The sequence below is a fragment of the Mastigoproctus giganteus genome, chromosome 8, assembly GCF_048544385.1.
Source record: "Mastigoproctus giganteus isolate SK-2022 chromosome 8, ASM4854438v1, whole genome shotgun sequence".
In the NCBI taxonomy this organism is placed as follows: domain Eukaryota; kingdom Metazoa; phylum Arthropoda; class Arachnida; order Uropygi; family Thelyphonidae; genus Mastigoproctus; species Mastigoproctus giganteus.
Window position 1 is genome coordinate 222,060,190 of NC_143582.1, and position 72,089 is coordinate 222,132,278.

The window sequence follows — 72,089 nt, forward strand, 5'->3', positions numbered from 1 at the left end:
GATAGGGGTGGGGAAGAGCGCACTTCTAAGCCTTGGACGCTGAAATACCTTATCTCGGCTCCGTATATAATTAATGTATTATCAAATTATTATCCTTCGATTTTGACAAGGTAAACTCTTATTTTGTTTGGTTGTGCACGTGGCGTGCAATCTATAAGCGTACTTCATACCCCACCTACATAATCAGAATTAAAAAAATTATTACAGCCGGTGTAACTACTTGATACATAACTGTCATCACTCGTGCTGTATGATTGGATATTATTCTTTAGTCTTCAGAACTTAAATGATAAGATAAATGTATGTCTTATAATTGTGGACTCAGATCTCCCTCTGCGGAAACGATATGGAGGAGGCAGATTTACTTAATTCGGATTCAGGAAACGAGGTAACTCAAAATATCTATCAAACGAAGACTTCGTGAAAACAGCGTGGTCTGATATTACTATGAATTGTCTGGAAGTTCAACTTTCATGATAAATGGAATTGAAATTAAGTTTATTTGACTTTATTAGAATTCAGCAAAGAAAGTTTTTGATCGACACAATTTTACAAAAAGGGCGTAATTTTGGGAATGGCCGTATTTTTTTTTTTTTTTTTTGTAAAGCTCTTTAAATGTCCCTTTCAAATCATATGTTTTTGTGTGGGTGCGATTGTATAGTTCAGTAAGTGAGCAGAGCCCGGTGTTATCAGTAGTATGTATTGTAATTTATTTTTATCTATGGATTATTTTAATTGGTAGTGAATGAAAACCTTTGGTAAAACAAACAATTGATTTGCATTAAAAATTAGCTCAAAAATTACTGTAGCTGTAAGTCGGAGCCCAAGCGCGGTGTTTTAAATAACATCAAAATATACCAAATTGTCGGTGGAAGTTATAAACTTCTTTTACAAATACAATTCGAATGTATTTTAGGAAATAATCACAGGCCTTCTGGTATTATTAGCAGAGACAAGTAGAATTTTTGCTGTAATCCTTCGAAATTTTATCATGAATATCCACTTCACACAAATTGGCAGATATCTCGTGATACCGTTTCCTCCACTTCCCCTCGTCTCGTCGCGCTTATCTGTGGAAGAGCTTTATAAGTTCCATTTTATGCTCTGCGATTATTTCGAAAAATTTTATATAACCTCAATAATTTAAAAGAATAAAGTAGCCTAAGCATTTTAAAAATTTGGTATTAGCAATTCATTTGTTCAGATGCGTGCCTTCATTCCTATCCACTCTAAGCCTTCCCCCACTCCCCCGCTATTTTGCATTGATTGAAAAATGTTTGACTTTTACCGAATGTAATGATTATTCTTACAGTAGATGTTCGTGGATGTATGCTTATAACTTGTCCCCCCCTTTATTAATAAAAATTCTGCTCCCATAAGAGTTGGAGGGGTAGAGGTGAAGGAAACAGAATGAGGATTATATATAAATAAATAAATTTCCTTTTATTTTTTATAGATACCAGGGGCAGAGAACTTTATAACTTCATTGTGAAGCGTTATAGTGCAGCAGACAAATCATCATTAGGACAGGACCACAGCAGCCCAACAACAGGATGTGTGGTAGCATATCCACATACATTAGGACAGGACCACACCCTGTTGTTAATTGGCTGTGGTCCTGCCCTAATGTAGGTGGATATGCTACTACAAATAAATAAACAATAACCAGCTCATGGTTTTTGTTGTGTCCATATATAGCTGCAATAAAATAGTTATAATGACAGTGTAAACTCTTTTGGTCATGATATCAATACCAATTATAAGTGGGAATTTTATTTTATATAATGTAAAAAGGCTGTCACCCAAAAAAAAAAAAAAAAAAAAAAAAGACAAAAAATAAATACACAAAGATAAATAAAAACTATACTGATCATTTATTATATTCTTTAGGCTTTTCACATAAAAATGTTAATCCTATCAGAGTAACATATAAGCAACCTCTGGGTCATGGCTAAGGGTTCACTTACTTCCTTTGCTGCCTCCCTTAATATAATTGGCCTTTCTTATGTTTAACTTCAACAATTTCTCTTCCACTTTCCTAGAGAATTCCTCGTGTGAATGTAGATGCAAAATACTCATTCGGTTTGTCAGCTATCTGAGCAAGATCATCAACAGTTGAACCGTCGATGTAAAGTTGACCAACCTCATTCGTCCTCTTTCTTCTAGAGTTTACATAAGTAAAGAAGTCTTTGCTGTTTTTCATTGCGTCCTTTGCCAAAGATTTCTCATAATCTGCCTTCACTTGCTTAATCTCCTTTGTGACTTGAGTCCAGGGGAGTTCTGGAGCAATGTGGCCTTAGTTGCTAATGCTCCTAAAAACCAAAAAACAATAACAACAATCCAGGGGAGTTTGGTGCAAATATTAAATTGCTTAGTCCTCCTCAGTGTTCTTCCCAGAAAATTTTGCCAGCCAGTTGGCATCATGAAGTACTCGGGCGGGGAAGTGTAATATTTTGCAATATTATAAAATTTTCTGTTATTTATGAATGTGACTTAAGTGATCCAGAGTAAAAATTAATTACATAATTTAACATTATATGCTCCTGTCGCATTGACCTTGATCGCATAGTATGTTTTAATTAATATTGACCGAGATCAGTAGAATATGGTACTCCGAGAATCGCTTAAATTTTAGCCGGGTGGTCAGTTAAATTCACTGGGCGGTGTGCCCATTCAATAGGTCCTGGAGAGAACACTGCTCCTTATTAGGATGGCCCTTGGGTGCATTTCTTCCCCAAGAACCAGTCCTGGGCAACCTGCCTTTATTATTAATTTATACAGGATTTAGTTTAAACGTAATTAAATTGAAAGATCATTAACATTGAATAATAAAAGATTTTCTCCCTTCTAATAATATTTTTGAATTGAGTTAATGTTCTTTGCATTAATAAAACTTTGAGATAATTTTCTACTATTTCTAATGTTAATATTGATTGGTAAGCAAATTTTAGTAAAAAAAAAAAAAAAATGCTAAAAATTTACTATTTTTAGTAAAACAAAATTGTTAGGCTAATTTATAAGAAACGTTTAGATACCCAAAATGCTATTTTTAATTTAAATATTTTGATGAGAGAAAGCCATATCAGAGCTCTGAGACCTCAAATGTTAAAATCCACAATGGATTATGCCAATTTTGTTAACAATATATCTAACAGTTTAGAAAACAGCTACATGTTAGAATCAGAGCAGCATTATATTCATCATTGCAAGCCTAGGCTAAACCATGCATGTGGTGAGACGAACTGAATGTTCATCTCACCTCATTGGCTCTGCTTCCTATCACCTTGGTGATCTTGGCCTAAGTGTTAGCATAATTGGATCCTGAACTTATGATTACCATCTTGAAAAAAGGTGCCTCTGTGGGTAGGAGCAGCAGTGCGTAGCACACGCTTCTTGATTAGACCGGGGTTCGAGCCCGTGACCACCAAATACGGAGGATGCAGAAAGGTCAGGGAATGACCACCGCATATCCCCGGAGCAATGTGGCCTTAGTTGCTAATGCTCTTAAAAAACCAAACAACAACAAACCATCTTGAAAGATTCAATCTATAAAGATTTTGAAATATTCAAAAACTGTACTTCATTTCCAACTGTCAAATTGTTTTTCTCTCATCAGTTGTCGATTTTAATAATAACCCATGATTACAGGCAATTCCCATAACTTACAGAAAATAATTAAGTGTAATCACTGTATCTTGAATGGAAATGCTTTTGTTCCTATTGAGATTTACACTAACATATATTGCACATAGTTATATCAAGTTCTCAAAACAATATTATGAAAGCTTATAGGGCAGTGTAAAAATATTTCATAAAATATTAATTTTCTGGTCATAATTACTCACTGCACTCTAAAAAATACATGGCATTTTTATTCCTCTTTGCAGTTTTTATTTTTAAATACTTTTTCTGATGTATTAAAAATTAAGTTTTTTGTTGATCATTCATGGTATTGTGCTGCTGCTGGTGGCTTTACTGATTTCTACTAAAATGTTGACGAGGGGGTGTTAATGTTTGCTTGCAGAGAAAAAAGTCAAACAAAAAACTTGATACATTTTGCAGTTAAAAGATAAAAAAATGGCTCCAAAGATTACTTAAATAGTGATCCTATGGAAATATAGTAATAACAAACACTTTAATTGGTTTTTTGTTTAAATGCTTTTCCCTGAAAATTGAAAGGTACTTAAGATTTTAAGTAGAACAGCCATATTCATTTGAAAGCAGCAAATATTTTATCACCTGTAGGTAATAAGATATGAGTGATAGCTATGATTCTATGAGTATTGAAACAAAATATTATGCAGGGAACATTTTGCTGGTAACGTTTAACCTTTCTCATTCATTGAAACCCGAGTTCTAAAGTGGCTAGTAATACAAGTGATTTAAAAGTCATAAATTAGTGATCTTATATAAATGATTTAGGACCATTTATCCTGGGAATAAAAGATTATATGGGCAAATGCCATGAAGAGTCAAATGGGCATGTGCAGCTAACCTATAGTACGGGGTAAAAGACAACTGCATCAACTTCCACGGACAGTCAGTCATGGTGGCATAACTGACTAGGTTACAATGTAATACAGTCCAGAGTACTTTGCACAGTACTATTTGACATATTTTTTGTTGGATCAAATATTAGAGGCAATAGTCGATAGTGCAATATTCAGGAGTGCACCCTTCTATTCACAAGGCTACTATTCAGAAATGTGCTGCTGCTGCTTCCAGCCCAGCTATATCACATAAATTTGTTCATCTAAATTCCTTACCTTTTACCCCTTCCAACCAAATGATACCAAGCAAGTTCCTCAGTTGTTACATCCTTGTTGCAGCACTGGTTAGATTCCTGGGTATACAGACATCCATTTTTCACTGCATCCTGGTTCCATACATTATAAAATATAAGAAGCAAGTAAAATAAGTAGTCACAAATTTAGTGAAATCAACTAAATAATAAATAGTTACAGATAAAATATGAACTCCAATTATGGAAATGAAGGTTTGTTATTTGGTTTTTAGGAGCATTAGCAACTAAGGCCATATTGCTCCGGGATATGCGGTGGTCATTTCCTGACCTTTCCACATCCTCTGTATTTGGTGGTGATGGGCTCGAACCCCAGTCTAATCAAGAAGCGTGTGCTACGCACTGCTGCTCCTTCCCACCTGGCTACGGAGGCGCCTAGGAAATGAAGGAAGTTTTTCAGATGAATAGACATGAAGTCCTATGAAAATGAGCATTAATGCATTTACATCTACTCGCAATAGATGTCTCACACCCACAGCGTCCTCATTTTAATTCTCAGCACACCAAATGGCTGTCTGACTCCTTACACCCCTCGTGGGTAGCACAGTTGGTGGGATCATTATCTTCCCCACACTGGGTGGAAAAGACCCGAGTTGGAATCCTGTCAATGATAGGAGGAATTTTTATGGGTCTTTTTCACAACATGGCTGAGTCAGTTGGTCTCAGGCGAGGGTAGCATGATTTTTTTCTCTGGGAAACTCTGGATTTTTGTCCAGCAAAACAGAAAGTCGGCCTCAGAACATGCAATTTGGAGCAACATGGCCTCAGTTGCCAATGCTTCAAAAACCCAATAACAGTAACTGACCACTTACCGGGATCAAATTAACAGATTTCTATAACTGTGCACGACTTAAGTCACTAATACTTAAGTCGTGCCACTGCACCAAAAAATTCCCAAACCCTAATTAATTTGAGCAAGTTTTGACCAGATAATAGTCCAACAGTCTATGTACTTTGCATTTTAATTTATTATAGTTAATTAAGGATAGGAGAAGATTAAATAGTCATAAGGTAAAAGTTAAATACAGTTAGGTTAGCCTGTTTTTTTGTTTTTTTTTTAAACTGGTGCACTGTGAATTGCTCATCTGCAACTTTGGTTCTGTTTGACTGGATAATGGGACAGAATTAAAATACAGTAATGCATTTCTAAGCAAAATAATAATCAGTCCATCATGAAAGGAACACTATATACTGGTGCAAGAATATGTATTTTGTACTGCAGAATATAGCAGGAAGAGACATTTCAAAGTTAATTGCATAAACTTGTCTTCCATGCAAAAATTATAAAATAAATTTTTGTAACAGAATGACAGAAAACTAGACTAGAGCTAGGATCCACAGTTCAAAGGTTGGCAGGGTTGTCAAGGACACTACTGACACTATGCTGCTGCAACAGGATCTGGTAAGGTTGAGCAGATGGGCTGAGAGGTGGCAAATGAAGTTTAACATTGACAAATGTAAAGTACTACATATGGGGAAACAGCAACCCCAGAGCAACGTATCAACTCTGTGATACTACACTGACAGTGGTAGAGAATGAAAAGGACCTGGGGGTAATTGTGCAGGCAGATATGAAGTTCTCTGAGCAGTGCAGATGGGCTGCAAGAGTAGCTCAAAGTGTATTGTCAATGATATATAGAAATTTTTCTAGCAGTGATAAGGAGGTGATTATTCCCTTGTATAAGGCAATGGTCAGACCACACCTAGAGTACTGTATACAGGCCTGGAGGCCTCATTTCAAGAAGGATGTAGAGCTGCTGGAACGAGTACAGAGAAGGGCAACAAGAGTAGTGAATGGAACAAAGGGGGTGCTCTTATGAAGGAAGGCTTAAGTTTTGCAAATTACAGTGTCTGGAGACTAGGCACCAGCAAGGTGATCTGATAGAGGTGTATAAAGCCTTGAATGGTTTGAGCATGCTCAATGCTGATGGGATTCTCCCTCTTGCTCACAATAATCACCTGAGAGGGCATAAATTCAAATTGAGGAAAGACAGATGTAGGATAGACATGCGGAAATTTGCCTTTAGCCAGTGGGTGGTTGGTTGGTTGGTTGGCGGAACAGACTTCCATCCCTTGTCGTGGAAGTTGATAGCCTAAATAAGTTTAAGGCTCAGCCTTAAACTTATTTAGGGAACAGAGGGGTGAAGTGGAAGTGGTTATTTTATTTATTTATTTTATTTTATTTATTTTATTTTATTTTTTTTTTTGGCTGATGCTGCATAAGCTTGCTTTCTTGCATCAAATGCCTCTACTAATGCTAATGCTAAAAGAGGCACAGAGAAAGAATTTCTGGAATGAGATTATAATCAGAATGGCAAGTGCTATCAGTGAAACAGATGTGTAGATCTTCATATGACACTAGGGGGAGGATGATAACTAGTATAGGCCAGAGTCAAAAACAGCCTTATCAAGTCACCTTTCCCCTGCAATTTCTCTTTTGTATAGTTGTCAAGATCAGTGTCCCTCTACATGATGCCCAGGCAGCTGATCTGCCCCTGCATATGATTTGTCACTTGGGGATATTCCATTAAGATTGCCAAGGTCCATTAAGATTTTAAGTAAACTTTTATGTCTCTGAACAGGTTCAGGCATACATTAACTAAAGCTTTCAGGCAAGTGAAGTTTTTTATTAGGATTAAATTATTAATATTTTAGTAATATGATATGTGCATGATAAATGTATACAGAAATCTAGTTATCTAAAGTTTAATTTTCTTTTGTTTGTTTATTTGCAGATCACCATGACGCTAACAAACATCAAATACTGGCTTCGATTAATAATTGGAGCACTTGCACTTCCAGTTGCATTTCCATGGCTTGTCTACCATTTGTACAATACTACTTTTAAGAATTTGGTTCGTAAAAACACCACACTTAGAGATAAAGTTGTGTTAATTACAGGTGCCAGTTCTGGACTTGGTGAAGGTAATATAATCAAAACATTTGTGATGATTTGTTAAAAAGTTGCTCCCATATAGATGTTCTACAAACAACTAGTTTTTGTCAACCTTTAAAATATTCTTTGTGTATTTCAACATATTTCATCTATAAGCCAGAAATTAAATTGAACTATGATAAGAAAGTTAAAATTTAATAATGAGTTGCTTTAAAAGTTTTTGACTGCTTTAAAAACTTAAATAAAATCAGCAATTCTAGAATTATTGCAATTTTTTTTTTATTATTAGTGAACTGGTTAGTGTTTTTGCACCATGTTTTGTTCATAGGGAACTGTTGAAGTAGTTAAATTGGCATCATTTTAATTGTACCTTATATTGTGAATACCTTCACAACGAGTTGCCATGGTATTGCACTACCACGAACAAGTAATGCTTCACTAATGGAGAAGACTAATGTTACTTATTCACAATATAAGATACAATTAAAATGATATTTAACTACTTTGCAGTTCACTACGAACAAAGCATGGTGCAAAAGCACTAACCAGTTCACTAGTGAATCTTATGCAGAGTGTCATGTTTTATGCAAAATATCACCTTAATTTTGTATTATAGAAAACACGTTAGGTACATATAAATTTAAAGTAAATTATAAAACTAAATGAGGAAAGTCATTAATGAGATATCTGACATTGATGATCTCCAGAAAATTATATTCTCTTTATTTTTATGCACAATGATCAATAAAACTAGTTTGAGATTGACTGCTTGCTGGCCCCTGCACACTACATGATGCCATGTATTATAAAAATCCAGTTTCTTTCAAAATGTAGAGAGCCATTAAATCTCAAACTTATAATCTAAAACTTAAATTTTTAATGGAAATAAACTCATCAATCCCGTGGAAAATAAAAATTTGGGAATTATTGAAATACTCTGATATATCAGTACTGATACATTAGTACTTATCATGCATACCTTTTTTTTTTTTTTTTCTTTCTCCAAATTTATCATTTCACTTTCTGAAATGATTAGCATTAGCATTAGTAGAGGCATTTGATGCAAGAAAGCAAGCTTATGCAGCATCAGCCAAAAAAAAAAAAAAAAAAAACCACTTCCACTTCACCCCTCTGTTCGTTCAAAATACCTGTCCAGCTGAGCCTTAAACTTATTTAGGCTATCAACCTCCACCACAAGGGATGGAAGTCTGTTCCACCAACCAACCACCCGCTGGCTAAAGGCAAATTTCCGCACGTCTATCCTACATCTGTCTTTCCTCAATTTGAATTTATGCCCTCTCAGGTGATTATTCTGAGCTAGAGGAAGAATCCCATCAGCATTGAGCATGCTTAAACCATTCAAGGCTTTATACACCTCTATCAGATCACCTCGCTGGTGCCTAGTCTCCAGACACTGTAATTTGCAAAACTTAAGCCTTTCTTCGTAAGAGCACCCCTTTGTTCCATTCACTAATCTTGTTGCCCTTCTCTGTACTCGTTCCAGCAGCTCTACATCCTTCTTGAAATGAGGCCTCCAGACCTGTATACAGTACTCTAGGTGTGGCCTGACCATCGCCTTATACAATGGAATAATCACCTCCTTATCCCTGCTGGAAAAATTCCTGTATATCATTGACAATACTCCATGAGCTACTCTTGCAGCCTGTCTGCACTGCTCAGAGAACTTCATATCTGCCTGCACAACCACCCCCAAGTCCCTTTCATTCTCTACCACTGTCAGTGTTGTACCATAGAGTTGATACGTTGCTCTGGGGTTGCTGTTTCCCATGTGTAGTACTTTACATTTGTCAATGTTAAACTTCATTTGCCACCTCTCAGCCGATAAATTTCAGGAATTCCATTTCCATTAAACTAAACCACCAAACTCTCCAGAAAGTCCATAGACATAGTAGCTGTTCATAATTTCCATCCCAATCATCCTGTACGTCTAGAATAATCAGACACTCTGAAGGTGCCTCCAAAAACCAGTGCCCCCTAGGTTATGGGCTCTGAGTTCTCATACCAGAGCCATACTCCACAGGAATGGTTATCCATGCTGAGTCATCACCAGAATTATTAAACAACACAACTCCTTCCACACTGACATAGTATGTCCCTATTTTCTATGATAGAGGCAGAATTAAAAAATATAGCCAGAAGGCATAACTTATGGATATTTTCCAAGAAATCAAAAGCTGATATGTATCTTTGGTTTAGTTCCATATTTGTCTTCCCCCCCACACCACCATCACAGCAGAAGATGTATGCAAATGCTGCAGATTATACAAAAGAATGGAAAAGTAGACCCCACTGATGTACTTTTCCATTCTTTTTTTCTTTATTAGTGAGAGCCATTCCATTAACCTTGAAATTCTGATAATCTTAACAGTTGACTATATCCTTAAAAGGCGAATTCATGGAGGCCTTTCTCGTTTAGACTGTCCCATTTAAATAATTAAATATGGGGGAGTGACAATTCTCTCCCCCACTGGCTCAACATGTTGAAACATACCATCATTGGATGCTCTGATGAGAAATTTCGTGTTTCCTTCCCCAAAACTCGGGATTTTATTTATTTTTTTCTAGAAACAGGTAAACTGGTCAAATAAATAGATTTTCTGGAATGTAAGTATTCTCCCCTTCCTCCAGTGGAATCTCCATCAATCCAATATATTCTAGTAAAAGGTGGTGCTAATAGTCAGATTAAACAAAAATTCAAGCATTATACCATTGGTTCTGATAGCTTTTATCTCATTGAAGTTAATCATGATTATAGCAAATATATGGTAACTTTTAGCATTAGTAGAGGCATATTATGCAAGTAAACAAGCTTATATGGCATCAGCCAAAAAAAAAAAAAAAAAAACCTTCCCACTTCATCCCCATCCATTAACTCCAAATGTTTGTCTAGTTCTGCTTTGAATTTATTTAAGCTGTCAACTTCTACAACAGATGGAAGTTTGTTCCAGCAATCTGGCTAAAGACAAATTTCCACACATCTATTCTACAACTATCTTTCCTCGATTTGAATTTATGTCCCCTCAGGCGACTAATCTAGGCAAGTGGAAGAATCCCATCAGCATTGAGCTTGCTCAAACCATTCAAAGCCTTGTACACCTCAATCAGATCACCTTGCAGGTGCCTAGTCTCTAGACACTGCAATTTGCAGAACTTAAGTCTTTCCTTATAAGAGCAACCCATTGTCCCATTCACCAATCTCATTGCCCTTCTCTGTACTCGTTCAAGCAGCTCTATATCCTTCCTAAAATGAGGCATCCAGACCTGTATACAGTACTTAAGGTGTGGCCTGACCATTGCCTTATACAAGGGGCTAGCATTTTTTACATATTTTTTAAGCCACCACCTTATCCCTGCTTTCGTATAACAACGCTCCAAGCTTGTCTTCCAGACATTGTCACAATAATCAATTTCTATATAGCAGAAAAAACAAAAATCATTCTTAAAAAAAAGCATGTAAAAATCATTCTAACCTTGATCAGCTAAGAAGTGGTTCCCAACTATTGCCACCATTGTATTTGATAAGATTCATGAAGATATTTGTATTATACCTTTATTTATTATATATTTAATAAAATATTATTAATAATACACCAAGGCATAATTTGCTGGACATGCATTTTGTTATCTGTCCAAAAGAATTACTTCCTCTATTACTGTTACTTCCTCTACTGCTAATGAGGCTAATAGGGAGTCGTTTTACCCAAGCCACTTCATACATAATAATGGAAAATGGCTCCCTTAATGCCATATTGTATTTTTTCAAGTTAAGCACATCATATTTTTGTTCCTGAAGTATTCCTAAGGATTAGCATCATATACTATATTCTTTTCCAATATGTACAGACCTTTATCAAGCTCTTCTTCTTCGTTGAATGTCCTACCTTATCTTCTGGAAATGAATAAGACAATCTCAAAGGGAGATTCTTTCCTGGCTCTTCAGGATTTTTCGAAAGGAGTTTTTAATAGATGTAGGAGCTCTCTTCTGGCTTCCACCAGTTCTACAGTATTCTGATTTCATCTTTTGCACAGTGATCAACCATCTATAAATGTCTTGGATCTTTAAATGCTGAATCGAATTCAGGGTCTTCTTCCATCAGATTACCTTCTCCTGGACCACCTTCTGGATCAGCTGCTCTTATTTACTGAATCAAATGCTATGAATGCTTCTGAAACTACATCCCAGCTACAGGTCCATCATCTGCAACTGCTGTCACCGAAAATTTATTTTTTTGTGCAGGATTATTTATGTTGTTTGTAGTGACATCTTTGTGTTATCTTTTTTCCTCTTTTAATTCTTCTACCTTCTATTTCTTCTTTTTTGGTATGGAAGATGTGTGTTACTTTGTGATTCAGAGTTGGCTGACCTCATTTTAAAGTGTGATTCTGCTGTTGACAGTGAGTTGAGCATTCTCTTCACTTTTCTCAGTATTGTAGGATTTCTTTTGATTCTTCGTGTTTACTTCACTCATGGGGAGTCAGCACATGTAAATAAGACCTACCTTCCCATGGACAATATGTGCAGCCTTTCTTATGATCCCTGCTTCCTAGTGGTAAAGTGCCAAAAAAAAATAACTAAACAAGACACTGCACAAATAAATCACCATGCCCATTTCTGCCTATTTTACAGCATTATGTATCAACACAGTGTACCATGGCAGAGTTGAACGTTCTGGAACTACCTTACATAAGATTTCAATTTGAAACACTAATGCACTAGCATAGTTAACACATGATTTTATGGCTTTGCAGACATAAAACAGTAAAAATTGTCCATGCTTTTTTTCCCAGTTTCAAATACTCTTGCTCTTACCTGTCAGCATCACAAGCCAACATTTATAAGTGCTGCATGCCAGACAAATGAAATAAAAGTACATTTTATAATAGATTGGGCTCTTGAGGTCATCAATTTTTTTCTGTTGCTAGCATTTTTTACATATATTTTTTTTAAATATATTAAAAAAGATTTAATGTATTATATCTTATTTATTATCAACTAATATACTGTATAGAAATTTGTGGACATAGAAATAAATTGCAATGCAAGACATACAGAAAAAAACCAATATACAGATATTAGTTTTGCTAGTGTATTAGTGCTTCAAATTTAAATCCTCAATTCTAGAAATCCATAAACAGTGCAGTCCTTAAATTTCAAATGCAATAATATTCTTATTCAACTAGCAATGTTTCATATTCTTGATTATTTCCAGTATACTGTGATAAATTTAAGCTTCCAGGCCAAATAAATAATAAACACCAGAAATAGAAAAAATTTCTGGTGTTCATTATTAATCTGAAATAGAGGGGGAAGAAAAAGAAAGGAAAGGATAGATTACTGTACATTTTAGTTCAAGTATTATGGCTTTCAACAACAGATTTTGGCAGTTTTTTAGACTGGATATAAAACTGCAGAAATCACCTCCACCTCCACAGAGCAATTGGTCCATGTCAGATGTCCGTGGGGGCTGTATAACTCTTCAAGAGTTAAATTCTGTGAGTTGGACAGACTGTGATGCTGTTTCAACTATGAGAAAAAGCTGTGTAATGCCAATTGCATTTAACATGTCTGTTTTGAATACATGGTAATCTTTTATGAGACATGGACACAAGCTTCTTCTATCCACTTATCTTCCTCTATATATATATTTGTAGCCACCATTAATTTTACACTGGGAAACCCCAAAATCCACTGTTGAATCTAACTTTGGATCTGAATCTGATACATACAGAAATCTTCCCCCCCCCCCCATTATTTTCTATTTCCATTTCAAATTTAATCTTGAATAGTAAGATGGTATATAAAAAGCATACTTTGATATTACATTGCACCTTGTCTTTATCAATAAATGTAAAGCAGTTTTAAAAGGAAATCAGATTAATTTTAAATACTGTAACTCTGTTGTTGTTCTGTGTTATTTTTAAATTCATTAATTCTCAGTGGATCTCATACTAATACATTTTTTTTCAGCTTTAGCACATGCATTTTTCAAAGCAGGCTCCAAAGTTATATTGTCAGCAAGACGACAAGGTGCTTTGAAAAAAGTGAAAGATGATCTTTTAGCTTTGCAGGTATGCTAAATTTTATATTAAAGATGCCCAGCAATTAATGTATCTCTTAAAATTATTTACAATGCCGTGGTCAGGAGTGAGAGTGCTTTGAGTGGACTGTGATTCAAGCTCGCATGACTACTAAATGCGAATAATGATTGTATTCATGATTTTTTGTAAACTGCTCTAACCTGGTGATCATGCCAAAGTATAAACGGGAACATTTAAGCATCCCCAGGCATTTCCAATTAGTACATTTTTGCTCAGATTATTACAATTTGAGTAATGAAAACACTGTGCAAACTACACGAAATTTTAAATTTGTTTTTTGATTAAAAACATCTAAAATATATATGTTAATATATATTTATAATAAATAATTTTAATCTGAGCCATTTTAAATATTTGGTTTCTTGAGAATCATCTTATATGTTACTGAAGCAACTTTTAAAAGTTACATTACATCAGTGCATTTCTTACTTTTAAATGGCATTTGCCTTTATTGTTAAAAATTGATTGATTTAATGTATGTATCTATGTTTTGTATTTGATCTTTAGAAACTTAATAATTTATGGCAGTTGATTTTAGTGTAATTTTTAAAATAACTTCCTTTTATTGTCTCTTTAGTATTAGTAAAGGCCACATAGTGCAAGGAAGCCTAAGGCTAAAATTTTCTGCACCAGCCCAAAAAAAAAAAAAGAAAGAGTAAAATAATAATAATAAAAAAATTAAATTAAATAAATACTTAAATAATAAAAAAAAAAGGAAATAGACAACCTATGCATTTCCCTCCTGCCATAGGTAACTAGCCAGCTGATCTTTGAATTTCTCCAAACTGTCAGCCTCAACCTCTCATGTAGGTATCTTATTCCAGTAATTTTAACTCTCTGGCTGAAATAAAATTTAGTGAAATAAAATTAATAAAAGTGGGGGGGAACTCCACTTCTTACATTAACCCAACCTGAGGAATACCCATTTATCACAACCCTCTGCCTCCTGCCCTGACGCCATCCTGCTATCCATCTAAGAATTTTCCCTGTGATTCCAACCTGTTCCAGCTTATAAAGTAACCGCTCATGTGGGACTGGGTCAAATGCTTTGCTGAAATCTAAATAAACGATGTCGAAATTATTCCCTAAATTTAGCTCGCAAGTGACTCTGTCAAAATAGCTAACCAGATTTGTTAAACATAATTTTTCCTTTATAAAACCATGCTGCATATCCTTCAGAATTCCATTTCTATCTAAATGATTCTGAATTGCACCCTTGATCATTGTCTCCGTGATTTTCCCTACTGCTGAATTTAGACTGATCTGTCTGTAATTTCCCACTACACTCTTAGAACTGCCTTTATGTATTGGCGATACACTGAAACCTTTCTAATCCAATAGAATCTCTCCTGAGTGCAGTGATGCTCTCATAATTAGCCTTAATGGTTTAATGCATTCATTTTCTGCTTCCCTTAAAATTATAGGGGATATACCATCAACCCCCAGGAGCCTTTCCAGGAACCTTTCTCATGATTATTTAATGAAAAACTTTCAAGCCTGTAGGCTTGAAAGTTTTTCATTAAATAACCATGAGAAATTTCAATATTATTCATCGTAGATTTTTCAACTTCACTCCCATAATTTCTCATTGACATAAAGGGTTTTTCTACTGTAAATATTAATAATTTATTACCATAAATAAAGGTACAGTCTACAAAAATTGGCCTTGTTTTTCATATTTTAAAATTTAGAGTATGCAGCATATGAGCACATTTGTATGTGCTAATTTCAAAGCAGGCCCCAAAGTTATTTTGGCAGCAAGATGGTAGGGTGCTTTTACAGAAAGTGAAAGACTTTTTTTTTTTTTTTTTTTTAAGCATGTAATCATCCCTAAAATTAAAAAAAAAAAAAAAAATACTGCTTACTTTAACTTATTTATTCTTCATGTATTTCTTTTACAGCATAATTAGTATCATTAATTATCTTCATTTGCTTCTGAGGAAACTAGTTGCTACTTTAGTTTTCTGTGTAAGTTATAATTTCTTGGTTGATTTTATTTTATATTTAGTAATATCAAATCTACTTAATTTACCCTTCATTAATATACCCTTAATTTACCCTTTTCCTATTATACTTTAAATTGTATTATCAAATGTTGATTGGCCCCTACTTTCAGAGTAATAAGAGAACTGTATGCAAGGTTTAAGTGTAGAATGATGTAAAATACTTTTTGGATACATTCTTTCCTAGTCAGTCAGTAAAACTTATGGTTTTGTTGGTTGGCACATTTATCCAGGGATCTACTGTTTATTAGGTTTTGAATTAAAACCCTTTTGTAGTGTGTGTATGCGTGCACACATACGTTTTGTCAGTGTAGCATACATACACATGTACCACACTACACACTTTTTATAAATAAAACCTTAATTGGACTTCATTGTTATACCCTATAATTAAACACATAATTTGTAATATAATACAATAAAATAATATAAAAATAATAATAAAAAAATGATAATGAAGCTAATTACTGATAAAAGGATATGTTGAATGGTATGTTTTCGAGAGCTAGCACCACTCAATACATCTTATCAATAACTGGCTAAGGCTGTCTATTTCTGTTTGCTATTTGCCAGTTTTTCTAGTTTCAAATTTCTAAAATTATAGATTCAAATACTCTAAAACTATAGATGCAATTTATGTTAAATTTAGCAGCAAACTGTCAGAATAACAGCTAGCCTGACAGATAGCAGTGAATCAAAAATATGAAAGTAAGTGCCAACTAATAATTTTCTTATAGGTTTATTTACTAGTGAAAAATAATTATGTAGTGAAAAGGAAAGGCTTCTCTCAATTTAAGGCAAGGAGGAGGAGGTGTAAGGATAGCATATGTATACTTAGTTATACACCAATGAGCCAAAACATTATGACCGGGAGTCGTTATGTGAATCAAAGCAACTGCAGGTGAACTACTGCACATGTATGGGTTGGGACACAGTATAAAAAACACCTGGTACTGAGCTCTGTTAATCAGTGCTACTCTTGTTCTTCAGTTGTTGTTGTTGTTATTTGGTTTTTAGGAGCATTAGCAACTAAGGCCATATTGCTCCGGGGATATGCGGTGGTCATTCCCTGACCTTTCTGCATCCTCCGTATTTGGTGGGCATGGGCTCGAACCCCGGTCTAATCAAGAAGCGTGTACTACGCACTGCTGCTCCTGCCCACCTGGCTACGGAGGCGCCCTTGTTCTTCAGATGAGAAAGGCAGCAGACTTAAGCGAGTTTGACAAAGGCCAAATTGTAATGGCCAGACGACTGGGTCAGAGCATATCCGAAACAGCATGGCTGGTGGGATGCTCGTGGTCAGCCGTGGTTAGTACCTGCCAAAAGTGGTCCGAGGAGGGGGAACCCACGAACTGCTGGCGAAGTTTTGGATGACCATGGCTCATCGATGCTGGAGGTGAGCAAAGGCTCTCCCGGATGGTATGTGGCAACAGAAGGGTGACTGTGGTGCAACTAACTGATAATTAGAATGCTGGTGACAGGAGTAATGTGTCACAATACACACACAGTACATCAAACCCTACTGAAAATGGGGCTGTGTAGCTGCAGGCCACTCAGAGTGCCATTGTAGGCACTGGTAACAGTGCCTACAATGGACACACGAGCATTGAAACTGGACCTTGAGTGACTGGAAGGTCATCAGACCGGGTACATGGGGAAGTGATGGTGCCTGGTTGCACCGTGGGACGAAAACAAGCCGTGGCAGCAGTGTCGTGCTTTGGGCGATGTTATGCTGGGATACCCTGGGTCCAGTCATCCATGTGGCACTCTGACGTCTACCACCTACCTAAACATTATTGCTGACCAGGTACACCCTTCCATGGCAATGGTCTTCCCCTCTTTTGTATCACTCAAAAAGTCAATAAATACAAACGATAAGTTATTTATCATTCTTTAATACCTCTCATAATGGCTTTGTGCATGCCAGTTTCTAACAGCTGTATCTCTGTATCCATTGAGAATTGGACACATGTTTATTTGAACTTTTTTACTCAGAATAATCGATACTGTAACCTCCTGAAATATTTACTATTCCTCCTGAATCACCTTGTATATAAGCATATGGTGTAGTACATATATATCTACGTATTAGCAGAATTTTGTAGGGAAGTAAAGCATGTAATCATTCTTAAAAAGTAAAAAAAATATACTGCTTATTTTAACCCATTTATTTTTCATGAATAATGTCGTTTACATGTAAAAGTCTCAAATATGGCAACCTTGGAAACTGACCATTGCTAGATTTCAGAACTTTCTGGATTTCTCAAAACTGTTTACTAACAATGCTCAATATTTGTATTGTATGTATTGGGTACGAGGTTATTACAACGTTGGTCAAGATTTTTGTAGCTCCAGCGAACACTAAGTTTTCATTTATATTTAGTTGTTTTATCGACTTATTGTTATACTAAATTATTTTCCATAAGTAGCTTTATAGTTCTAGCCAAGCTCTGGTTAATTTTGAATTTAGATAGTGATTTTGAAAGTTAATACTCAGTGTCCATAGATTTTATGTTCGTAACTTGCCGCCATTGTTATACGATACAGAATACCATAAGGTTTAACGTAAAATTACATAGTGAAATACGTAGCAGTGTGTTAGAAATCCATTAGATTAGTATAGCATTATCAATAAAATTTATTAATCTTATTAAGATTCATTATTAATTAAATTATACTGAAATGGAATCATGACTCAGACTAGAGCAGCAAAGCAGCATTCACAGAATAGCCAGAGTGCTGTGGCTCGTGGGAGAACCGATAGGGGCAATTCTCCCATGCATCACAGTCTAAAACAATGCGTGAAATGTGAAATGTTTGCAGACCTGTCTAGAACAAGACATGATCTATCCAAGGAGGATGTCTTTGTGTGTGTGTGTGTGTGTGTGTGTGTGTGTGTGTGTGTGTGTGTGTGTGTGTGTGTGTGTGTGTGTGTGTTAGGGGCAGAGACTGTGAAGAAATTAGGCACCAAGTGATTGTTTGAAGTGTAGGGTAAATGTCCTTGAAGAAATTAATATGAGGGGCCCCATCAAGCTCTCAGTTGCCCAACTCAACGCCAGAGCTCACTCCTGTGCATCAGGCAACAGAGCAGTAATTTCCAAGGCAGAATGCGCTGGTCCTGCAGGAACTAGTTATTGTTGGTGACTTTATTGTCAGGGAGAGAGGGGAAATATAGTATGCAAAAAGGATAGGTGGAACAGGACCAGGGTATGTGTGTCAGGGGCAAAAGTTGATGACTGTGTAAAGTGTAAGGTATTACACCTGGGAAACAGTAATCCCAAGATAACTTAGATCAACTTATTCACTTGGTGGAGTTCAACTAAACCCAGTACTGGAGGAAAGGGACTTGGGTGTTACGATATGGTCAGACATGAAATTCTCTGATCATTGTAAACAGGTTGCAAGGAAGGCCCATGGTGTCCTATTGATGATCTATTGAACTTTTGCAAGTAGAGATAGGGACGTGATAATCCCATTATATAAGGCTTTTGTTAGACCACACTTGGAATACCATGTTCAAGTATGGAGACCACACCTACAGAAAGACATTGAGCTTCTTGAAAGGGTGCAAAGACGGGTAACTCGCCTGGTGAGATCAGCAAAATGGCGTCTTATGAAGAAAGACTTCGAATATGTGGGTTGCAGAGTTCGGAAACTAGACACCTTAGAGGAGATTTGATTTAGGTGTTTAAGGCTCTGAGAGGCATCAGTAAAATGAATGAGGACGAAATTTTCAAGACTGCTAGAAATTTTCAACTAATGCTAGAAGTATAGTAAATAAAATTGATGAATATGAAGTGCTGATCATGACATCAAAGGCAGATATTGTCAGGATATCAGAGACATGGTGTCACACAGATATAAGCAGTGCAGAATTAGAATTTGGAGAGTACAATGTATACAGAAAGGACAGACAGGGTAGGAAGGGAGGAGGGGTTATGCTGACCAACCGCCAAGGCCCACACCATATGCATGAGTCAACTGCACAGTTGCTATGTGATGCAGCTTGGTTTGGTTTTAAATTCTGCAGCTCAGCTATAAATAGCAAACAGTCCAGTTGTTTTTGAAAAATTATGATCATTCTTTATTGAATAGCCCTTGTACAAGGGAACCTACTGAGAACAGAGCAGTTTCCCAACAAGTATCCATCTATTTCGACTTAATATGGCAGATCGCTGCCTTGTCGTTCCCATTTTCCAAAGTCACCAGGCGTGGGCATCTTCAGCTTTCAAATTTCTCTTTCTCATGGCTGATAGTGCACCTTCCTTCCATGTTTTTCTAGGGCATCTTTGCTTTCTCTTCCCTTGTGGTATCCACTCATATAATTTTAGGATTTTAGGCCATCTCACTTCATTCATGCATAGCAGATGTCCAAATCATCTCAACCTCCTGTTTTCTATTCGTTCTATAATATCTTCATCTGTGTGCATACATCTTCTTATTTCCACATTCATTATCCTCTCCAGCCTAGAAACCCTAGCACTCCGATGTAGGTAGTCCATCCCTAGGGCTCTAAACTTCTTTTTGTCACCCTCTTTCAATGTCCACACTTCACATCTGTAGCAAAGAACCAATTCCACTAACGACTGTCCAGTATGTTTTTTAGTTCTATGGGAGATATTGTTGTCCCACCATATAGAGTTAAGGGCACTAAGAATCTTCCTACTTTTGATGAATTCTTTTGTAAACTTGCTCTTTCCCCAATCCTTCTTTAGTTAATCTACATCCAGGATATTTGAAAAAGTCAACAGGTTTTAGATATAGACTGTGTAACTTTCAATTCATCAAGATGTTCCGCTGTGCTTAGGTATTCTGTCTTTGTAAAATTGATATTGAGGCCCCGTTGGTCATATGTAAGATGCAATTTTCTCAACATGTATTCTAAATCATAAGCTTCTTGTGCAATAATAACCTGATCATCGGCAAAATTTAGACTCCAAAGATATCTGTCATTAATTGGTTTTTCCATTCTTGTAAAGCACATTCCGAGAAAACATTAAACAATAAAGGTTATAGGCTACATCCCTGTCTCAGTCCCTTTGTTGGATAGGTTGGTTTAGATAAAGTATTCCCAACTTTAATATATGCCACGTTGTTATCGTACAATTCTCTAATCAGTTCCACAAGCTCTGGATCAGCTGACATATTTTGAAGGACTTTTCATAATTCCTTTCTTGGAATGGAGTAGTCATAAGTCTTTTCTAAACAATGAAGCAAAGAAGGTATCTTTATTCTTTGCTTTTCTTTTCTTCACCAGCTGTTGTAGAACAAACAGATTGTCCACACAAGAGCGACCTGACCTAAATTCACTTATCATTAATTTTGTACAGTCAAGGATTTGATGTTTTGTAATTTCTATCTCCCTGTTATCTACTGATGGAGTGGTAATTATGTCCTGCTACTGTGATCATCTTTTGTTTAGGAGGTTATTATAATGATTTTCATATGTTGGCATATCTATAAAGTTCTTATTTGATCAAATTCATTTGTTTTCAGTGCTCTCAAGCTTCGCCAGGCTTCAGATGACTGTGTTCCTCCTAATGAGCTGTCAGTTTCTTGGCATATTTTTTCTCATGCTTGCATTCTTAGAATCAGCAATTTTCCTTTCAACTGCTCTATTGCACCTTTTGTATTCTTCTCTATTTTCCTGATTTTTATGTATTAACCATTTGTTATAGGCTCTTTTTCTTTAACCAAACTCACTACCTCCTCATTCCACCAATACTGTTGCCTATATTTGTGATCAATTAGGCCTAGTGCTTCATTAGCAGCCTTGTGTATGGCAGTTTTAATGCTGCTATATAAAATATTCACCTCTCTATTTCTCCAATGTGAGAGGTGGTTCTGGAGTCTTTTCTTGTAAAGATCTTTAATACCATCATGAGATAGTAGTTCCAGTTTATAGGAAATATTTTCTTGTACTACCCTATTGTCTTTACTGACTGTATTTGGCATCACTTGCTCCTTATCCAGACAAGTATCCCAGGCCATAAATCAATTAATAAAACATTAAAGCAGAAAGGTGAGCTTTTCTCTTCTCACAATTCTGGAGACATTTTGCTTCAATTTCTGAAGGTCCATAATGATCACATAATTATCAATAAATCCAGTAACAGTGAAAAGTGGGGAAAAGAGTTACTTATAATTAAAACTTATAGAAAATAGTATCTCTATTAAATAGTAGACCAAGAAAAAAAGATAAATGTACCAGCTATAATTTTCATTTCAGAATGAAGATCAACAGCTGAATATTGATCTGTAAAGGGATTTTGTAAAAATGCAAACAAACACTTCATTTATTAAGGATCGATTTTATTATAATTAAGATTTTTGTTTAGCAAAGCTGGTTTTGTACTTAACTTGTTTATTTTCTAAACAGAAATTAAAGTTTTATATTACTATGCTTCTTTTTTGTGTCACATACAGCAATAGAAAATTTTGAATTGGTGACTCTGAAGTACAAATACAAAGATAATGTACAAATAAAAAAATAAAAAAAAATCTAATATTCTCTTTTTAGAAAATGTTTATTAGTGGTGTAGCACTAAGGCTGCACTACTAATATATAGCCTTTCCAACAAAATAATTGATAGCCTTTCAACACAAGAATGATAACCTTTCCAACACAAGAGATCAGTGCCATTAAGAAACAACTTTTGTTGTTTCTTTTGCCAAGTTTTGTTTGTAATTTGCATATTCTAAAAACAAAGAATTCAAATTCTGTGGATTTGATCAATTTACTCTTGTAAATAGTGCAAATATTTTTCTGTGTGGATAGTGCGTTCCCTAGTCTCACATTTTGCATTGTTAACCTGTTCTGTTCTAGCTGCCAAAATCTGTAGGCTTACAAATCACTGTAAAGCTTTGTTTGAATTTTAATCCTTGAAACATCAATGTATTAAAATATGTTTGTGTATTACTGTATATTGTAATTATTCCTTTGAATGAAATAAAATATAAACAATGTTTAATTAATTATGAGTAAATCATAGTTCTAATTAATTCTTAGTGAGTTATGTTTCATTTCCTTTTTTTTTTTTTTTTTGCATGAATCTGTATAGTGACTTGTATATCAAGGACCCTGCTGTTGGTACCTTGCTCTGGGCCTTGTATATCTTAGACTGACTGAACAAACAGAAAAGAAAGCATTAATGTTGAACTTATACAATTCCCTTGATTTATCCTTTTGACTAAGACTACTTGGCCATTCTTTCTTTTGATTATCAACCTTTTGACTAATTTTCTTTTGATTAACAATCTGGGTTTTAAACATCCTAGGATGGTTTAGAACCCAGATTGTTAATCAAAACACAAATTTGTTTGGCTTTAATTTGTAAATATATTTATAATTATTTCAGCAGATAAACTTATATATGATATAGTTATTTAGTTGTTATACATTTTTTTTTTCCCTTTCTTTTTCCAAATATGCATAATACATTTCCCTTTGAAGACAGTCTACATTTTAAATTTTAGTATCTGTTTTGGATTTATTATTATATTTGCTTTAGTTATTGGTTCATTATGAAAGAAACCAAGCAGTCATATTGTCTAAATATTACTATTCTAAAAATATTCTTAATTTGAAGCATATTTCCTGATTATTCCTTTTATATCTTACAGAGACAAGATACTCATGAACCTCACATTCTTTATCTTGATTTAAGTGAAATAGAAGACATTCCTGACAAAGCACAAGAAGCACTTAATATACATGGAAAAATTGATATTTTAGTTAATAATGGAGGTATCAGTTACAGAGGAGAAATTTTAAAAACTAATGTAGAAGTTGATCTAAAAGTTATGATTATTAACTATTTTGGCCATGTAACGTTAACTAAAGGTAACTTTAATTTTTTTTCTAAATGCTAGTTAACTTTTTAAAGATGTTTTTAAACATGTTTGTAGGACAAACAGAAGTGCTTAGATGTTTAGTATATTTTCAAAATCTGTGTGAAGTATGATATATAGAGTGATTAGGCAATGATTTGTGTAGCATTAGTAATCATGATTACAAGGAAATGATGGAGTATAGCTTTATGATGGAGTTAACATACAAACTGTTGGGAGTTAAGTATATTTTTTCAGAGCTGACAGGCAAAACTTCTGCAAATTCTTTCAAATGAAGTCTTATAGGTGCTGAAGTAGTCAAGAAGTCAAAATTTGTTGTCGGTTGCTGAATCGGTTTGCTTAAATGAAAAATTACTGTTAATTAATCTTATTCTTAAATGAATGGTTTCTTCATGATATGTTAGCTCATGTTTATTAGTGAAAATTACACAATGCACTATAAATATTAATTAATCTGTAACTTATGTAAAGGATTTAAATTACAACAAACATTACATTATGGGATCTGTACCAGCTCCTTGTGGGTGCATGTTATCAAGGATTTGGCATATATTTTGATAACTTCCTTATTCTTGTGTTGCAGTGTGTTATTAACAGTGTGGTGTACTGTTCAATTTGAAAAGCTGGAGGAGAGATGCATATTCCATTATGCAATATGAATCGTTTCTTTTAAGGTTAAGGTAGGCATCATGACAGGATTCAATATTCCTTATATTTTGAGGGTGTAGCTTTAAAATGATTTTGCAGCTTGCTGCTAGATAGTCACCACTGAACTGAACCTATTAATAACACCCTAGGAAACATCCAGATCATCTAATGCATAATTTTGTTGTCTCTACTCTGCCAGCTGTGACTAGAAGGAATCCAATGTGTATGCAGGAGGTATACTGATGTATTGCATTAGTTCTTGTTTTAGAGTCAGCTGTTGTTTTTGTGCCAAAGCAACTAAGGCTTTAATATAAGCTGTAAGGCTTCAGTGGACTATTGTCTGTAAATTTCGTTTATTCCATGTTTGATTTGCCTGGATGAAAAACCAAAGTTTACACTTGAAAAAATATTTAGCCGTTGCATGAGACTGACTGATTTGACTATGTTGCGGGGGGAAAAAATTAAAAAAAGCCCATACAAATTCCTATTGTCTTTGTAGGATTTAAGCTCAGACCTTTTTCACATGGTGTGAAAAGATAGCAATCACAACTAGTGTGCTACCTGAAACCAACTTAACAACTACTTAAATTAATTCCTTCATAATTGGTTTATAGTGTATTAATATATTGCCTGTTTAAATAGTACTTTCCTCTGCTACAAAATATTTTAAATCTCCTAATCCTCTTCAAAAGGTTTCAACTAATAACTAGTAACAGTTTGATTATACCTTAGTCAACAGGATTTATGTGTTGTAAGGCTATACCTCTTAAGAAACTAAAGCATTTTTGCTGAATGTAAATAATAAATAATATATATATTTTTTTTTCAAAGATTAAAAACTTTTGCCCAACCTTAAGTGGCACCTCCATAACCAGGTGGGCAGGAGCAGCAGTGCACACGCTTCTTGCTTAGACCGGGGTTCGAGCCTGTGACCACCAAATACGGAGGATGTGGAAAGGTCAGGGAATAACCACCGCATATCCCCGGACCAATATGGCCTTAGTTGCTAATGCTCCTAAAAACCAAATAACAGACATAATATAACCAACCTTAAGTCTGTGTGGGTGGTACAATTGTTATAATCACCATCCTCCCCACACTGTGTACAAAGTCTTTGTTCTGATCCTGTCAATAACACAAAGAACTTTTTTGGGGTTTTTTCACTCTGTGGCTGAGTAGTCTGGCTTAAGTGTGGATAGCAACTCCCCCCCAACCCCACATGAATTCACATTTTTCATCTACCAAAACAACCAGATTGACCAGAGAACACACATACACAATTTAAAGATATAATACACACAGGCTGATGAGATCATTTCTTGGGTGGCCCTAATATCAGTTTTTTTTTTTTTGTCCAACCTTGTATCCACATCTTTTGCATCTGAGTGGTTCTATTTCATTATCTAAAGATAAAAATAGTATAATAGTATATTTTTTCTATCTTCTGCTTTACTGATTTTGATCTGCCATCTTAAAAATTTCTTCAGAGATTTTGTAAGATCAAAAAGATCTCCAAGAACTTCCAAATCTATTTCACAAATATACGTGGTCTCAATTTTAGCATCAATAAGGTTAGCTGACAATCTATTAAACTCTACTTACCCTTTGCCTACAGCTTTACATGTGACTGTAAATTATTGGTTTTCTCAGGATTCCCCTCCCCATCACACAAACTAATTCCCTCCATACTGCAGGAGAAAAGGGAAGCAAACTCTTGCCTCTGTCCCAGGCCTTTCTATAGTAATAGAGACACTTATGGTTAACTTTACTACCAATAGAATTCATTCTTGTTACATTTTGCAAAAACAAATTTTTTTTTCTTTGCTGATTTGTAATTTTAATGCTTGAACTTCCTTATCTTAACCTATCAATAGGCATATTGAACAGTGATTTCTTGCAAGAGCATAACACTTGTAATGCAACTACACGAGCTTCCCATCCACTGACTTTCAAGAGCAGTATAAAGTTTGGTTAGCCAATAAAAAATTCATTATGTAATGATAATTTTTAATTTACTCGAGGTTGCAGTTCTAATAATTTATAGCATGAGGAGCTCTTTGTTGTTCTACATAGGCATGCCAGATGATTTCCATAAAATGCTAGATACAAGTGAGGAAAGTTTAGCACAACAAAAGAGTGCTTGTTGGTGGAGATGGGGGTTAGATTATAGTAAGAAATGCTAACCTAAGATATAAATAAAACTAAACTGAAAGTTTATTCAAAATAATAAATCTACAATTGTATTAGCATTAGTAGAGGCATTTGATGCAAGAAAGCAAGCTTATGCAGCATCAGTCAAAAAAAAAAAAAAAAAAAAAACACTTCCACTTCACCCCTCTGTTCGTTCGAAATACCTGTCCAACTGAGCCTTAAACTTATTTAGGCTATCAACTTTCACGACAAGGGATGGAAGTCTGTTCCAGCAACCAACCACCCGCTGGCTAAAGGCAAATTTCCGCACGCCTATCCTATATTTTTTTTTCACATCCAAACAACTGAAGGGCATATAAAAAAACACAGTTATTTCATACAGATTTAACATACAAACCATTATCTGTTCAGATAAATTGAAATTTTTATTTTTTTTACTGAAACAACTGAAATATAGTTCTAAGTAAAAATGGTTATAAAATTTGAAAAACTCCCTAGAAAACAACCATAATTAAACTGAATGTAAATAAACTAAAATTTGTAAAATGATAACAAAACTTACATATCTAATATTTTCTCAATTTGTGTACTGGACAGACGGCACAACTATCAGGTTACCTAGAAGACCAAACTGGATGGGCACCCAGAAATAATAGTTCTGCAGACAAGAGTTTTGGTCTCATTATTTCAATTAGGCTAATCTTTTTTTTTTTTTTCACTACATTGTAATAAATGTTGTAATACTGCAGTGTTTATTTTATGTCTGGAAAGAAAATTAAAGAGAAGTCTTAATATATCTTCATTATAAGTTTCTATCCTTAATGGCAGGGGCTGATCCAGGTTTTGTGTGGCCTGAAGCTTCAATTTTTGGGGCCCTCTTTAAGAAAAATAATACAAAATTAGGTACAAAAGTGAATAGGCGCCTCCGTAGCCAGGTGGGAAGGAGCAGCAGTGCGTAACACACGCTTCTTGATTAGACCGGGGTTCGAGCCCGTCACCACCAAATACGGATGATGCGGAAAGGTCAGGGAATGACCACCGCATATTCCCAGAGCAATATGGTTAGTTGCTAATGCTCCTAAAAACCAAATAACAAACAAAAGTGAATATTTGTGTAGAATGAGACGAAATCACAACAAATTACAAATTTGAAAAAGCTGACAAAAACCACAAAATCCAGAAAAATAATATATTTTTATTAATTAATTGCCTGACACACACCTCTATATTACTTTTTTTACTACATTTTTTTGGCTGCTTTTGATAGTATGAACCAGAGCTATAATGCTCAATATGTTCCACATTGATATCAATATTTGTAAAAGAATAAGAGAAGTTTACCTCGATATGATACGTGGAACACTTCCATATGATACTCTCCAGAAATTAAAATGAAAACAATTAAAAAATCGAAAATCTTACATTACAGTAAGAAATAATTAACAATAATTAAAAATCAAATGAACACAATTAAAAATCAATTTAATGCAATTAAAAGTTAACTCAAAAAATTAATTTAACGAAAAAATGACAAGACAATTTTCCTTCCTGAAGCTGACAATGCTTTTCGACAATGTCTTGATCAAAGGAATGAAAATTACTGAATAGGGGTGAGCATGGAACTTAAATAGAGATTATTTGTCTTTGCACATGTGCGTAAAGGACAACGAGTCAGAGATTAGATATGACCGGCGAACATTAACAGAATTCTCATATAATTTAATTTCGATGGTTTCTGCAATTAAGTCTCATATAATTACGTTGGACACTAAGTATTTTGGCCTCAATAAATAAAAAACTATGGTTTTTCATTAACAGCATAAAAGGCTGATTCTGATGCTGCTGAGTGAGAAGCACGAACTGAGGCCGCATGTTGATTAACACAAATTCAGAGGAAACCGCGTAGAACCCTGATAAGCCGAGTCACAATCACCGTAAGAAATGTTGTATACTAGGTCATTTATTTGTGTTGCGAACAAGGAAAGTACTGAGCGATTGTTCAGTATAGTGTGTAATTTCCTTATCAGCCTAGCTACAATTTTAAATTCAGTATCTTTAAAGAATCTGTTAAGTTGTTTCTGCCACTGTTCAACAAATGGGACAGAAATAAAGTATTTTTTGATATTACTATTGTTGGTTAGTGTGTTTTTTTTTGTATTCTATCCTTAGCTTTTACCCTAATTCTGTCTATTGTAACAAGTAGGTAACCACTGTTTAAGAATCTGCTGGTTAATATTTGTATTTCTGAGCCCAAAGCATATTCTGTTGTTGAATATTTATAAGCATTGAGAAATTGATTAAAGATAATCGATCTTTTGTAGGTGAACGGTAATAGCTGTTATAATGCAGAAGCATATCGGTGTTTGTAGGTTTTCGATAGATGTTAAATTGGATTTTATTTGCATCCCGCGTAAGCGTGAAATTTAGAAAATTTAATGACTTAGTATTCATATTCTCCCTCTCCAATGTAAATTTGAGTATAGAATGAATATTATTAAACACATGTAAAATGTCTTGGATAGTGCTACTGTCGGTAATGACTAGAACATCGTCTAAATACCTCCCATAGTATGTGATAGGGGTAGAAAAGGCGGCAAACGTATACATAAATGTATATGTTCAATCGTAGAGATAGATCGCTGATATTAGGCTGCTCAGGCTTAATCCCATTGGCAAACCAAAAATTTGTTTGTATACTTTGTCTTGAAAGGTGATATAGTTGGCTTCAACTAAGAGTTTAATTAAGTGAAAAATTTCCTTAATAGGAAGCTTCGTATAATTAATTGGTATCATGTTCTACGTATCATATTGAGATAAACTTCTCTTACTCTTTTACAAATTTTTTGGCTGCATACTCTTTGATTGCCTCTTCATATGACAAGGATTTTGTAATATCATTTTCTATAGGGAGAATAGAAAGATAACTTAATCTTTCCTCTAGCATGGTTGATCAAAATTGGGTTTTTATTATTGTTAGTTTAGAAAAGTGTCTTTCAACTTCATAACTCATTATTGATAATGTCATGTAAATTTTTAGGATTATTGTCAAATTTGGAAAAACCTCTCATGTTTCTTTCATATATGAGCTGTAAGATTTGAGGGCATTTCAAGTTTTCTCGTGCAGTGACTAATCTTAAATACTCTTTGAATTGATGGCACTCATTAACCAGTTTGTCACCAATGTCCTCATTTTAGTGACATATTATGAGTTTTAAGTTATCTTCATCGATATCAGTATTTCATGTCAAATCAGCAAGAAATTTAAATCTTTTTCCACTGTGTTTATATGATTCACTCCCTTTCATTAATTGGATTATCAAACAATCCAAGAGTCTATCCATTACTTCTATTTGAAATTTATCTCTTCCTCTTAATGAATTACTGCTTTTAGTATGATCTGAAAATTGTTTTGTTACCATTTGCTTCTCGATGTCAGAATAATTTCTATTGATTTCATCACTCATCTTTATCACTTTTGTTTCATATTCCATTATTTTTTATCAGAATTTTCTCTCAGTTTTTTAATAAATAAATTTAAAGATGACAAAAGAAGGTACCCTTCATATATGTCCAAATCAGGAATCCATAATTTTTTACTTGTATTGAAATGGTCCAAAATGTCTTTCCAAATTGCAGTTAAAATGGGGTATTCAAGCTTTATCAACTCTTTGAATAAAAATTTTGCATCTCATTTTTGTTCAGGTTTCTCTTCCAAGTCTTTGAAAATATATTTTAGAGTCCTTAAAATGTCGTACCCAAGTTGCAAGGCTTGAACAGCTTTATAAGGGGCAGACCATCTTGTTACACTTAAAGACTCTCTAAAGAAAAAATCCAAGTTGGCATGTGTGTTTAAAATACTCCAACTATGAGATGAACCCGAAAAGAAAACATAACTGTTGCAAAATACTGAAGTAGTCAGCAACTTCAGGTACTGTTGGATGCAGCTTTTTCTCCGGTGAGATTAAGGGAATGAGCTGCGCATGCCACATTCTGGGTACTTAATATTTTTAAAGAGTGCTTGCAGCTCTTTGTCCTCACCTTTGATAACAGGTGCATTGCCAATACAACTGACCAAGAATGTTGTTCAGCAACAGGTTACAATCATCCAGAACTTGTTTCATTTTGTTGAATAAAGTCACAGATAGAAGTGTGATGGAGGGGAAGTCAGAGTGGAAAGAGACAGCAATCTTAACAGATTGTGTTTAAAATATTTGACTTTTGCAAATTATACAAAAACATATGACCATGTGAACACATTACTAGGGTCCCTCCCAGGACCTTTGAAGGGGCCCATGCAAGTGAGGAGCACTGAAGCTTCAGCTTCATTAGCATCACAATAAATCTGCCTCTGCTTAGTGCTATTTTGGACAGTCCATGCAACTTATGTTCAAAACCATAGGTTCTGAAAATTAAATGATGGGTGTGTTATAATCTTCTGTATGGTTAATAAATAAGTTTCAGAAAATCATCTGTTCTCACAATAAACATTAGCATTAGCATTAGTAGAGGCATATGATGCAAGAAAGCAAGCTTATTCAGCATCAGCCAAAATAAAAGAAAAAAAAAAAAAAACAACCACTACTCCCATTTCACCCCTCAATTCGTTCGAAATACCTGTCCAGCTGAGCCTTAAATTTGTTTAGGCTATCAACTTCAACAACAAGCAATGGAAGTCTATTCCACAAACCAACTGCCCGCTGGCTAAAGGCGAATTTCCGCACATCTATCCGACATCCGTCCTTCCTCAATTTGAATTTATGCCCTCTCAGGTGATTATTCTGAGCAAGAGGAAGAATTCCATCGGCATTGAGCATGCTCAAGCCATTCAAAGCCTTGTACACCTCTATCAGATCACCTCGGCGATGCCTAGTCTCCAGGCTCTGTAATTTGCAAAACTTAAGCCTTTCTTCGTAAGAGCAACCCTTTGTTCCATTCACTAATCTTGTTGCCCTTCTCTGTACTCGTTCCAGCAGCTCTACATCCTTCTTGAAATGAGGCCTCCAGACCTGTATACAGTACTCAAGGTGTGGCCTGACCAATGCCTTATACAAGGGAATAATCACATCCCTGTCCCTGCTAGAAAAATTCCTGTATATCATTGACAAGACACCATGAGCTACTCTTGCAGCTCGTCTGCACTGCTCAGAGAACTTCATATCTGCCTGCACAATTACCCCCCAGGTCCTTTTCATTCTCTACCACTGTCAGCGTAGTACCACAGAGTTGATACGTTGATCTGGGGTTACTGTTTCCCATATGTAGTACTTTACATTTGTCAATGTTAAACTTCATTTGCCACCTCTCAGCCCATCTGCTCAACCTTTCCAGATCCTGTTGCAGCAGCATAGTATCAGTAGTGTCCTTAACAACCCTGCCAACCTTTGTATCGTCTGCAAACTTGGACATTAAGCCTGATACACCATCATCAATATCATTTATAAATACAGAAAACAACAATGGACCCAACACTGAACCCTGAGGAACTCCACTAATAACATTAGTCCACGTTGAGCAGTGTCCATTGATTACCACTCTCTGTCTTCTGCCACTCAACCATCCCTTTATCCATAGCAGCAATTTGCCTCGAATGCCACACTTCTCCAATTTGTGCAGCAGTCTTCCATGCGCAACAGTATCAAAAGCCTTTCTAAGATCCAAATATATAATATCAAAGTTATTCCCTGCATCCAGTTCTTTTGTGACTACATCATAGTATCCAATCAAATTGGTCAGACAAGACCTACCCTTAACAAAACCATGCTGCGTCTGAGCTATAACTGAATTCTTGTCTAGATGATCCTGCAGTGCTTCTTTAACCAGTGCCTCCATTAATTTACCTGGAACAGAAGTTAAACTAACAGGTCTATAATTACTTGTGTCAGCCTTTGATCCTCCTTTGTGAATTGGGGTTACATTTGCACATCTCCAGTCCATGGGTACCTCCCCTGAGTCCAAAGAAGCTCTCATAATTATGGCTAGGGGTTTGCTTACTTCCTTTGCTGCCTCCTTTAATATAACTGGATAGATCCCATCCACCCCGGGTGCCTTTTTTATGTTTATCCTCAACAATTTCTCCTCCACTTTCCTCTCAGTTATTAGAAAATCATCTAGCTCACTGCCAATGTTTACTTCACCTACGACATTCCCCTTCCTGAATAACTCCTCATGTGTGAATGTAGATGCAAAATACTCATTTAGATTGTTAGCCACCTGAGCTGGATCCTCAACTGTTGAACCATCAACATCCAGTGGACCAATCTGATTCATCCCTTTCCTTCTTGAGTTTAAATAGGTAAAGAACTCTTTTCTGTTTTTCTTTGCATCCTTTGCCAAGGATTTCTCATAATCTGCCTTTGCCTGCCTAATCTCCTTTGTGACTTGGTTACAGACCAACTTATATCTATCATAGGCTTCCACGTCACCCATTAATTTGTATGTATCCCATGCATTTTTCTTCTCTGCCATATGTCTCATTAGTTCATCTGACAACCATTTAGGCCTGAACCTTGAACAATATTTCTTGGTTGGTATGTAAAGCCTGGTAGCTTCCAAGATTAGTTCCTTGAATGCTTCCCATTTTGAATTTGCTGTTGGTAACATCATCAGTTGGTCCCACTGTATAGAATTTAAATACTGTCTCAGACCAGCATAGTCTCCTTTACGAAAGCAAAAACCCTTCCCTTTACCTCTGATGGTAGTTACCTCCTTGAGTAAATCCCACTTCAGCACACTGTGATCACTGCCACCCAGTGGTTCATTTATCTGCAGATTCCTAATGCATGAAGAATCACTACTGATAATCAGATCAAGAGTATTACTCCCTCTAGTTGCCTCCCGAACATGCTGGTGTAGAAAACAATCATCCAATAAATCCACAAAAGCCTTGCTAGTGTGTGAGTGACCAACCCACAAATTCCAGTCAATATCTGGGAAATTAAAATCCCCCATTATAAGACTCTCTGATTTACTGGCCCACTCTATTTCCCTGTACAGTATCTTATTATACTCATCAGAGTCATTAGGCCTATAGCACACTCCTACTCTCAATTTTGATTTACCTATGCTTATGTCACACCAAACTGACTCAACACTGCACTGTCCAGCGATGTCAACTGGCTTCACTTCCTTGGATTTTATGTGTTTTTTAACTAATAGCATAACCCCTCCTCCCTTCCTATCCTGTCTATCCTTTCTGTAGACGTTGTACTCCCCAAATTCCAGTTCTGCATTCCTTATATCTGTGTGACACCACGTCTCTGATATCCCAACAATATCTGCCTTTGATGTTTTGAGTAATACCTCAAATTCATCAAATTTATTTACTAAACTCCTAGCATTAGTGTACACGCAAGTATACATGCACCTGTTTCTATTCTTAGCTACCCTAACACAACCCATGTGTTTACTTGTACCGCAATGACTTCCAGCAGTCTCTGAAATATCCTGCATCTTGTTTTTCAGGCTTCTGCTCATTCCAATAGAAGCAGTGCAAGAATCTCTTTCACCTCTGCCCGTGGCTACTGTTAATCCATTAGTCTTTGTCTCTCCCCAAGCTAGCAGTTTTCCGACCCACCTAACACTGCCTCGATAGCATCAGCAAATATTCTTGCACCCTTTCTATTTAAGTGTATCCCATCCCTGTAGAAGCAATCTCTCCTGTTAACAAGTACAGTCCAGGCTGAAAAAAATTCTACCCCTTCAGCCTTGCACAATCTTTCCAGGGCCGAATTGATCGACAAGGCTCTCATCATATACTCCCTCCTATCGTGTCTGGGCAGAATTGCAGACACTTTCAAATTCAACCCTACTTCACGGCTTTTTTTCAACAGTGACCTGTACTTGTTAAGTAATTCCGCTGGTCTCCTACTCTTAATATCATTAGTGCCAACGTGTACAACTATATCACCTTTTGTGCCCTTAAAAGATGATATCTGCTCTACAACGTCATCAACCTTTGCCCCTGGCAGACATACCCTGGTCCTGTTCCACCTATCCTTTTTACAAAGCATGTTCCCCGTTTCCCTGACAATTGAGTCACCAACAACTACTAGTTCCTGTTGGACCAGCGCATTCTGCCTTGGGGGCTGCCTCTGTGTTGCAAGATGACCAAGTCCAAGCTCTGGTGTTGATGTGGGCAGCTGAGAGCTTGATGGGCCCCTCAATTTATTTCCTTCGAGGGCATCCACCCTGTCCTTCAAGGTCTCATATAGGCCCATAACAACGCCGAGTTGTCGCCTAATTTCCTTGCACTCCTTGCATCGTGCACACACAAAGACATCCCCCATGGTAGTATCATGTCCCGTACCCGATTGCTCCGCAAACATCAAGCAAACAGTGCATCTTAAAAGGCCGTGATTCAGGGGGCAACCGCCCCCCTCAGTTCTCCCCTGAGTCACAGCACTCCCATTAGCTTGAGCCTTTTGCTTTGCTGCTCTGGTCAGCGTCATGATTTCGATTTAAATGTCAATAAATTACAATTTCAGAACAAAATTAAAACCTTAAACTTGTATCTTAACACAGTTATAACGCTATATTTATTTTTCGGTATCGAGTGTTATCTACGAGTTCCCTTTATATAACTTCCGTATCAAGTATGTATTAATTATTTGCTACGTTTGTACTCTAAGTCGTTATATATATATAGTTAAAAGTACAATTTAATTGACAATGAAGTTTAACAAGATTAATAGATGTACTGATTAATTGACAATATTATATTATGCACTATACTATACAAAGCTAATGCTATCGAATTCCGGATATGCTGTATCGCGCTTCAGTAACGAGTGTTATCTACGAAATCCCTTTATATAACTTCTGTATCAAGTTATGTATTAATTATTTATTTTTACTAATTATTTATGTTCCGTAACCTAAGTGGTTATATGTATAGTTAAAATTACAATTTAATTGCCAATGAAGTTCGACAAGATTAATAGATTTTACTGATTAATTTTCACGTAGCAATGGCGGCCGTTTATGAACGGTAAACACGTGGATTTGATACCCTTTCCGATACTAAGTAATACATTATAAAACTATCTCTCAATTTATAGTAAAGCAAGATAACTATTTCAATGCAGTTATTGAAATAGTTTGAGAAACAACTAAATTTATCCATGATTCAACCTAAAGTTAAATAATATTGTTTTTAATAAAATAATATCACCAGAAAGGTGAATCCATTATTCATCAAAAACCAAGATACTGTTGTGATAGGTTTCAGGACTGTTTGGTTCTATCAACAGCTAACTTCACTTAGCAACCTTGTATTGAGCAATGAATAAATGTACTGATTCTAAATGAGCAACCAAGCAATATGCAGTTCAATATGCAGCAATATGCAATATGCATGTCTAAGGAGAAAAAATAAGTAAATAAAAACAACAATGCTTGGCAACTAACTATTATCCATTCACAGTTCAGCACTAAAAATTTAGGTTTCTTACATTTGTGCAATTATTAATTTCTCATCAATTCGCTTCCTGTTATTCAGGTATTTTTTGGCATATGCATTTTATATAGATTTGTCTTTGGGCACTACTCATCTGAATTGGCTTCTACCATTCTGCTACTTTATTCTATTTTTCTTATAATAGATGCATCAAACCATCCATTCGCACTCCAACTCCACATGCATTTGTTTCCATCCTTGGAAATACACATTTACTGAAAATTGGAGCCCTTATCAATTTTGAACTGAGGATGGACAAATTCACATTCTGCCTACAATAAGGCAGTCAAAAAGAGTAGATGCATTTCTAGTGGTTCCAGCAAGGGAATTAACTGAAGAGGATTAACATCAGGTGTCTGGTAGACATAATTTTTGTTTAAAATTTGTTTAAATTTTATTTCTGTAATTTTTAAATCTTATTTCAGTATTTTTTTAAAAATTAATTTCCACATTTTGTAAAGTTAATCCTTACCTTCCTAAAGTAGTTCTGCTAATTTAAATTCTTTCTGGTAATTTTGGTAGCTTAATTTTAACTTCACTAGAAGATAAAGTTTGGTGTGCAGTTTAATTCTGTAATATTTTGTTAATTTAAATTATGTAATATATTGTAAATTTAAATTTTATAATCTTTCCTAAGTTCAAATATTACCTAAATAATGGTTGTTATTAGATCCACTTACACTACAAAGTCCAAGGACATTTGACTCAGATGGAAATGCCTGCAGGCATTTCTGGTGTGAGCCATGAGTTCATCAGTGTTATAGGTTTTATAGCCTGTGGCACATACTATAAGGTCAGTCTAGTAGACAACCAAGCTCAACTGACTTTTTTTTTTTTTTTGCACCCAATGTAAGGAGTGTACCGAACTCAAATTAGAACTTGGTGCATTAAAAAAAGAGTCGCTGAAACAATAGGTGCTTGCCCTAAAAACAAAAGTGGGAGCTCGTCAGGGACTCAAGGATCTCATGACCTGCCAAGTGATGCATACCCGATTCAGGTCCCAGAAAAGAATAGTCAAGATAGGTCAAGATGCATACTGTTCTGGTTAAAGGAGATTTAACCATCATCAATTTAATAAACAATTGATGATGTTACGAACAGATTGTTAGATTTTAAGGGCAACTCGCATGGTGAGATTGGAAAATGGGTGAACATAAGAGAAATGACTTTGATTATGTGGGCTACAGAGCTTGGCAACCAGCACCTTAGAGACAACCTGATTGAGGTTTATAAGGCTCTGAGAGTGGGTAGTAAAATTAATGAAGGCAAATTTTTACTGTTATAAAGAATTCCAGAAGGAGAGGCCATGAATTAAAATTACAGGGGATGATGTGTAGACTAGATTCCAAGATTTCTTTTTGCCATCGAGTTGTTGACTACTAGAACAAGTTGCCTCTGCAGGTAGTTGAGGCTGACAGTTTGAAGAAATTCAAAGGTCAACTGGATAGTGAGCTTTGGAATATGCATTTCCTTCCCCTATGTGGGGAGGGAAGTGCATAATTTGTATTTTATCTGCTTTTTTATTATTATTTTTTTTTTCTTGGCTGGTGCAGCAAAAGCCTGTGGCTTCCTTGCACTATTTGGCTATACTGAAATTACTTCTCTATTTCTAACCCTACTAGGTCCCTACCCCTAGTGGGGGTCAGAAACTTCTTGAACTTATGTCAAATCAGTTCATCAAAAGTACTAAAATAGTAAAAGTTAAAAAGAAAAAGGGGAAAAAAAACCCGAAATGTCATATATATATATTATATATATATAAACACAAATATTATACATATGATTACCAAATCTTATTCTATTTTAAATTGCATAAATAGTTTATTATAATTAACTTTAATTCCAAAATTATATTTATTGTTCTCCTTGTTACACTTTTTATTATATTGACTTCTCAGAATGATATTTGTGCTCACCAGTACTTCCATTTATCTATGAGACAGTTAAATGGATAGTATTGGTTTTAAAGTTATAAAAATATAAATGCAGACAATTATTTGTAATTTAAGTTTTTAATACTTCATTCAGTATATAAACATATGTTATTTTTAGAAATTTTGCCATCGATGATAAAAGAAGGATTTGGACATATTGTTGCAATAAGCAGCATACAAGGAAAATTTGCCATACCTTTTAGGTCTGCCTGTGAGTATTTTGTAATTGTATATCGACTAATTTTTTTAAAAATTATTATTATGTTATTAGTTCTTACTTGCTCTTAAGCTATGTATAACTTTCTATGGGAAATTGTGGAAAGAAAAACGAGGGATTTCGATGTAGCAGGATTTTTTTGTTAAAGAATTGGCCATAAATTTTTTTTGTTACATATGAATATGCTTATTGCCTAATTCAGTTGTGATAATTCATTTTCTGTAGATATTTTCAGTCATAAGTGATTTGTTATTGACTATCTCCCTCTGAATGATAAATTATTTTTCATTGATATAAGAGAATAGGGTGATTAAAACTTCATCTTAAAATGTAACACACACAAATATTGCAACATGAATGGACAACTATTCATAAAATCCAATAGACAAGTTACTAATCTTAAACAAAACCTGACAGTACATCTAATATACACTCATTGGTTAAAATTTAGAAACCTTTTGCAATTGGTGTTAAAAGATAATTAAATGTATGGTATGCAAATGTAAATTGTCACATGGTAGATCATGTGACAGTTTACATTTGGTATCAAATAAATACATCAAAGACATTAAAGACAGATATTGTTGGCATATCAGAGACGTACGGATAAAAACAGTGCAGAATTGGAATTTGGGGAGTACAATGTGTGCAGAAAGGACAGACAGGGGAGGAAGAGTTATGCTGTTAGTTAAGAAACACATAAAATCAAAGGAAGTGCATCCAGTTTACATGAGTGAACAGCGCAATGTTGGGTCTGTTTGGTGCAACATAAACAGTGGGAAAGGGTAAATAAGAGTATGTTATAAGCCTAATGATGCTGATGAGTACAATGAACTGTTGTGCAGAGATATAGAATGAGCCAGTAAATCAATGTCTTGTAATGGAGGATTTTAAATTTCCAGATATTGAGTGGAACTTGTGGGTTGGTCACTTGCACGCTAGCAACACTTTTTGGACTTATTGGAGGATTGTTTTCTACAGCAATATTAACATTAGTAGGGCATATCATGCAAGAAAGCAAGCTTATACAGCATCAGCCAAAAAAAAAAAAAAAAAAAAAATCCCATTTCACCTATCCATTTGCTCCAAAAGTTTGTCCAGTTCTTCCCTGAATTTATTTAAGCTATCAACTTCCACAATGACAGATGGAAGTTTGTTCTAGTAATCAACCACCCACTAGCTGAAGGCAAATTTCCACACATCTATTCTATAACTGTCTTTCCTCAATTTGAATTTATGCCCCTTCAGGTGCATAATCTGAGAAAGAGTAAGAATCCCATCAGAATTGAGCTTGCTCAAACCATTCAAGGACTTATACACCTCGGTCAGATCACCTCACAAGTGCCTAGTCTCCAGACACTGCAATTTGCAGAACTTAAGCTTTTCTTGGTAAGAACAACTCCTTGTCGCCTTTCTACATTCTTGCTAAAGTGAAGCCTCCAGACCTGTATATAAAAAAAAAAAAATTTTTTTTTTATTTATTCAGATTTCAGATATGATTTATATGCACAGCAAAAAAAATAAAAAAATAAAATAATTAAGTTTATAATTAGGTGTGGTTAATAAAATTGAATCAAGTGATACATAAATAGATTTAGAAAATATTTTTATATCAAAAAAGAAGTAATGGTGAAGTAAAGAAGTCAATATTTTTTTATTTTTTAATGATTTTTAAAATTCTGTTTGATTTTTGAGAGTAATTTTGGTCTAATTTTTTTGTGAACCAAAACTTAATAAAAAAAAAATTAATATTTAAAAGCAGTTATGTACAAAGTATAATTTTTTACAAATTTTCAAAATTTCATTAACTTGCTCTACAAAGCTCTGAATTTCCCAGAAGCCAGCTGCTAACAGAAAGCCAACATACACATTTGCTGATTCATTTCTGAGAGGGATAAACTAGGTCTTACTGTAATAAATGATGAAAATGGGATTTGAAAACTGCAGGTATTGGTAGAGTGATAAAATCATTTGTCATTTATACCAAACTTCATGTTTATGAAAAAAAAGGCATCATATCTTGTGAAAACTAACAGGTCTATCCTTGTGTTAGAAAAATTTTATTACCCTGTTTTTTTTTTTTATTTATTCAGATTTCAGATATGATTTATATGCACAGCAAAAAATATAAAAAAATAAAATAATTAAGTTTATAATTAGGTACATTTGTTTATAATACAGTATAACATTAAAAATAAATAACTGAATCACTCTTATTTTAATCCTGTCATAAATATACATGGTTGTTTAAAGTTCTCATTACTTAATTGCTGAAATATCATTACATTGCTAAATATTTCAGCAAATGATCAATGAAAAGCACAAGACTAAAGTACAAGTGAACAGAATATAGGGTATGGCAAATTCTGCTCCCTTTCTCCTCCATTTCTGTTCCTGGCTATAATGCAATCTCACTGTTTATGGATATGCTATAAAGGCTTTCTATTCTCAACAAGGTGAAACACGTTGGTTAAGAAGTTTTTTCATTAATCTACTGAAATTCAAGACTGACTTGACAAATTTTTAAAACCAGTCAGCTGAATGGCAAGGATCAACAGATTGGTTATGGAGTTTTGAAAAACTGTGACCAATCTGAATCTTCTGATTTTTGTTTTTATCTCTTGATCTGTTTTATTTAACATATTTTCCCTTTTTGAAGTGATCTAAACTTAAATAATTTATCACATTTATCATATGTTCAAGGGGCAACCAGAGAGAGTAATACCCTTGACCTGATTATCAGCAGTGATGACACAGGCATCACTGCTGATATTTGCAGATAAAGGAACAACTAGGTGACAGTGATCACAGTGTACTTATGTGGGATTTACTTAAAGATGTAACTACCATCAAGGGTTAAAGAGAAGGGTTTTTGTTTATGTAAAGGTAACTACAGAGGTCTCATACAGTTTAAATTCTAAAGAGTGAGATCAACTGATGATGTTACCAACAGTGAATTCTAAATGGGAAACTTTCAGGGGCTTAATCTTAGAGGCTACTAGGCTTTTCACACCAACTAAGAAATACTGTTCAAGGTTCAGGCCTAAATGGATGTCAGATGAATTAATGAGGCTTGCAACAGAGAAGAAAAATGCATGGAATTCATATAAATTATTAGGCGACACAGAAGCCTATGATAGATATAAGCTGGTCTGTAATCAAGTCACAAAGGAGGTTAAGCAGGAGAAGGCAGATTTGGAGAAATCTTTGGCAAAGGATGTAAAGAAAAACAGCAGAGTTCTTTACTTATGTAAACTCTAGAAGGAAAGGGATGAATCAGATTGGTCCACTTAACATAGCTGGTTCGACTATTGATGATCCTGCTCAAGTAGCTGATAAACTGAATGAGTATTTTGCATCTACATTCACACATGGGGAGTTAATCAAGGAGACGAATGCCAGAAGTTTATCAAACTCTAACAGCTAAGTGATTTTGTGATAACTGAGAGCAACTTGGAGAAGAAATTGTTGAAGTTAAACGTAAAAAAAGCACCTGGGGCAGATGGAATCTATCCAGTTGTAATGGAGGTAGCAAAGGAAGTAAGAAAACCCTTAGCCATAATTATGAGAGCATCCATAGAGTCAGGGGAGGTCCCCATGACCCAGAGATTTGCAAATGTATCACCAATTCACAAAGGGGGTTCAAAGGGTGACCAAATAATTATAGGCCTGTTAGTTTCACATCTATTCTGGGGAAAATGGAGTCACTGGTTAAAGAGGTGATACAGGATGACCTAGACAAGACAGCAGCAATAGTTCAGACACAGCATGGGTTTGTTAAGGGGAAGTCTTGTCTGACCAATTTGATTGGATACTACGATGTGGTCACAAAGGAACTGGATGCAAAAAATAATTTTGATATCATATACTTAGATTTCAGGAAAGCTTTTGATACTGATACTGTTGCACCTGGAAGACTGCTGTACAAATTGGAGCGGTATGGCATTAAGGGCAAGTTACTGCAATGGATAAAGGGATGGTTGAGTGGGAGACAACAGAGGGTGGTAATCAATGGACACTGCTCCTCATGAACAAATGTTATTAGTGGAGTTCCCCAGGATTCGGTGCTGGGCCCATTGTTGTTTTGTGTATTTATCAATGATATCGATGAGGGTATATCAGGCTTAATGTCCAAGTTTGCAGATGATACAAAGGTTGGCAGGGTTGTTAATGACAGTGAAGTCAGTATGCTACTGCAACAGGATCTATAAAAGTTAGGCAGATGGGCTGAGAAGTGGCAATTGAAGTTTAACATTGGCAAATGCAAAGTACTGCATGTGAGTAGCAATAACCCAAGAGAAATGTACCAACTCTGTGGTACTACACTCAGGGAGGTGGAGAATGAAAAAGACCTGGGGGTAATTGTGCAGTCAGATATGAAGTTCTCTGAGCAGTGCAGATGGGCAGCGAGAGCAGGTCATGGAGTTTTGTCAATGATATATAGGAATTTTTCTAGCAGAGACAAGGAGGTGATTGTCCCTTTGAGTACTGTATACAGGTCTGGAGGCCTCATTTTAGGAAGGATGTAGAGTTGCTAGAATGAGTACAGAGAAGGGCAACAAGATTGGTGAGAGGAACAAAGGGGTGCTCTTATGAAGAAAGGCTTAGGTTCTGCAAGTTGCAGTATCTGGAGACTAGGTACCTGGATACCTAGTCTTCAGATCTGATTGAGGTGTACAAGGCCTTGAATGGTTTGAGCAGGCTCAATGCTGACGGGATACTTCTGCTTGCTCAGACTAGGAACCTGAGGGGGCACAGATTCAAATTGAGGAAAGACAGTTGTAGAATAGATGTGTGGAAGTTTGCCCCGGAACAGACTTCCATCTGTTGTTGTGGAAGTTGATAGCTTAAATAAATTTAAGGCTGAACTAGACAAATATTTGTAGTTACCGGATGGGTGAAATGGGAAGGGATTTTTTTTTTTTTTTTTTTTTTTTAGCATTAGCATTAGTAGAGGCATTTGATGCAAGAAAGCAAGCTTATGCAGCATCAGCCAAAAAAAAACAAAAAAAAAAAAAACCACTTCCACTTCACCCCTCTGTTCGTTCAAAATACCTGTCCAGCTGAGCCTTAAACTTATTTAGGCTATCAACTTCCACGACAAGGGATGGAAGTCTGTTCCATCCCTTGTCGTTTTGGCTGATGCTTTCTTGCATCATATGCCTCAAGTAATGCTAATGCTAAAAAAATATAGTACACTCTCCTTGGGTTTCTTAGTTGATCTAGTCATGGGGAAAAATAAGTAATCTTTCCAATTTTTCAGAAAGGTGTTATTGGAACATGTTTAGCAGGGAGCCAAAATTGGAAAATAAAGGAAATCGCTGGATAGCAACCATCTCAAAAGTAGAAGTTGAAAGGAGAATGCAGCTCTTGAGAATGTCTAAGATATACTGGGAAAGGCAGTTCAGCTTTGCAGTTCTCTACTGACCATAGTACAGCAATTGACAAATTCTGATGGAAGAATGGTCACATCTGGAGCTGCCGACAGGGCTAGACAGGTGGGTAAAGTGTCTGCCTGGCAACCCAAAGGTCATGGGTTTGAATCCCGCCTCGGCCCTGGATCAGAGTAAATGAAAAAACTTTGGGAGGTGCATTATGGCCACAGAAGCCGATGTGCCAACAACTAACAAAAAAAAAAAAAAAAAAAACCTTCTGGAGCTGGACTACCTCAGATACCTAGTTGAATCCATGCTATGGCATGTGCAGGCTGTAATTCGGGCTAAAGGGGGGGCCGTGCTAGATATTGAATAAAGGCCTTTAAAATTGGGGAGGGCCAACACCTGTTTTCGTATGGTTGTTAGAGATGACATCTGGCATCTCCCTCCCCCCCAGAATTTATAGTTTCCCCACTGTATGGGGTAGACACAAAGGAACTGGATGCAAAAAATAACTTTGACAACATATACTTGGATTTCAGTACTTTTGATACTGTTCCACATGAATACTGCTGTACAATTTGAATCATTATTCCATTAGGGGCAATGCACTGTTGTGAATAAACGGATGGTTTGAGTGAAAGCAGCAGAGGATGGTTATTAGTGGCCATTGCTCTTCATGGTCATATTATTAGTGGAGTTCATCATGTTGGCCCCTTACTGTTTTCAGCATTTATGAATGATATTGAGGAAGGAGTGTCAAGCTTAATGTTTAAGCTGGCTGATGACACAAAGGCTGGCAAGGGATTAATGACAGTAATGAGTGTATGCTACTCCAACAAGATCTGGATAAATTGGATGCGCTGAAAAGTGGCAATTGAGGTTTAACATTGATAAATATAATGTGATATATTATATATGGGTAGCAATAATTCCAAAATAATATACTAGTTAGGTGGTACACTTAAGGTAATGTAGAAAGAAAAAGACAAGAAAAGGTAATTGTACAGTCCAACATACAAGTTCTCTCAGTAGTGCAGAGTCTGCTAGAACAGCTTATGGGATTCTGTCATTTCCAGCAAGGAGGTAATTATTCCATTATATAAGACAATAGTTAGGTTATATCTGGAGTACTGCAATACAAGTCCAAAAGCCCACTTAAGGATGTCAGTTTGTTAGAACAACATTATTTTTTTAAATGTTTTTGATCAGAAATGTGCCAAAAAATTGAAGACCCAGTTATGCAGGAAGTGTGTATTCAAGTGCAGAGAAGAATGATAAGATTAATCCTGGGCACAAAAGGGCTCTCTTGTCAAAAACGACTTGAGTTCTCTAAATTGCAATGTCTGAAAACCTGCAATGAGACCTGTGTTAAGTGTGTAAAGATTTGTATTGAGTAAACTCCATTCTAATTGCATACAGATAAGGGGACAGCCTTTTTCCAATTGAAATTGGAAAAGGATAATTACAAGGTAGATGTGAGAATATTTTATTTCAGCCAGAGAATAAGTGATTGTTAGAACAAACTTCCATCTAGTGTTGTAGAAGTGGATAGCTTGAAACTTTTTAAGGAGGATTAGCCAATTATTAGAGGAATGGACAAACGAACTGGGTAGGTTATTATTTTTTTTTTTTGCTGATACTACACTAATACTAATATTTTTGAGAATTATTCTTGACTGATTATAGGAAAAAGAAAGCTTTTGTTGTTTTTGGATTACTTTGCACTTTGTCATTACAGTTTTAGTTTTCTTGTAGTTCTGCAGATCTGAAGTTTTGGTCCCAGTCTCTTTTAGATTTTTACAAACATGTAAAAGGGGAAGAATGTTTTTTTTTTTTTTTTGTCATTTTGCAAACTTATAATGATCAGGTAAAAACACACCCCTTGTAACCATTATATGTAAGGTCATATTTTTTTTTGTTTTTTTTTTTTTTTGTTTTAATTAAAAATTTACAACAAATTGCATTCAAAGCAACATACTGCTTGGTATATTTTTTTTACAAAAAAAAAAAATAATAATAAACTATGATAAGAAATGTTAATTTTAACATGTTAGTTCATTTGTTCGATTTTTTTTTTTTTTTTTTTTTTTTTTTGGATGAAACCAGACAAATGAACCAGTTATCTCAATCAATTACATCCTAGTAGTAAACTGGGATGAAATTAATACACCATCTCCATGATATATATATTGAACTTTATTAATGTGTACAGTAAAAGCTGGTGCCTCCGTAGCCAGGTGGGCAGGAGCAGCAGTGCATAGCACACGCTTCTTGATTAAACTGGGGCTCGAGCCTGTGACCACCAAATATGGAGGATGCGGAAAGGTCAGGGAATGACCACTGCATATCCCCGGAGCAATATGGCCTTAGTTGCTAATGCTCCTAAAAACCAAATAACAGTAAAAGCTTTGTTACATGACACACAAGGGAATTAGGGCATTCTGGTTATCCAAATTTTTCTGTTGTCTGAGCATCCCATCAACCCAAGGACAACAGTAGTAAAACTAAACTTTTCAATATGTACCAATGTAAACCATGTTGTAACCAAAAATAACTATTTATGTATAGGACAGTCTAAATAAGTAAAATTTAGTCTTATTTTATTTAAAGGAACCGTAATTACTGTATAGTATTATAAAAGCAATTTAAACAAGTATTTACTCATTCTCTTGATCAGTGAACATAAGCTACAGAAGCCTATTTTTCTTGGATGTGTTAAACTTCAAGAATTGATGCAAATAATTCTAGTTTTCAATTTTCTTAAGCCAACTGGAATGGCCAGATCCCATGGTCATAATGGTAAACTTTTTAAATGGCAGACATCACCAAACAATAAGTAACTGTTTTAGTTTTGTATTTTTGTTAAGTTCCATTAATTTGGCATGTGACATTTAAAAAATTTATCATATTGATCTAAATTCACATTGCTTCATCTTCTGCAATATGTAATAAAAGGAAATACAAATATATTATCATAATATTTACTTGATGTTTTATTAATTTTATGCCAAAAAATGGATCAGCCCACAACAAATTACATTTTTTTATAATACTGACTATGATTAATGATCCCTCTTATAGAATATAAATGTGCCCATTATTAGAGCTTTCTGGTTATCTACGTTTCAGGTAACAAAGCTTTTACTATATGTATAGGAAGGGTGATACTGAAAGCGGTGCAGATGCCTGACTCCCTGCCCAAGGAGATGTATCCCTCATACTCAAGAAAAGGGAACTAAAATAAAGATGGGATCCCCCAACCACCACTTCTGCAGGAAACATTAATGCTTGTGGGTCCGGCGCCTCCGTAGCCAGGTGGGAAGGAGCAGCAGTGCGTAGCACACGCTTCTTGATTAGACCGGGGTTCGAGCCTGTCACCACCAAATACGAAGGATGCGGAAAGGTCATTCAGGGAATGACCACTGCATATCCCTGAGCAATATGGCCTTAGTTGCTAATGCTCCTAAAAAAAAAAAATAAATAAAAAAAATAACAAATAGCTTGTGGGTCCCATCTTTATTTTAATCCACACGGCTGGCTGTGATCCAGTGTTTAGTGTGTGCGTGGCGTAAGTAAGGAGATTTTAGGTTTAAACCTATACGCAGCCACGTAAGATGCACAGCCTGTTGAACTGTTGCACCAAAAATCTGTTTGGCTGCCCTCTAAAAATAATTCACAATATGTATGAAGTTGCAATGAATATGTAAGCTCTTCTGGCCTTGGACATAATGAGAATAAATGGAAATTTATTTATTTATTGTGAGGATTTGTCTCTTTGGGTAGGAATTCATGTATTTGTGCTTCTGAGAGTGAGCATCACCTTTCTCCTTTTTTATTCAAAATAATAAATCATCATACTTTACCAAATATAACCCTAATGTTGCATTAATTTTCTGCTTTTAGTTCCATGGGATAATTAATGTTGTACAGTAAGTGATTTGCAGTTATCACTTTTTAATATATATGTGATATATAGTATATAGGTTACATAGGTAAAATAAATAAATTTAAAAATTCTAAAATGAAAGTCTAGAGAGAAAATCTAGTAAAATATAAAAAATTTTAAATTATTTTAAAATTCTCCCTTCTCTCCATAGATTCAGCATCAAAACATGCCACTCAGGCTTTTTTTGATACTCTAAGAGCAGAAGTTGCGGAATCAAATATTCATGTGTGTGTTGTTAGCCCCGGATACATTCGTACCAATCTGTCGCTAAATGCACTGACAGGAACAGGTTCACAGTATGGTGGTGAGTATTGCTAGGAATATTCCCTTATTCAAGTTATAATTGAACAGAGAAAATTATTTCTATTGACAAAAATTTTATCTCGCATTACAAATATTATGGAATGTTTATTGTTTTAACTGTTTCAGCTAAACAGTTAAGCCCTGTTTGGTCACTCTACAGAATTCACATGTTGCATTTCACAATTAAAATTAATTCCATTTATTAGCATTAGTAGAGGCATATGATGCAAGAAAGCAAGCTTATGCAGCATCAGCCAAAAAAAAAAAAAAAAAAAAACCCTTCCACTTCACCCCTGCGTTCATTTGAAATACCTGTCCAGCTGAACCTTAAATTTATTTAGGCTATCAACTAACCAACTACCCGCTGGCTAAAGGCAAATTTCTGCACATCTATCCTAATCTGTCTTTCCTCAATTTGAATTTATGCCCACTCAGGTGATTATTTTGAGCAAGAGGCAGTATCCCATCGGCATTGAGCATGCTCAAACCATTCAAGGCTTTGTACACCTCTATCAGATCACCTTGCCGGTGCCTAGTCTCCAGAAGCTGTAATTTGCAAAACTTAAGCCTTTCTTCGTAAGAGCAACCCTTCGTTCCGTTCACTAACCTTGTTGCCCTTCTCTGTACTCGTTCCAGCAGCTCTACATCCTTCTTGAAATGAGGCCTCCAGACCTGTATACAGTACTCAAGTATATAATATCGGTGTAAATACACCATAGTTAACCCATAGATTTGAGCTACGATTGTAGCGTAGAAGGCATCGTTTTAATTGTATCTCATAATGTGGTTGCCTTCACAACAAGATAGCTACTATTGAATTACTTCAAATAAATAACGCTATAGTAATTCAATAGTAGCTATCTTGTTGTGAAGGCAACCACATTATGAGATAAAATTAAAACGATGCCTTCTGCGCTACAATCGTAGCTCAAATCTATGGGTTAACTATGGTGTATTTACACCGATAGTATATAGTTAATTATCAAAACCCATAAGGATTATGCCAAGTGCATTTAATTTTCCAAATACAGTACTCAAGGTGCGGCCTGACCATTGCCTTATACAAGGGAATAATCACCTCCCTATCCCTGTTAGAAAAATTCCTGTATATCATTGATAAGATACCATGAGCTACTCTTGCAGCCCACCTGCACTGCTCAGAGAACTTCATATCTGCCTGCACAATTACCCCCAGGTCCTTTTCATTCTCTACCACTGTCATTGTAGTACCACAGAGTTGATATGTTGCTCTGGGGTTGCTGTTTCCCATATGTAGTACTTTACATTTGTCAATGTTAAACTTCATTTGCCAATGTTAAACTTCATTTGCCACCTCTCAGCCCATCTGCTCAACCTTTCCAGATCCTGTTGCAGCAGCATAGTGTCAGTAGCATCCTTAACAATGGAGAATTTTATACACTGGAACACATGCCCAGATTTGGTTAGAAGAGTTCCCAACTGCAGTATAATGATTTTTATGTCATAACCTTTGTCCACAATAGTATAGTGGGTTCATCTGGGTTATTGTGCATGACATACGTTGTCTGTGAACATGCATTTGACAGACATAATTCATGAAAAGCTCTACTAATATTAGAGAAAATGCTACACTGTGGGCCGACCGGGCTAGCCGTGTGGGTAAAGTACCTGCCCGGCAACCCAAAGGTCGCGGGTTCGATTCCCGCCTCGGGCTTAAAAACCTTGGGAGGTGCAATATGGCCACAGAAGCCGATGCGCCAACAACTACCAAATCAAAATAAAAAAAAAAAAAAAAAAAAAAAAAGCTACTGTGTTTGTAATAAGGACTAAGATTTAATACAAAAATGAATTATTCAAATTATCTACTGTGTTTTTTTTTTTTTTTTTATCCCTTCTGTGAGAACAATCAAGTTGATTTGAAAGCCCTAAATTGCCATGACTTTGTTGAACGGAAAGAGAAAGGGGTTGGGCTTTTGATAATTTCTGAGGGTTCAGGTGGGCTGCTATGGTTTGTCTTATAGGCACATAGGTTGCCACTTGTGAAAATTAGCATATTCTTGGGTGTTAAAAGCTGAGTAACATTCGTGCTATTAAAAAAGATTGAATATGTAAAAAGATTTTATTAGAGTAAATATATTTTGAGTATTATAAACAAGATAAATGTATTACCAACATAATAATTATCTCATTATTAATGATATTTACTGATACCATGACACACGTGCGCGCACATACACACACGCAACATTAATTACCATGCCAGCAAGGAAAGTAGACTAATGATGGAGTTTACTTATGCATGGGTAATGCACATACATTTCTACTACCAAGGTAGTTTTAACGCATCATTTTAATTATATCTCATATTGTAAAATCTAGTAAAATTTTACATACAGAGCATAAAATTTTACAAAGCATACAGAATACCTTCACAACAAGTTGCCATGGTATTGCACTACCTCGGATAAGTAATGCTTCACCTATGGAGAAGACTAATGTAACTTATTCCCGGCAGATACCACCACCCAGATGGCACCGTTTCGAAGCTGATTGGCTTATCAGTGGGTGGGCAGTTACCCTGTTGTTGCAATAGTGAAAACCCAGTTATGAAGTGAATAACTGCACAGTATAAGAGATGCCTGATGGCATGTGTGGTTTAATCTAAAAGATATTTCTTGGCTAAATGCCTAAGAGTATGAAGGAGTTTACTTTTGCATGGGTAAGGCACACACATCATTTCTACTACCAAGGTATTTTTAATTATACCTCATATTGTGAATACCTTCCCAACGAGTTGCCATGGTATTGCACTACCTTGAGTAAGTAATGCTTCTCCTATGGAGAAGACTAATGTTACTTATTCTCAGTGGAGGCCACCACCCAGACAGCACTGTTTTGAAGCTGATTGGCTTCTCATCGTCTGGTGGGCAGGTACCCTATTGTTGCATTAGTAAGAACCCAGTTATGAAGTATAACTCCACAATATGAGAGATGCCTGATGAGATAATTAAAATGATGCATTAAAACTACCTTGGTAGTAGAAATGTGTGTGCATTACCCATGCATAAGTAAACTCTTTATACTCTTAGATATTTTGGAAAGAAATATCTTTTAGATTAGACTAATAATGTTGAATTAAAACAAAGTGGAGGGGAGCATGCAAATGCAATGATAAATGGCTAGACACTGAGTTGTAAAGAGCGACCTTTCTATCTTCAAAGCTTTGAATTAAACACAAAATAAACAAACATCAAATGCACCAGCAATGATTTTCTGTGAAGTAAAACTGCATAATGATTGCTAGAATTTAGTCTCTATCGTCCCTTTACCAAAACAAAAAAATCAAGAGGAGGGTAGGTTATATCAGTGTTTATTTCTTCTTTGGGACCTTAAAAAGAGTAATATAAGCTAAAAAAAAGCATTAAAAAAATGAACTATAGACATTAAAAAACACAAGTCATTTCATAATTGAACATGGGGCCATAAAAAATAAAGAAGCATTGAAAGTGGGAAAGTGCTATAAGCAGGAGTTTTATATGTAATAAACTAGAAAATATACTAGTATTAATTTCACAAGTTAATTCATGTCTTTCTAACCCTAAGCATATGCCTTTACTTCAAGTTTGGGATTTTATGCTTGGTGTAATAAGTTAAGCTTAAAGTTTTAGAATTTTTTTTTTTTTTTTTTTTAGTGCTACAAAGGTTGACTTATACACCAGAATATATGTCATATTAACTGCCTCTGGATTAAAAGCCAATATCTTAATTCCTTAGTTGTCATTTTGAAATACAGCTTACTTAAAATAGCCTTTTTGACCAAACTGCAATTCTGCCCAGACACGATAGGAGGGAGTATATGATGAGAGCCTTGTCGATCAATTCGGCCCTGGAAAGATTGTGCAAGGCTCAAGGGGTAGAATTTTTTTCAGCCTGGACTGTACTTGTTAACAGGAGAGATTGCTTCTACAGGGATGGGATACACTTAAATAGAAAGGGTGCAAGAATATTTGCTGATGCTATCGAGGCAGTGTTAGGTGGGTCGGAAAACTGCTAGCTTGGGGGGAGACAAAGACCAATAGATTGACAGTAGCCACTGGCAGAGGTGAAAGAGATTCTTGCACTGCTTCTATTAGAATGAGCAGAAGCCTGAAAAACAAGATGCATGGTATTTCAGAGACTGCTGGGAGCCATTGGGGTACAAGTAAACACATGGGTTAGCATTAGCATTAGTAGAGGCATTTGATGCAAGAAAGCAAGCTTATGCAGCATCAGCCAAAAAAAAAAAAAAAAAAAACCACTTCCACTTCACCCCTCTGTTCGTTCAAAATACCTGTCCAGCTGAGCCTTAAACTTATTTAGGCTATCAACCTCCACCACAAGGGATGGAAGTCTGTTCCACCAACCAACCACTCGCTGGCTAAAGGCAAATTTCCGCACGTCTATCCTACATCTGTCTTTCCTCAATTTGAATTTATGCCCTCTCAGGTGATTATTCTGAGCTAGAGGAAGAATCCCATCAGCATTGAGCATGCTTAAACCATTCAAGGCTTTATACACCTCTATCAGATCACCTCGCTGGTGCCTAGTCTCCAGACACTGTAATTTGCAAAACTTAAGCCTTTCTTCGTAAGAGCACCCCTTTGTTCCATTCACTAATCTTGTTGCCCTTCTCTGTACTCGTTCCAGCAGCTCTACATCCTTCTTGAAATGAGGCCTCCAGACCTGTATACAGTACTCTAGGTGTGGCCTGACCATCGCCTTATACAATGGAATAATCACCTCCTTATCCCTGCTGGAAAAATTCCTGTATATCATTGACAATACTCCATGAGCTACTCTTGCAGCCCGTCTGCACTGCTCAGGGAACTTCATATCTGCCTGCACAACCACCCCCAAGTCCCTTTCATTCTCTACCACTGTCAGTGTTGTACCATAGAGTTGATACGTTGCTCTGGGGTTGCTGTTTCCCATGTGTAGTACTTTACATTTGTCAATGTTAAACTTCATTTGCCACCTCTCAGCCCATCTGCTCAACCTTTCCAGATCCTGTTGCAGAAGCATAGTGTCAGTAGTGTCCTTGACAACCCTGCCAACCTTTGTATCGTCTGCAAACTTGGACATTAATCCCGATATACCATCATCAATATCATTTATAAATACAGAAAACAATAATGGACCCAACACTGAGCCCTGAGGGACTCCACTAATAACATCAGTCCACGATGAGCAGTGCCCATTGATTACCACTCTCTGTCTTCTCCCCCTCAACCACCCCTTTATCCATAGCAGCAATTTGCCTCCAATGTCACACTGCTCCAATTTGTGTAGCAGTCTTCCATGTGCAACAGTATCAAAAGCCTTTCTAAGATCCAAGTATATAATATCAAAGTTATTCCCTGCATCCAGTTCTTTTGTGACTGCATCATAGTATCCAATCAAGTTGGTCAGGCAAGACTTCCCCTTAACAAAACCATGCTGTGTCTGAGCTATAACTGAAGTCTTGTCTAAATGATCCTGCAGTGCGTCTTTAACCAGTGCCTCCATTAATTTTCCTGGAACAGAAGTCAAGCTCACAGGTCTATAATTACTTGTGTCAGCCTTTGATCCTCCTTTGTGAATTGGGGTCACATTTGCACATTTCCAGTCTATGGGTACCTCCCCTGAGTCCAAGGAAGCTCTCATAATTATGGCTAAGGGTTTGCTTACTTCCTTTGCTGCCTCCTTTAATATAACTGGATAGATCCCATCCACCCCGGGTGCCTTTCTTGTGTTTATCTTCAACAGTTTCTCCTCCACTTTACTCCCAGTTATTTCAAGATTCTGTAACTTACTGCTAGAGTTGAATACACCTCTGGCATTCCCCTCGCTGAATAACTCCTCATGTGTGAATGTCGATGCAAAATATTCATTTAGTTTGTTAGCCACCTGAGCAGGATCATCAACACTTGACCCATCAATATCAAGTGGACCAATCTGATTCATCCCTTTCCTTCTAGAGTTTACATAAGTAAAGAACTCTTTGCTGTTTTTCTTTGCATCCCTTGCCAAGGATTTCTCGTAATCTGCCTTCGCCTGCCTAACCTCCTTTGTAACTTGGTTGCATATCAACTTGTATCTATCATAGGCTTCTGTGTCATGTGTTAATTTGTAAGTATCCCATGCATTTTTCTTCTCTGCCATATGCCTCATTAGTTCATCTGACATCCATTTTGGCCTAAACCTTGAACAATATTTCTTAGTTGGTATGTAAAGCCTAGTAGCTTCCAAGATAAGTTCTTTGAATGCTTCCCATTTTGAATTTGCTGTTGGTAACATCATCAGTTGGTCCCACTGTATAGAATTTAAATACTGTCTCAGTCCATCGTAGTCGCCTTTACGGAAGCAATAACCCTTCCCTTTACCCCTAATGGTAGTTACCTCTTTGAGTAAATCCCACTTCAGCACACTGTGATCACTGCCACCTAGTGGTTCGTTTATCTGCAGATTCTTAATGCATGAAGAATCACTGCTGATAATCAAATCAAGAGTATTACTCCCTCTAGTTGCCTCCCGAACATGCTGATGTAGAAAACAATCATCCAATAAATCCACAAAAGCCCTGCTAGTGTGTGTGTATCCAGCCCCCAAATTCCAGTCAATATCTGGGAAATTAAAATCTCCCATTATAAGACACTCTGATTTACTGGCCCACTCTATTTCCCTGTACAGTTCCTTATTATACTCATCAGAGTCATTAGGCCTATAGCACACTCCTACTCTCAATTTTGATCTCCCAATGCTTATGTCACACCAAACTGACTCCACACTGCACTGTCCAGCGATGTCGACTGGCTTCACTTCCTTGGTTTTTATGTGTTTCTTAACTAATAGCATAACACCTCCCCCCTTCCTATCCTGTCTATCCTTTCTGTAGACGTTGTACTCCCCAAATTGCAGTTCCGCATCCCTTATATCTGTGTGACACCACGTCTCTGATATCCCAACAATATCTGCCTTCGATGTTTTGAGCAATACCTCAAATTCATCAAATTTATTTACTAAACTCCTAGCATTGGTGTACACCAAGTATACCTGCACCTGTTTCTATTCTTAGCTACCCTAACACAACCCATGTGTTTACTTGTACCACAATGGCTCCCAGCAGTCTCTGAAATACCATGCATCTTGTTTTTCAGGCTTCTGCTCATTCTAATAGAAGCAGTGCAAGAATCTCTTTCACCTCTGCCAGTGGCTACTGTCAATCTATTGGTCTTTGTCTCCCCCCAAGCTAGCAGTTTTCCGACCCACCTAACACTGCCTCGATAGCATCAGCAAATATTCTTGCACCCTTTCTATTTAAGTGTATCCCATCCCTGTAGAAGCAATCTCTCCTGTTAACAAGTACAGTCCAGGCTGAAAAAAATTCTACCCTTTGAGCCTTGCACAATCTTTCCAGGGCCGAATTGATCGACAAGGCTCTCATCATATACTCCCTCCTATCGTGTCTGGGCAGAATTGCAGACACTTTCAAATTCAACCCTAATTCTCGGCTTTTGTTCAACAGTGACCTGTACTTGTTAAGTAATTCTGCCGGTCTCCTACTCTTAATATTATTAGTGCCAACGTGTACAACTATATCACCTTTTGTGCCCTTAAAAGATGATATTCGCTCTACAACGTCATCAACCTTTGCCCCTGGCAGACATACCCTGGTCCTGTTCCACCTATCTTTTTTACAAAGCATGTTCCCCGTTTCCCTGACAATAGAGTCACCAACAACTACTAGTTCCTTCGGGACCAGCGCATTCTGCCTTGGGGGTTGTCTCTGTGTCACGCGATGCCCAAGTGCAAGCTCTGGCGTTGATGTGGGCAGCTGAGAGCTTGATGGGCCCCTCAATTTAGTTTCTTCGAGGGCATCCACCCTGTCCTTCAAGCTCTCATATAGGCCCAAAAGAACGCCGAGTTGTTGCCTGATATCGTTACACTCCTTGCATCGCGCACACACAAAGACATCCCCCTTGGCAGTATCAAGTCCCGTACCCGATTGCTCTGCAAACATCAAGCAAACAGTGCATTTTATAAGGCTGTGAGTCAGAGGACAACTGCCCCCCTCAGTTCTGCTCTGAGCCACAGCACTTCCATTAGCTTGAGCCTTTTGCTTTGCTGCTCTGGTCTGAGTCATGATTCTATTAATTTATTAATTAATTATGTTATGTTATTAATTATATTACGTTTGTAATCTAAGTCGTTATATGTATTTATTTAAACGTACAATTTAACTGCTAACGAAGTTCAACTAACGCTATCTAGTACGGTATATAACCTACGGTATATCTAGTACGGTATCACAATGGCGGGAAAGTTAATAACGGTAGCGGTAGTTACGAACACGTGGAAACCCTTACCGATACTTTTACAAGTGTGTTGTGTGGTTGTGTTAGGGTAGCTAAGAATAGAAACAGGTGCAGGTATACTTGCGTGTACACCAATGCTGGGAGTTTAGTAAATAAATTTGATGAATTTGAGGTATTGCTCAAAACATCGAAGGCAGATATTGTTGGGATATCAGAGACGTGGTGTCACACAGATATAAGGGATGCAGAACTGCAATTTGCGGAGTACAACGTCTACAGAAAGGATAGACAGGATAGGAAGGGGGAGGGGTTATGCTATTAGTTAAGAAACACATAAAAACCAAGGAAGTGAAGCCAGTCGACATCGCTGGACAGTGCAGTGTGGAGTCAGTTTGGTGTGAAATAAACATTGGGAGATCAAAATTGAGAGTAGGAGTGTGCTATAGGCCTAATGACTCTGATGAGTATAATAAGGAACTGTACAGGGAAATAGAGTGGGCCAGTAAATCAGAGTGTCTTATAATGGGAGATTTTAATTTCCCAGATATTGACTGGCATTTGGGGGCTGGTTACTCACACACTAGCAGGGCTTTTGTGGATTTATTGGATGATTGTTTTCTACATCAGCATGTTCGGGAGGCAACTAGAGGGAGTAATACTCTTGATTTGATTATCAGCAGTGATTCTTCATGCATTAAGAATCTGCAGATAAATGAACCACTAGGTGGCAGTGATCACAGTGTGCTGAAGTGGGATTTACTCAAAGAGGTAACTACCATTAGGGGTAAAGGGAAGGGTTATTGCTTCCGTAAAGGCGACTACGATGGACTGAGACAGTATTTAAATTCTATACAGTGGGACCAACTGATGATGTTACCAACAGCAAATTCAAAATGGGAAGCATTCAAAGAACTTATCTTGGAAGCTACTAGGCTTTACATACCAACTAAGAAATATTGTTCAAGGTTTAGGCCAAAATGGATGTCAGATGAACTAATGAGGCATATGGCAGAGAAGAAAAATGCATGGGATACATAGAAATTAACACATGACAGAAGCCTGTGATAGATACAAGTTGATATGCAACCAAGTTACAAAGGAGGTTAGGCAGGCGAAGGCAGATTACGAGAAATCCTTGGCAAGGGATGCAAAGAAAAACAGCAAAGAGTTCTTTACTTATGTAAACTCTAGAAGGAAGGGGATGAATCAGATTGGTCCACTTGATATTGATGGGTCAAGTGTTGATGATCCTGCTCAGGTAGCTAACAAACTAAATGAATATTTTGCATCGACATTCACACATGAGGAGTTATTCAGCGAGGGGAATGCCAGAGGTGTATTCAACTCTAGCAGTAAGCTACAGAATCTTGAAATAACTGGGAGTAAAGTGGAGGAGAAACTGTTGAAGATAAACACAAGAAAGGCACCCGGGGTGGATGGGATCTATCCAGTTATATTAAAGGAGGCAGCAAAGGAAGTAAGCAAACCCTTAGCCATAATTATGAGAGCTTCCTTGGACTCAGGGGAGGTACCCATAGACTGGAAATGTGCAAATGTGACCCCAATTCACAAAGGAGGATCAAAGGCTGACACAAGTAATTATAGACCTGTGAGCTTAACTTCTGTTCCAGGAAAATTAATGGAGGCACTGGTTAAAGAAGCACTGCAGGATCATTTAGACAAGACTTCAGTTATAGCTCAGACACAGCATGGTTTTGTTAAGGGAAAGTCTTGTCTGACCAACTTGATTGGATACTATGATGCAGTCACAAAAGAACTGGATGCAGAGAATAACTTTGATATTATATACTTGGATCTTAGAAAGGCTTTTGATACTGTTGCACATGGAAGACTGCTACACAAATTGGAGCAGTGTGACATTGGAGGCAAATTGCTGCTATGGATAAAGGGGTGGTTGAGGGGGAGAAGACAGAGAGTGGTAATCAATGGACACTGCTCATCGTGGACTAATGTTATTAGTGGAGTCCCTCAGGGCTCAGTGTTGGGTCCATTATTGTTTTCTGTATTTATAAATGATATTGATGATGGTATATCAAGCTTAATGTCCAAGTTTGCAGACGATACAAGGGTTGGCAGGGTTGTCAAGGACATTACTGACACTATGCTGCTGAAACAGGATCTGGAAAGGTTGAGCAGATGGGCTGAGAGGTGGCAAATGAAGTTTAACATTGACAAATGTAAAGTACTACACATGGGAAACAGCAACCCCAGAGCAACGTATCAACTCTGTGGTACTACACTGACAGTGGTAGAGAATGAAAGGGACTTGGGGGTGGTTGTGCAGGCAGATATGAAGTTCTCTGAGCAGTGCAGACGGGCTGCAAGAGTAGCTCATGGAGTATTGTCAATGATATACAGGAATTTTTCCAGCAGGGATAAGGAGGTGATTATTCCATTGTATAAGGCGATGGTCAGGCCACACCTAGAGTACTGTATACAGGTCTGGAAGCCTCATTTCAAGAAGGATGTAGAGCTGCTGGAACGAGTACAGAGAAGGGCAACAAGATTAGTGAATGGAACAAAGGGGTGCTCTTACGAAGAAAGGCTTAAGTTTTGCAAATTACAGTGTCTGGAGACTAGGCACCAGCGAGGTGATCTGATAGAGGTGTATAAAACCTTGAATGGTTTAAGCATGCTCAATGCTGATGGGATTCTTCCTATAGCTCAGAAAAATCACCTGAGAGGGCATAAATTCAAATTGAGGAAAGACAGATGTAGGATAGACGTGCGGAAATTTGCCTTTAGCCAGCGGGTGGTTGGTTGGTGGAACAGACTTCCATCCCTTGTGGTGGAGGTTGATAGCCTAAATAAGTTTAAGGCTCAGCTGGACAGGTATTTTGAACGAACAGAGGGGTGAAGTGGAAGTGGGTTTTTTTTTTTTTTTTGGCTGATGCTGCATAAGCTTGCTTTCTTGCATCAAATGCCTCTGCTAATGCCAATGCTAATTGTGTATAAATAACTTGGTAATAGAATCCGGCTTTCTTGAAAGGCAGAAATCATTCTCATCTATTTTTTTCCTCTTCCTTTCTTTTCCCATCCAAGTTTGTTAAAAATTTAATTTAGTGAACAACTTATAGCAAATTTTATAAGAATCTTCACATGTTGCTAATAATTTTTTTTTTTTTCCCTTCCCTCAGTGATGGATGCTACTACGGCTAGTGGATTATCTCCAGAGTCTGTGGCAGAGGAAATTCTATATGGTGTGATTACAAAAAAGAATGAAATTGTAGTTTCTAATGTCATGCCTAGGTTGGCAGCCCTGGTACGAGTTCTCTGTCCTACTCTGTATTTTCATCTTATGAAGAACAGAGCATACAGATTACGCAGAGAAGCTTTAGGCGAGAAAAATATTTAAGAAAATCGTGGTTACACCAAGTAATTGCATTCAAATTTAATTTCTGTTCCATTTTAAACATTTTATATATATAACTACAGTGTAAAATATAAAAAAAAATTGCTGATTGTATATGAAAAATAAATTTATCTTTTTTATATATAGTAGTTTTGCTTCTTTCTTGACGTATCTATTTTGAGTAGCACTAGTTTCCAGATTTCAGTTGTCTGTGAACAAACTGTTTTCTATTCAAAATTCTGCATACTGCCTATTGCCGGCTAATCTGATGCATGATAGCTAAAAAAAAATGCATCTACATGTTCTGCTTTCTCTTTGTTGTATCAGTGAGAAGGAAGTAGGGATTCTGTTCTTCAGTTGTTTAGTTTTTCAGTCTGCTTAACATGGAAATTTGTCTGCAAACACTAGTACATCTGTAAGGGTAGTTCAAAAAGTTCACAGGATGATTATGAAAAAATTACTCCCTTTGTAAAAGTGTTTATTTTTGGATTCAATGTAGTTCCCCCACTCAGATAATGTAATGCACTTTTACAGCAGTACTGAAATCCTTTTATAGAATGCACACAAAAAAAGATCTATAAGCCAGTCTCTCTCTCTCTCTGTCACACAAGCACATAGCCCAAGAAGAGGTTCCTTAAGTTGTTACATAAATTAGGTAACCTAAGAGGATTATCCGATTCTACACAGGATAGAATTCGTGGCATACCTGGTTCCTGGGCAATGGGATGCTATCATCCCTCTCACTGGTGGATGAACCCACTGCTTGGCAGGTATATAGGTACGCTGCATTCTCGTAGATGGTAATTCAATGTCAGTATGGATAAACGTCATGAATCAACGGACTTTGAAAGAGAGATGATAGTGAGTGTCCGATGCATGGGTCACTCTATCGCGGAGATGGTACAGTATCAAGAATGTGCCATTTCTGGAATAACATCTCATCATGGACAGCGCTGTGGGCGGAGAAAGGTGGTGGGTGAATGTGGCCGCTGATGTCTGTCTTGCATTGTTTCAGCCAACCACAAAGCGACAGTGGCACAAATCACCACAGACTTCAACGAGGGAGGTGCCAGAAACTTCTCCACCAAGGCCATCAGGCGATCAATAGGTTATCGGAGCCACCAAACTGCCCAACTCCCACTCCTAACACCATGACATGAGACTACACCTCAACTGGATGAAAGAACATCGGCACTGGACCTTGGATGATTGGAGATGAGTCTTCTGGTCCGATGAGTCCCGTTTTCAATTATTTCAAGCAGACGGGAGGGTGCATATCTGGCAGAAACTGCATGAAGCTATGCACCTGTCAAGTCAACAAGGAACTGTTCAGGCAGGTGGATGGTTGATAATGGCCTGGGGCATGTTCAACTGGCACATGTTGGAACCTCTGGTACTTCTAGACACATCTCCGAATGGTCCAGGCTGTGCAGACCATCTGCATCCCTTCATGGTTATCGTGCACCCACAGGTCAATGGACTCTTCCAGCAGGTCAATGCGCCTTGCCACAGAGCCATGGTGACTAGAACATGGGTCGAAGAGCATTCCTTCCGCAGATTTTACCACCATGGAAATGGCCTGCCAGTTCACCCAACACAAACCCTGTGAATCATCTTTGGGATGCTGTGAAAAGGTCCGTTCGAGCTTTGGATCCTCCACCCAGGAATGCAACAGAATTATGGACAGCAATGCAGCAAGCATGGATGGAAATACCTGTGGAATGCTTTCACGAACTAGCGGACTCAATGTCTCACCATGTCAGCTCTTATCTAGGCAAAAGTGGGCCTACCTGTTACTAGGTAGGTATCCCATGATTTCTGCCACTCAGTGTAATGAAGATTATGAGGTCATTGTAGAATCGGGAAATTCCAGAAGATTCCTCCTGACTCTAGCAATTCCATTTGTGAAACTAACCCAAGATCTTTTTAATCAGTGGTACTGATTAAAATGTAAAACATAATGAAGTTTAATTATGAATAATTAAACTTCAGCTTGGGTGTTATGTGATACAGACATTGAGATTAGTGCACACTATAAGTAGGCAGCCAGGTAGGCATAGAGTATCTTACCAATGATTTACCATACTTTGCATCTAGGGACGAGGTTATAGTTCTGTTACACAAACCAGTGGTAAGCCTTCATTTGGAATAATATGTTCAAGTTCAGAGGTCACATTTAAGAAAAGCTATTGGGCTTCTTAAAAAGGTTCAGAGATATGCAAATTGCCTAGTAATAACAGCAAAAGGGGCATCCATTGAGAAGATAATACCAAGATTTGAGTTACACAGCTTGGAATTAGACTTTCTGTTTCATGGGAAATCTGATTCAGGTGTATAAGGCATTGGGAGGTGGGAAAGAAAAATGAGTTGTGAATGGAATTTCTTAAAACCAGGGGAACATAAACTATTCAGAAAAACTAACAGATTGCAGCTGAAGAAGTTTCTCTTTTTGTCATTGTGTTGAACAGTGGAATAAATGGCCTTCCTGAGTGGTGAAAGTTGATAGTTTGGTGAAGCTTAAGAGATAGCCAGATCAATAGATCAATGCTTTTTGGTATTGATCTGTCTGAGTGGGAAGAGTATAAAATATAGGCAGTATAGACAGGTGTGTTGTTTTTTTTATTGATACAGAAAAATCCTAGCTTCCCTGCATTCTTTGGCCTTTACTACCCAACAAATTTATTGCCAGCAAAGCATATATAGCTGAGTCAGGCAAGATTGTTTGCAGTGTTACAAACTACAGATAAAGTGATCATTACTTACCTATAGCAACAAGGGACATCAATGATAACCAAGGACAATCTACTTCTCTGACCTTCATTGAACTACCCTAGGAACCAACTGATTTCACTGAAATAACTTTATAATTTGTTTCTGCTCTTGATGTCATACTGTTACCCTATGCATTTCCTAGAGTATATTTAAGTATATCATTGTTGATACCATAACTACTATGTGCTGGTATAATCATTTTACTTAAATTATTATTTTACTTAAATTGTATAATTCACACCCAGAGGTGTAAATTATACAATTCAATTACAAGGGTGTATAATTTACACCCTTGTAATTTTCACCTCTCCAAGGCACAGCCTTGGAGAAATGAAACAACCTTTGCTGAAATGAATGATATAATAATAAAAGTGGTGACATCCCCTAATGTTGCTGGCATATCAGCAAAGACCTATTATGAACCACTCTGAACATAATAAGTCATATAAATTAGCAGGCTGATCATCCAGAAAGAAAAGAAATACTTCAACACTTGATATTTTCTCTCACATACACTTTTTAGGCAAGGACTCAATCAAGGACAGCACAATCAACCACCCGTTGGCTAAAGGCAAACTTCCACACATCTATTCTGCAACCATCCTTCCTCAATTTGAATTTGTGCCCTCTCACGTGTGGTCTGAGCAAGAATAAGAATCCCATCATCATTGAGCTTGCTCAATCCATTCAAAGCCTTAACACTCAATCAGATTACCTTGCAGGTGCCTAATCTCCAGACACTGCATTCTGCAGAACTGAGTCTTTCTTGATACTGTCTTTTTAATCAGTGGTACTGATTAAAATGTAAAACATAATGAAGTTTAATTATGAATAATTAAACTTCAATATTAAATTTTGGATAGTAATTTTGAAAACAATTTAAATCATTTCCCATGTCTATCAAAACACTATTTATGACATGCATAAATACTGTAAACCTTGATTTATTAAGAATACAAATTGGTTCTGCTAAATTACCTAATAACTAAACTTTATTGGTTACATTTCAGGAAAACTTATTTGATATCACCAAAGTGTGTGTGTGTGTGTGTGTGTGTGTGTGTGTGTGTGTGTGTGTGTGTGTGTGTGTGTGTGTGTGTGTGTGCGTGTGTGTGTGCGTGTGTGTGCGTGTGCACACGCATGCATGCACACATTTGTGCAGTGGACTTTATTACAGCATGATGTTTTACAGTTATTAGCAGTGGCAAATGATGCAAGCTTATGCAGCATCAGCCAAAAATAAAATTAAAAAAAAAACACACCACCTCCCATTTCACCTATTCATTCCCTCCAATAGTATGTCTAGTTCTTCCTTGAATTTTTTTAAACTATTGATTTCTACAACAGATGGAAGTTCGTTCCAACAACCAACCACCCATTGGCTAAAGGCAAACTTTCACACATCTGTTCTGTAACCATCCTTCCTCAATTTGAATTTGTGCCCTCTCACATGTGGTCTGAGCAAGAAGAAGAATTCCATCATCATTGAGCTTGCTCAATCCATTCAAAGCCTTAACACTTCAATCAGATCACTTTGCCAGTGCCTAATCTCCAGACACTGCATTCTGCAGAACTGAGTCTTTCTTGATAAGAGCACCCCTTTGTTCTGCTCACTAATCTCATTGCACTTCTCTGTACTTGTTCCAGCAGTGTTGTACTATACAGTTGGTATGTTATTGCTACCTTTGCATTTATCAATGTTAAATTCAATTTCCATTTCTCAGCCCATCTGTCCAACTTTTCTAGATCCCATTGCAGTAACATTTAGTATATTTATATATTATATTGCCAAAAGTAACAGATATCCACACACACACATCAGTACCATTTCAAAGAACCTTTTATTGAAACGGTATTTAATATCATGCCAGCCTATCTTTGATCTAAATTACACATTGAAAACAATGTGTCAGCAGATCCTGAACTAATTTTTGTTAATCAAAAATCAGTATTTTTGGGATCTGGGCAAATGTGAAGCATCTGCATGCTCATTCTTCCAACCAAGTCCCAGGTTGTGCATTAAGGCAATGGTCAGGCCACACCTAGAGTACTGTGTACAGGTCTGGAGGCCTCATTTTAGGAAGGATGTAGAGTTGCTAGAACAAGTACAAAGAAGGGCAACAAGATTGGCGAGGGGAACAAAGGGGTGCTCTTACCAAGAAATGCTTAAGTTCTGCAAACTGTAGCACCTGGAGAGTAGTGATCTGATTGAGGTGTATAAGGCCTTGAATGGGTTGAGCAAGCTGAATGCTGATAGGATTCCTCTTGCTCAGATTAAGAACCTGAGGGGGCATAGATTCAAATAGAGGAAAGACAGTTGTACAATGAATGTGTGGAAGTTTGCCTTTAACCAGCAATTGGTTGATTAGTGAAACAGACTTCCATCTTTTGTTCTGGAAGTTGATAGCCTAAATAAATTTAAGGCTGAGCTGGACAGGCATTTGGAATGAATGGAGGGAGGGGTGAAATGGGAGAGTTTTTTTTTTTGGCTGATGCTGCATAAGCTTGCTTTCTTGCATCGTATGCCTCTACTAATGCTAATGTAAAGGGCTCTTCCCATATGGCTGACACATCCTTCCCCCTTCACCTGGTGGGTTTTCCTATAGTATCCCACCCCAGAGCAGGATGGGTATTCTGACCTGAGGATCATCACCCCTTTCACTCAGGCAGGCCTGAGTGAAAGGCCTGAGACCGGAATGCCTGAAGAACACTGTAAAAAATAAAATGACAAGACAAAGGAAACCCAAGATGACAGATACTTGGAGGATGCAAAACAACATCAAAGCCAACTCTTAAATGTATTTCACAACCGAGAAAATGAATTCTCTCCCTGATTATCACCATCGGTGATCCGAACTGGGTGCTCTAACCTGGTCCATTTTCAACCCCACACCTTTGGCAGAGAGGGGGAGGAGGCAGGCTCTGTCTCCTTCCTGCCCCCTCTTCATGTGGTGGAGCTTGCCTCCCACTGATTCTTTGGGGCTTCCTTCTCTATCATCCCCATATTTCTACCTATTATCTGCCCTTTAGTCTTTACCCCTACTCTAACACTTTTTTTTTTTTTAACAATAGGCCCCTGCCACTGAAATCTTTGGAAACTAGTTGGTAGGGCCTGAGTACTAATGCAATCCCTCTACGTCTGACCTGCCTCCTCGGGGCAAAGTGTGGGCAAAAAGAGGGTCCCAACAGCTAAATAGTCGGAGAAATAACACGACACTACACATCACTAAAACACACTTTACACTTTTTGAAAACCTCTGGCCTACACAGAGTACACAATGCGAAGATGGGGGAAACCCCCCTGGGACCATTGGGCAACTAACACTTTACACTTTTACTGCTGACACAGTGTCATTATCATTTTCCTGAGGGTCATCGTAGCACATGGCATTTGTTGTTCCAGGAATGGTGACCAATGGTCCAAGCTCAAACCATGATTCATGACTCCACGGCACAGTTTTTCAATATTCCAAGAACCACATATGATAGATTACGCACCAGGCAAGTCAATGCTGTTTATTTTGTGCTGTGGCTTCCTATGTACTGTCCTTGTATTAATATCAGTTCCTGAGGCCTCCCTATACTCTTGACAGCATTCATTGAATAGTGATGACATCTATATACACTGAGTGGACAGAAATTATGGAATACATTGGGGCTCAACATCTGGTGAGTATGGGCTTGGCAAACCCAGGGTCCTGAGCTGGATATCATCATTCTTCTCTTTCTTGGTGATTCCTTTCTACTTCTCTCTATCTCTCTCTCAGGGGGTAACTTGGGAATTTTTTTTTTGGCTGGTGCAGCATAAGCCTCAGGCTTCCTTGTACCATATGGCTAATAATAATAATACCTACCTAGTAATGGGTAGGCCCACCTTGCACCTGGATAAGGGCAGTCACATGGTGAGGCATTGAATCTCCTAGTTCACAAAACCATTCCACAGGTATTTCCATCCATGCCTGTAGCACTGCTGTCCACAATTCCGTCACATCCCTGGGTGGGGAACTAAAGCTTGAATGGACCTTTCCACAGCATCCCAAAGATGCTCCACAGGTTCATGTCTGGTGAATGGGGAGACCATTCTTTGGGGATAAAATCTACGAATTGCTCTTCAAAACATGTTCTAGTCATCACAGCTCTGTGGGGAGGTGCACTGTCCTGCTGGAAGAGTCCATTGCCCTGTGGGTACACGACCCTGAAAGGATACAAATGGTCTGCAAGGATGGACACGTAACCTGGACCATTCAGAGATGCACCTAGACATACCAGAGGTCTTGGCGTGTGCCAGTTGAACATGCCCCAGACCATTACCGACTGTCCACCTGCCTGAACAGTTCCTTGTTGACATGACGGGTGCATAGCTTTGTGTGGTTCTGCCAGTTATGCACCCTCCTATCTGCTCGAAATAACTGAAAACAGGACTCATCGGACCAGGAGACCTGTCTCTAATCATCCAAGATCCAGTGTCTTTCGCCAAGTTGAGACGTAGAGTCTCGTGTCGTGGGACTCTGGAAGATAGGCAGCTCCCATTACCTATTGTGGCTAACGATCTGGCGCCTCCATAGCCAGGTGGGCAGGAGCAGCAGTGCATAGCACACGCTTCTTGATCAGACTGGGGTTCGAGCCCGTGATCACCAATTACGGAGGATGCGGAAAGGTCAGGAAATGACCACCGCATATCCCCAGAGCAATATGGCCTTAGTTGCTAATGCTCCTAAAAACCAAATAACAACAACAACAGCCTGATGGTCTTGGTGGAGACGTTTCTGGCACCTCCCCTCGTTGGAGCGGCGGTGATTTGTGCCACTAGTTCTCCAGTTGGCTGAAACAATGCGAGACAGATGTCGACTGCCACATTCATCCACAGCGCCGTCCATAATGAGATGTTATTCCAGAAATGGCATATTTTCAGTACACTCCAACGGGGATAGTGCAATTTTTGTACCACCTCCACAATAGGGTGACCCATGCATCCAGCACCCACTATCATCCCTCTTTCAAAGTCTGTTAACCCACAACGTTTATCCATATTGACAATGAATTAATGTCTACGTGAATGCAGTGTACCTATATACCTGCCAAGCTGTAGGTTCGTTGAGTAGCGAGAGGGGTGACAGCTTCGTGTTGCCCAAAAATCAGGTATCCCATCTGTCATTTCAGTGTATATACCACTCTTCTGAGCACCGTATTAACTTTTTTTTTTCTTTTTATAAATTTCTGCAGTGTGGTCTACCCTTGCTTTAAGCAAGGAAATGTTTGGGTAGACCACACTGCAGAAATTGATAGTGCTTGGCATAAATGGAAATGCCATTTATGCCAAGTACTACTGATGTTGGGATGTTGCAATTCAGCTGCAGTAGCACAAATTGATTGTTAATATGGCAAGTATGACTCCCCATTGAGAGTTGCTAAGCACAGTGTCTCAATCCATTTACTGTACTGAATTTGTTGATCTTGTTATCTCTAGCATGAACACAGTTGCTTTTGTACCTATTCCTGACATGTGAATTGTGTGTGTATATTTCATTCTTCCCAAATCCCAGATGTACCCAGAATTTTCCGTCAAATATAGTTTGTGTTTATATATATATATATATTAGAGTTTATATATATATATATATAAACTCTAACTCAAATTAAAAGTAGGTTGGTGAGAATGGGTCAGCCGAATTTCACAAAAAAAAATTCACTGAAGCCGAATTTTATGACATTTGGCTTCAGCAATACTAATATTTTAGTAACATTAATGTGATATCTCACATCATTCAGCTTTGGTGTTAAATTTTAAATTCCTTGCACATATTGGCCTTTCAAATTAATGTAATCTAGTCTCAGCCATATTGAAAATAAGTGAAATTTCTTTATTTTTATTCTAAAATAATCAGGCATGGATTCCTTCTGGAACACCTTATTCTTAATGGTTTATAAATGTATAATAACACTGGTTTCATTGTATTCACATATTGGCTTACACATATTCCCAACCTACTCTTAATTCACTTTTACACCATGCTTTACCAAATGTTTCACTGTTATACATACAATATTATAACATGAATAAATATTCAGCTGAAAAAAATTTCCAGTTTATATATTCAGTTTTCTTATAAACTGACCAAAAATGATTAAATACTGAATTATACTGATAACAGACATAGAATGATCTATTATCAGTCACAGAAATACACTATAAGCAGCAAATATTCTTCACAAACATAATTCTGCCATAACTGATATTCCCAGCTAACATTAACTAAATATAAAAGATATAAATTTTTTTTAAATAATGCTAGTAAACATACGGTTATGGCATAAACCTATAGATATTTTATAAAAGATTAGTAGTGTATCTGTTGATTCATCACCTTGCAATTATCTGACATATCGGACTCTTGGCATAACTGTTGCCCAGTGTAATGTTTGTTTGTTATTTGGTTTTTAGGAGCATTAGCAACTAAGGTCTTTAATCTTTATTGTATACAAACATGGTATATACAATAGACCCTTCACAGCAGCAATGCCAGGTCATATTGCTGGCGCCTCCATAGCCAGGTGGGAAGGAGCAGCAGTGCGTAGCACACGCTTCTTGATTAGACCAGGGTTCAAGCCCGTCACTACCAAATATGGAGGATGTGGAGAGGTCAGGAATGACCACCGCATATTCACGGAGCAATATGGCCTTAGTTGCTAATGCTCCTAAAAACCAAATAACAAACAAGCCAATTTGCTCCAGGGATATGTGATGGTCATTCCCTGACCTTTCCGCATCCTCTGCATTTGGCGGTCACGGGCTTGAACCCCAGTCTAATCAAGAAGCATGTGCTACACACTGGCGCTCCTGCCCACCTGGCTATGGAGGTGTGCCCAGTGTAATGGTTTTCTACAGAATCATCTTGCTTGACAACTTCTTTAAAGCAATTTTCTCTCCCATATCATGACTGTTGTTTTCTGTGAGGTTTAAATGTGGGATTTTTCCTCCCTCTAAAAAAATGCAGATCCAGTTCAATTTAAGGACTGGAGACCAATCTCCGTCTCTTCTTCCCTTCTTGAACTATTAAAAAAAATTCTTCTACCTAGTTTAATATTCCAAATCTTATCAGTCAATCTGGACTTAGTTCATTCTGGCAAAAAATGTGGTCTCAACAATTGCAAATCTAATCTCTACCACTTTTCTGGCCACTCAAGCAATTAGCCAAAATCCTTAGTTATTCATGATTTATTTAGATGTTTCCCCAGATTTCGATGCTGTTAATTCTAAAACTTATCCTCTTTCTTGAGGACTACGACTCCATCACTGTTATTCATTAGCTTTCCTTCAAAATTCCATTTTTAGCAGAAAATTAATTCTTCACTCTGTTTGTCATAATCATTTCTGTTGATATCTCTCAAGGTGGTAACCTTATCTGCTCTAATTTTTGATTCCTCCACTATTAGAGTATAACCTTCCCATTAACATCTTATGCAGATTGCTTCAAAATATGGACTCTCTTTTGGCTGAACAAATAGGAAGAAACAATTTCATTAATGATTATCTAAAAAATTCTATAATTTCCTGTTCTCCTTTGCCTTGTTCTAAATCCACAAAAATCTGCTTGTCTTTCAAACATGAGATGATCTGCCACATTTCAGTAGTTCCTATAACAGGAAATTCTATCATTCAAAAAGTTGCAGCCCACAAGGTTATAGCTGGTCTTGGTTTTAAGGTGCATCTGCAGCTTAGACCATAAGCACCAGAAAAATGAAAATAAGAGTAGGAGTGTGATATAGTCCTAATGACTGTGATGAGTACATAAATACTAGTACAGAGAAATAGAGTGGGCCAGTAAATCAGATTGTCTTATAATTGGGGATTTTAACTGTCCAGATATTCACTGAAACTTAAGGGTTAGTTACTCATACTAGCAAGACTTTTGTGAATTTAATGGTTGTTTTCTACAGCATCACGTTAGAGAGGCAATTAGAGGAAGCAATACTTTTATTCTGATTATAAGCAGCAATTCTTCATGTATAAAGAATCTGCAGATAAAAGGCCCACTGGCTGGCAGTGATCAGCATACTGATGTGGGATTTACTTAAAGACAACTACTGTCAAGGATAAAGGGAAGGGCTTTTGCTTTCATATGGGTAAATGCAGTGATCGTCTCAGCCAATTTTTAAATTCTATACAGTGGAACCAACTGATGATGTTATCAACAGAAAATTCTAAATGAAAGAATTCAGGAAAGTAATTGTAGAAGCTAGTAGACTTTTCATATCAACTAAGAAATACATGGTGATTCACTACCAGTGCGACAAACTTGCAGGAGGTGTAGGGGGCACAAAGAAGAATCGGAATCACATAGCATTGTAGGGTCTGAAATGCCTTCGTCATGCAGTAGAGGACGTTGAACGGGAGGTTGGGTGAACAGCGTTCCCGCTGGAAGTCAGCATTTGCGAACCGGTTCCCGAGGCAGTAGGATGGACGAGTATTCAAATGTTGAACTGGCCGACATGCACCTCGCGTATGGAGCTGCAGACTGTAATGGGCGCGCCGCTCTGCGCTTGTACCAGGAACGTTTCCCGCACAGGCGTGCTCCTCATCATACGATTTTTGTACATGTGCACAGAAGGTTACGTGAGACTGGTTGTTTCACGAGAGGTACCATGAATCGAGAGCGAACGGCGAGGATGGCAGACAATGAGGAGAATGTCCTATGTCTTGCAGAAGGCAATCCGAGTACGAGTACTTGAGCGATAAGCCAACAATTGGATCGCAATCCACTGTATGGAGGATACTGTCAACAAACCAAATTGGAGCCTGCGGATTATCCACTCCGGAGGACTTTTGCTATTTGGTTTCTTCAACAGAAACGGTTCGCAAATGCTGACTTCCAGCGGGATCGCTGTTCACGCGGCCTCCTGTTCAACGTCCTCTACCGCATGACGAAGGCATTTCGGACCCTGCAATGCTATGTGATTCCGATTAGTCTTTGTGCCCCCTACACTTCCTGCAAGTTTGTCGCACTGGTAGTGAATCATCCTGTATATGGATAAATGGATGGTTGAGTGGAAGAAGACAGACACAAGTGCTGTAAGGAAAACAAAAGGGTGGCATTACCAAGAAAGGTTTAATTTCAGCATTAAGGCTTTGAATGGATTGAGCAAGCCTGATGGTGATGACATTCTTCCTCTTACTTAGACCACACACACACACACACAGGGGGGAGATGCTATAAATTCAGGAAGGATGGTTGCAGGATAGATGCGTGGAAGTTTGCTTTCGGTCAGTGGGTGGTTAATTGTTTGAACAAACTTCCATTTGCTGTGGAAGTGGGTAGTTGGAATAAATTCAAGGAAGAACTAGACAGGTTGTGGGAATTTTTTTTTTTTGCTGATGCCTTATAAGTTTGCTTTCTTGCATAATTTGCCACTAATAATACTAATACTACTAATATTAACTAGTTTTATTTAACAGAATGCAAGTGCTTATTCTTATACACAATGAAAATGCATTATAAGTTACTGTTAAAAGTGCGCCTCCGTAGCCAGGTGGGAAGGAGCAGCAGTGCGTGTATAGCACACGCTTCTTGATTAGCCCGGGGTTCGAACCCGTCACCACCAAATGCGGAAAGGTCAGGGAATGACCACCGCATATCCCAGAGCAATATGGCCTTAGTTGCTAATGCTCCTAAAAACCAAATAACAACAACTGTTAAAAGTAAAATTATAATTTTTAATATATAAAAATTATAATTTACTTTATAGTTGCTTCTCTAGAGTGTTTTAAAATCAAATGATCTTTAAAGTGTACTTTTACTTTTGAATATAACTTTTCTTTCTGTAATTTTCCGCTTTTCCTTTAGAATATCCACAGATTATAATTAAAGAATACACAAGGATGTTTCAAATATTAATTTGAATTTATTTTATTACCAACTTATTAAGAAACAT

General features: G+C 37.0%; 1 protein-coding gene across 1 annotated transcript; it reads left to right on the top strand.

Moving 5' to 3' along the window:
- The first annotated feature begins 232 nt into the window (after positions 1-232).
- On the top strand, positions 233-59,395 carry LOC150082351 (dehydrogenase/reductase SDR family protein 7-like). The gene is made up of 7 exons (XM_090380209.1): positions 233-388; positions 7,537-7,726; positions 13,687-13,787; positions 23,444-23,663; positions 37,977-38,069; positions 47,551-47,703; positions 59,173-59,395. The coding sequence occupies exons 1-7, from the start codon at positions 347-349 to the stop codon at positions 59,388-59,390; spliced, it is 1,017 nt and encodes a 338-aa protein (XP_090236335.1). The 5' UTR covers positions 233-346; the 3' UTR covers positions 59,391-59,395.
- Positions 59,396-72,089: the final 12,694 nt, after the last annotated feature.

Bases quoted from the DNA above. Each gene is read 5' to 3' on its own strand.
- LOC150082351 (XM_090380209.1), top strand. From the start codon at position 347: ATGGAGGAGGCAGATTTACTTAATTCGGATTCAGGAAACGAG. The intron at 389-7,536 runs GTAACTCAAAAT...GTTTATTTGCAG, and splicing joins ATTCGGATTCAGGAAACGAG to ATCACCATGACGCTAACAAA. The intron at 13,788-23,443 runs GTATGCTAAATT...TATATCTTACAG, and splicing joins ATGATCTTTTAGCTTTGCAG to AGACAAGATACTCATGAACC.